This window comes from Oncorhynchus masou, chromosome 6, assembly GCF_036934945.1.
Source record: "Oncorhynchus masou masou isolate Uvic2021 chromosome 6, UVic_Omas_1.1, whole genome shotgun sequence".
Lineage (NCBI taxonomy): Eukaryota > Metazoa > Chordata > Actinopteri > Salmoniformes > Salmonidae > Oncorhynchus > Oncorhynchus masou.
This window is the reverse complement of record NC_088217.1, coordinates 25,087,542-25,159,630: the sequence shown is the minus strand read 5'-3', so window position 1 is coordinate 25,159,630 and position 72,089 is coordinate 25,087,542. Positions and strand designations below refer to the sequence as shown.

The 72,089-nt window shown below is 42.3% G+C and overlaps 1 protein-coding gene and 1 pseudogene across 1 annotated transcript; both read left to right on the top strand.

Annotated features, from left to right (window-relative positions):
• The first annotated feature begins 27,226 nt into the window (after positions 1-27,226).
• LOC135541730 (green-sensitive opsin-like) lies at positions 27,227-38,019 on the top strand (annotated as a pseudogene).
• A 7,680-nt stretch (positions 38,020-45,699) lies between these two features.
• LOC135541729 (green-sensitive opsin-like) lies at positions 45,700-48,760 on the top strand. Its single transcript, XM_064968054.1, has 5 exons — positions 45,700-46,063; positions 46,480-46,648; positions 47,631-47,796; positions 47,950-48,189; positions 48,656-48,760. Exons 1-5 carry the CDS (start codon positions 45,700-45,702, stop codon positions 48,758-48,760), a joined length of 1,044 nt encoding a protein of 347 aa, XP_064824126.1.
• Positions 48,761-72,089: the final 23,329 nt, after the last annotated feature.

Here is a 72,089-nt window from a genome sequence, read left to right as displayed (position 1 = left end):
CTATATAATGAAGCTTCCGGTTGAGGACTTGTGAGGCGTCTGTTTGCGCTGTTCTGTGAAGGGAGTAGTACACAGCATTGTATGGGATCTTCAGTTTCTTGGTAATTTCTCACATGGAATAGCCTTCATTTCTGAGTACAAGAATAGACTGACGAGTTTCAGAAGAAAGGTCTTTGTTTCTGGCCATTTTGATTCTGTAATCGAACCCAGAAATGCTGATGCTCCAGATACTCATCTCGTCTAAAGAAGACCCATTTTATCGCAAGGGCAAAAAAAAACATTATCGATGTTCTATGGGTGGTCTGAGGCAGTCGGTAAATAAGTTGTTTTCAAGCCAATTTAACAATAGTTTTGGGCAACAGCACAGATATTTATTGATGCTCCTACAAAAGGTTCTAACGATGCTTTTGGGAAACCGGGCCCTGATATGATTTTTTTCTAGAGCCTTACTTTTCTTTGAGAGCTCAAGTGCAACATACTGTACAAAATATCAAAACCAGGAAACAATCTCATAGCTAACCTTTGTAGGTAGCTGATGCATAACTAATTTAGTAGTGCATTGGTTTTCTTCTATGAACTGCAGTAAAAGGTACTCAACATATAGGTATGCATGTCTATTAAAGTAACCTTAAGAGGTTAAAGTAATAAATAAAACATATTACAGTACAATAACTAATCTAGAATCCTAACATTGCCATAAACCTTTGCCTGCCATTTTACAACTACACTCTAAATATTAGGGTTTAACAAGAATTCTTCAAAGGACCTTAGGGTTCTTGGCACTGAATTGCCCTCAAAAGATTCTTCCAAGAATCCCATAGGAGGTGGGGTTCATTGAGGAACCTCCTTAGGTTCCTGCAAGAGCACCCAACTGACACATTTGGATTTTAATTTGAAAGGACAGCAGGTGCAGGCACTTAACTGGAAAATGTTAAGATCTTCTCAATTTAAGCTAAGTTTTTTCCCTTGTACAATCTAAATTGATATGGTCTTATGATACCATATATTTATGCAAATCATTCTAAAACAGAAATTGACAATTTTAATGTATATCAATTAACAAAGAGATAAGAATATGTAGCTGTATTGGCTGCAGATGACTGATCTGCTCACTTTTGTGTGTATGTCTGCAGGTATACAGACAAGGAGGCATACAAAGGTGTGTCAGTTGGTATTGGTATGTTATGCAGATCACATTAACCATCCTTCTCCCTTACCTCTTAAATGAATATCCCATAGGCCTCTACATTATGGACAAGGTATGTATGAGAACTGTTATCAAAACAGTTTTTTCATTCACATTTACCAAAAAAACAAAAGTAGAAATACTGTTGTGTGCATGTTTCATGAATCATCTGTATAATAAAAAACCCCAAATGGAGTCAGACTTCACCCGCCCTACACCTCTGAAGATAAGAGGAAATGTGTTCGATCACCATGCTCTGCAAAGTCATTCTGGCTATGGATACGGAGAACATCAACACTAACATCAACAAGCCAGAGGATATACCCATTATACTCTGGGCTCTGCTGGGAGTATACCTCATATTTAGATTTTTTAATTGTGCTTTGCCACTGACATCATAATCAACACTGACAATTAAAACATGCTATTGTTATGAATATTACTATAAATAATAAAGGGGGGTGGTAGTTCAAAAATGAACCCCAAAAGGTTGAGGAACTATTAAAAAGGGTTCTTCTAAGAACTTACAGGTTTTCCCCACAGTTTCAATTTGAAGAACCCATAAATGATACTCCAAGAACCTTTTTAGAGTGTAATAGTATAGTGAAGAGAAACAGTGCTATAACTAATATCGAACCAACGACACCCATTAACAGTGCCAAAAAATCTATCCCAAGGCCTGTAATGCTTGTATTGGATATTTTCCTGTATTAAATCAACATAAATCCCTATTAAACACCAACATATGAGTCTTAATGATTAGATGTAGTATAGTATTATTGCCTTGTACAAACAGTTTTTCCCTAAGGAAAGCTATCACTCCTACAGACATGAGATAAATGTAGGTCAACTGTGGAACCTCTCACTAATAATGCTGAACTTGTGACAAATAAAGAAGGTTCTCTTGTATCACAAGTACTTACTCGTTATTCTAAAACATGCATCTATACTTCCTGAGACTTTTATGTTGGTGTTTAATATGCATTTAGTATACAGTCTAGCATAATATCCAAAACGGGCCTTAGTATCCACAGGCTTTTGGATGCATTACCTGGAACAACTGAGCTGTTTTTCTAGGAAGTCACCTGACTCACTTTGGCCAATAGGTGTTGGTGGTTACATATGTTTCCCTTCAATATGCTGCTAGTTCTTTGTGGACATTTCTTGCAAGTACTACTCCACAATTCTCTCAAATACATAATCGGGGCCTATATTCTCAAGGGTTGACGATATACACTGAGTGTACAAATCATTAGGATCACCTGCTCTTTCCATGACAGATTGACCAGGTGAATCTAGGTGAAAGCTATGACCCCTTATTGATGTCATTTGTTAAATCAACTTCAAATCAGTGTAGATGAAGGGGAGGAGACAGGTTAAATATGATTTTTTTAAAGCCTTGAGACATTGTGTATGTGTGCTATTCAGAGGGTGAATGGGCAAGACAAAAGATTGAAATGTCTTTGAACAGGGAATGGTAGTAAGTGCCTAGCGCACCAGGTTGAGTGTGTCAAGAACTGCAATGCTGCTGGGTTAACCGTGTGCATCATGAATGGTCCATCACCCAAAAGACATCCAGACAACTGTGGGAGGCATTGGTCAACATGGGCCAGCATCCCTGTGGACCGCTTTCGACACCTTGTAGAGGCCATGCCCCGACAAATTGAGGCTGTTCTGAGGGCAAACCTTTTTTTGTTTGTTGTTGCATACAGAATATATGTAAACGAAAGTAAAGAGTCGGCCTCTCCCTTTTGGACGGAAATGTGCCCTTTACAGTTCGGGTCGGAGATTAATGTTCACCTAGGTCAGCCTGAGTTAAGAGGGTAATTTGATTGACCTGTCCTGTAATTAGAAGCCTTATTAGCCTCGTAGGGAGGTTAATAAGAGAGGCCCTTTTAATTAACATTGACTACTACACTGTCTATTCTACATGATTCAATTAATTTGATCTGTTTAGTTTGAGTCACTGATACAGGCCTACAGTACGCACACAAGTTTCTTTTATTTTGAACGTGAATAAATTAATATGAATGAGACAATGTTTTCTGCAATGGAATATCTACTCAAGCAAAGCCCATGTAATCCCTATCCTAACATGACCTGCCCATCAAATCAAATGTTAATTGTCACATGCTTCGTAAACAACAGGTGTAGACTAACAGTAGAATGCTTACTTATTAGTACTTTTCCAACAATACAGAGATCAAATAGAAACTGACAAGGAATAAATACACAGTGAATAACACAGTGAATAACAAATACAAATAAGGAGTGAAAACAAAAATGAAAGAAACTTGTCTATATACAGGGAGCACCAGTACCGAGTCAACTTGTAGAGGTACGAGGTAATTGAGGTATCTATGTACATATAGGTAGGGGTAAAGTGACTAGGCAACAGGATAATGTTGTAATAGTAGCAGCAGCCATGAACCGAATACCATGAATTTAATAGAGAAGAACTTCATGACGTAGGTCTACCAATAAACTGTGCTTCACCATTTATTAATAGAAAATATTAACTTAAGTAACAAAGATCTAGGTTGAAGAGAAGCAGGGTCATATAATTAAATGTTGATTTTTCTATGGAACTTTATAGCAAAGCTTGTTAATTTAAAAAAAAAATACTTGAATAGTTTTCTTTGCAATCTGCAAATCGATATCTCAAACTGCCTTATTTTAAAAGTTGCACGAGGTTTCGAGTGGGTTTCTAGCCGCTCCATTCATATTTCACTGAACCTGCCAAAGCACTGTGGCTCATCTGGTTTTCTGCTGGGTCCAAGTTAGGCAATTGGTTTTGGTGTATAGTCCCATTTCAAGTGGTGCCTTTACCAGGAACTGACAAACTAATTACACAGGATGTGCCAGCAGTGGGAACAAGGTTTTAATCGCACAATTGGATTGATAGCTTAATTGCTTGGATGTTTTAATTATTTAATGACTTTAGGTAGGGATCTGGATGGTAGGCCCATTCACAGGTGCGGTTTTACCAGGAAGGACCTGATAATGTCACCGAGTTCTCTGCCAGCAGGAATGAGGTTTAATTGTTAAATGGGGTTGGATGTGTAATCAAGTAATGGCTTTACGGCCTTTCTGAAGATATTAGGGGCCGTATCCTCCTTACCAGCCATTGCAAACAACTTGACAATAACTGGATTACTGCAAGTTGTCCCAAACACAACTAATTGTTCAAAGCTGGAATACATAGCAGTGAAACTGCCACGTCTGTTTGCAATATTACAACAACAAAGGCATTACTTCAACAATCAAAATTCCCCTCCCTCTGACATCATTTCACATAATTACACGCAAGATAGTACATATTCTTCTTTTCTATTTTTATTTTTTTCACCTTACTGGATGCTCATTTCCTCAAAACAATAACAAATGTGCCTTGGGCGTCCAAATGTCGCTGTTTCGCCTATCGCAGATCTCAGCTTTAAAAGTGCAATATGTGGAAATCGCTCCACCATTTCCTGGTTGCCAATAGTTCTCCTAGTTTAAGATTGTGACAAAACAAGCAATGTATAGTGTAGAGAATCATTGTACTAGGTAAACCGCTGTGAAATATATTTTAAATAATTTAAAATATTGTATTTTCAGCTGTTTGAAGCTGGTATACAAAACCGAAAGTAAAATCCGTAAAAATTTAACTTAAGAACAGGAAGCATCGAAAGTGCACATTGACAGCAAGTCTAAGAAGCGATAAATCTATTCTATGAGAATGACAGACCTATAACGCACATTGGTATTTGAATTTGGTCAGGTTTCCCAAAATGTTACATATTGCAGCTTTAAAAGAGATTCTTACAATTATGGGTCCAGTTTAAGTCATTAAGGTTCTAATGGATAACGTTAGTTGACACTGATTGGTGTGTGGAGATACAGTAATGGACTTTAGGCCTACTGTATGTACAGTACATTGTAGGTAGTTCACCCAAATTACAACATTTCACATTTGTTTCTTTACCTATGCAAGGACAGCGTGCAATCCATGCTTTAGGTTTGTTAACATCGTAGACACTGCCACCCTCCTCTATAGCAGGAGTATTCAAATCCTATCTTCATATCCCAGAGTACTGCTGGTTTTTTGTTCTACCTGACAATGAATTGCACCCACCTGGTGTCCCAGGTCTATAGCATGCTGTGTTCATAACCAAGTGGGAAGGTGGTAATTACAAGTTGTGAAGTCGTAAACACTAGTTGGATAGCTTCACGGGCTTTGAACTCTGGGATGAGTAGCACTACACAGTGTTCGGGCAAAAAACAAAACATCCCAAGTCCCAAGTTTGTGAAACACTGCACTACGCAAAATGATATTCCAACACGCATACAAACACTCACTCCATCATTTGCCACCCAGTAAAATACTACATGAGTAAAAGTCTAAAAGTGTTCATTTTTAAATATACTTAAGTATCAAAGTAAATGGAATTGCTAAACTATACTTAAATATCAAAAGTAAAAGTAATTTCAAGCAAATCAGATGGCACAATTTTTTATTTTTTATTTACGGATAACTAGGGGCACACTCCAACACTCGGACATAATTTGTAAATAAATAATTTGTGTTTAGTGAGTGCACCAGATCAGATGCAGTAGGGATGACCAGGGATGTTCTCTTGATAAGTGTGTGAATTGGACAATTTTCCTGCCAAAATGTAACGAGTAATTTTGGGTGTCAGGGAAAATGTATGGAGTAAAAAGTATGTTATTTTCTTTAGGAATATAGTGAAGTAAAAGTTGTCAAATATAAATAGTGAAGAACAGATACCAAAATAAACTACTTAAGTAGTACTTTAAAGTATTTTTACTGAAGTACTTTACACCACTGTACACACACATGCTCAAACATTTATACTGACTCTACACACACACACACTAACTCACATAAAATCATCACATACGCGGATGCTACACTTTCTATCATATTTCCTGATGCCTATTCACCTTACCCCTATAAATATCTGCCTATATCGATCCAGTATCCCTGCACATTGTAAATATGCTACTGGAACTGACGCTGTATATAGTATGCTTACTTACTTTATTGTGTTCTTCTTATTTTTATATCTTGTGTGTTTTGGTTCTACCTTGATATTTTTAGCTTTACATATTGATTACTGCATTGTTGGATTTTGTGTTTGCAAGAAAGGCATTTCACTGTACTTGTGCATGTGACATTAAAACTTGAAACTGAAACTAAGATCACCCGCACAGCTGATCTCAATTGCAATCACTATTGGCCACCATATTAATGCTCCCTAAACCTCATGTCAGTGTTAACTTTCAGTCCTGGTTGCTGCCAAACATATTTAAGTCTATTAACTCTGTACTGAACTATACTCTACTCAAGTTTACTGTACTCAAATGTCTTACAATTCGCTGGGGCTAATTACCAGCCTTGCTGTTATCAATGTTCCTGAGAGGTCAATATTTAATTTGGGGCCAAGAGTAGAGAACCTAGACAAAGCTGTGTGGTATCTAACTCTTTTGACACTAACAATGGGAGATCAACTGATCTGCTGGTTTATTCTTGTGGGTTTTTGGTTTTAAGCAAGTTTGTTTTTACACTCTGGTGCATATACTCTCGTTTGTGCAAGTGTCAGTAATGTTTTTAAAATTCATGCATTAAGTTCTGCCTGTTTGTAATTGACCAATATAGTTTAACCATGAGAGACTCTATGGGCTCTGGTGTAATACAGTAAGCCAGCGTTATTCCTCTATGCAAGGTGGAAAACCTGTACCAGTAAAGATCTAAATACTGTACATAAAGACATTCTCAAAAGCGAATCATCTGGCCTCCTGTTTCTGACATTGTGCCAGCTAGTGACCACTGAACAACATGGAGAATCATTCCTGTGGAGGAAATTAACATAATACTATTATAATATCATTATGATCTGCAAAATCTTATATCACTGATACAGTATATCATATGGCTTGCCCAATGAGCCTAAGCCATACAACTTTATTGCTGGGCCATCTAAATCCCATGAGATTAACAACACAAATTACAGTGCTTCATAGTGTTTACATGACCAATTAAAGTGCTTCATAGTCTTAACGAACAGACAATTAACAGCATTGGAGACTACCTTCACTAATCCAGTAATTGCAAAGTGTCAATAGGAGGCAAGGTAAAGCCTTTAGCTGATTAAACGTTCAAGCAAAAGGTTGGCAATCTAATGGTGCAATTAGACAGCCTTGTACTCTTTCCAAATCCAGACTTCTACTTCTGGGACAACAGTATTATCTTTAATATTTTGCTGACCATAACCAATTTTGTTGCATGACACCACTACAGAAATTAATAATAATAATTAAAGCTGCAAACAGCAATGCCGGGGTTCAAGCTGTGTGCACACTGTTTTACCATCAGGACAAATTGGACACGTCCTAGGATGAGATACTTCTGTACTTTAAAACATATTCTCCTAAAGAAACGCTGGACCGATCGATACCAAATTTGGTATATAACGTCTATGCATGCACATCTTTTCCAAGACTCTTGCTCAAACAATATTGCCGCTATGAGCTTGCTTAAATGATTTTCCTTGTCTGTCCAACAGCGCCACCATACAGTCAAACTAAACCACACAGGTTAGCTAGACTCATATCCCTAAGTGTGTGTGCCAAATGTTACCACTCTGAGTCAAATAGACCAGGAGATATAAACATGTCGCTGTTATAGCGGCACCGTTTGGTTAACATAACATGTCTGGTACTTGTGACGAAACCTTATGATTCCTGGGGTTCAGAACAAGAAAGTCCAACAACCTATCAACTTCCTGCTGGCCAACTTGGCCGAGGCTGGAATGCTTATGTTCTATTTTCATTTCATAGTGGCCTTTTTTTAAATATATATTTTAAATATATATATATATTTTTTTTACATGTCTTTGGGATGTCAGGTTCATCAATCTATATGTGTAGGTCCACCAGTAATCTTCACTTACAGCAAAGGAGCGCAGGAATGTAATGGACAATGCAGTCCAAAGGAAGAAATCAACCATTCCCTTTAGTGGAATGGCTCACAGATCTTAAATACTCTTAGCTGTGTAAGAATTCCTGCCTCTGTCTTGATTATATGTATAGTGAGGTGGTCTTATATATAGTAGAAAAATGACAGCACTCACTGTATAGTGTTGCAGCATTTACTTAGATTTGTTGTGTTTTCAGAAAGGTAGCATGTCCTTCTCAAGCACAACTGTCCTCAGCCAGATAACTGTTTATATTCAAAACAGGATACTGCCCTAATGAATGAAATTAAGCTAGTCTGGTTTGTAATTCACACAGAGCTAGTTAGCCAGATAGCCTAGACTACCTGAAGCTGTGCTGCCTACTGTCCATACGGGCACTGCGGCTGTGTTAGCTAGATCTGACTTCAATAATCCATTTAGTGAACCAGCCAGAAAACTGGTTATTTCAATCTTAACTAACAGGATACTGCCCTAATTTAATTAATTAATTAATTCCGCGGTCTTTGGTTGATTGGGTTGAGGCAGGTCGTACCTGTCCCCGCAGCATCCTGTCATCTCTGTCTGTTGGAGAGTCAGACCATCCCCCTATCAAACCTGTATAGACACAAGACAGTTTCTAATATCTAATTGTACAGTTATTTTGCAGTTTCAAAAGTTAAGGGAATTAAAAGAAAGTCTGTCTTATCACTTTGACGGTTTCCAATACTCAAAACGTTTACTTTTATGATAGAAGAGAAGGAGCAGCCAACTCCCAGCACCAAAGCTTGGCCTTGCACATTGTGTGAGTGTTAGTTCCTGCAAATCTCAAGTCTTACTCTGCATGAGTTGAAATGGATATCATATCACAGGTTATATGTGTAATCAACCTACTGAAATAGGTTGTGCCTCACACTTAACAGAAGACTGCAGCTTGTTCAGACAACATCCCAACATGTCCTAGACTGTGGTAACATCATCTATATTCATCTACATGAATGCAGTTGCCACTTCATTAAAGCCGTTAGATGCGTTTTACCACATTGCTCTCCATTTTATCATGGACCACAGGTTCTGCACGAATCACTGCATTCTCTATCAAAAAGTAGACTGGCCCACTTGTGCAGGTTATCATTGAATCATTCATCATTGAAATGTCATGTATACCATATACACTGAACAAAAATATAAACACAACATGTAAAGTGTTAGTCCCATGGTTCATGAGCTGAAATAAAAGATCCCAGAAATGTTCCATACATTTGTTTTCAAGTCTAACGTCACATGCACAAGCACAGTGAAATGCCTTTCTTGCAAACTCAAAACCCAACAATGCAATAATCAATAACAATGTATTACTCGAAAAAAGCACAATAAATACAAATAAGATATGAAATACACTAAGTAAGCATACTATAAACAAGAAATATAAAAAGAAGTCTAGTTCTAATCCCATATTTACATGTGCACGGATACTGGTGTGATGGAGGTAAAGATGTATAGGGGTAAGGTGACAAGGAAAAAGGATATAGGATAAATAGACCAGCAGCAGCTTTCATGTGAGTGGGTGTGCGGGTGTGTAGAGTCTGTATCAACGTATGTGCATATTATGTGTGAGGGAGAAAATGATGGTGTGAGTGTATCTGTGTGTGTGTGTGTGTGTGTGTGTGTGTGTGTGTGTGTGTGTGTGTGTGTGTGTGTGTGTGTGTGTGTGTGTGTGTGTGTGTGTGTGTGTGTGTTGGAGTCACAGTGAGTGTGTAGGGCCCTGTGAGTGTGAAATAAAAGGTAAATAAAGATAATAAACTTAGTCTGTGTAGCTATTTTGTCAGCTTTTTATCAGTCATATTGCTTGGGGGTAGAAGCTGTTCATGAACCTGTTTGTGTCAGACTTGATGTACCGGTACCATTTACCCGTGCGGCAGCTGAGACAATAATGTATGGCTTGGGTGGTTGGGGTCCCTGTTAGGTCCCTGTTAGTGAGCATTTCTCATTATGATTCACACCTGGACACCATTACCGTCATCTCCTCCCCTTTGTACGTCACTCTCCCATGTTCACTCACCAGCTGGTATTGTTCTTGTGTATAGGCTTTCTGCCTTAAGTTAGTGTTGTGTTCTTGGTATTGTTTTATTAAAACGTTGCACCTGCTTCCGACTCACCGCCCCATCATTACGCATATCAAGAAGCTGATTAAACAGCATTAAACACAAATCAAATAAAATCACATTTTATTTATCACACACATGGTTAGCAGATGTTAATGCGAGTGTAGCGAAATGCTTGTGCTTCTAGTTCTGACCATGCAGTAATATCAGTAGTAATCTAACCTAACAATTTCACAACTACTACCTTATGCACACAAGTGTAAAGGAATGAATACGAATATGTACATAAAAATATATGAATGAGTGATGGCCGAACAGCATAGGCAAGATGCAGTAGATGGTATAGAGTACAGTATATACATATGACATGAGTAATGTAGGGTATGTAAATTATTATATAAAGTGGCATTGTTTAAAGTGGCTAGTGATACATTTATTACATCAATTTTTCCATTATTAAAGTGGCTAGAGTTGAGTCAGTATGTTGGCAGCAGCCACTCAATGTTAGTGATGGCTGTTTAACAGTCTAATGGCCTTGAGATAGAAGCTGTTTTTCAGTCTCTCGGCCCCCGCTTTGATGCACATGTACTGACCTCGCCTTCTGGATGATAGCAGGATGTACAGGCAGTGGCTCAGGTGGTTGTTGTCCTTGATGATCTTTTTGGCCTTCCTGTGACATTTGTCCTCAAAGCGAGCAAAGAAGTTGTTTAGTCTGTCTAGGAGCAAGACATCGTGGTCCGCGACGGGGCTGGTTTTTCTTTTTGTAGTCCGTTATTGACTGGAGACCCTGCCACATACCTCTCGTCTCTGAGCCGTTGAATTGCGACTCCACTTTGTCTCTATACTGATGCTTAGCTTGTTTGATTGCCTTTGGTAGGGAATAGCTACACTGTTCGTATTCAGTCATGTTCCCGGTCACCTTGCCCTGATTAAAAGCAGTGGTTCGCGCTTTCAATTTTGCGCAAATGCTGCCATCAATCCACGGTTTCTGGTTGGGGAATGTATTAATAGACGCTGTGGGTACAACATCACCGATGCACTTGCTAATAAACTTGCTCACCGAATCGGCCTATTCATCAATGTTGTTGTTCAACGTTGTGCGGAACATATCCCAGTCCACGTGATTGAAGCAATCTTGAAGCGTGGATTCCGATTGGTCGGACCAGCGTTGAACAGACCTGAGCGCGGGTGCTTCCTGTTTTAGTCTCTGTCTATAGGCTGTGAGTAACAAAATGGAGTCGTGGTCAGCTTTTCCGAAAGGTGGGCGGGGGTGGGCCTTATATGCATCACAGAAGTTAGAATAATAATGATCCGGAGTTTTGCCAGCCTGGGTTGTGCAATCGATATGCTGATAGAATTTAGGGAGCCTTGTTTTCAGATTAGCCTTGTTAAAATCCCCAGCTACAATAAATGCAGCCTTAGGACATGTGGTTTCCAGTTTACATAGGGCCGTCGATGTGTCTGCTTGGGGGGGAATAAACACGACTGTGATTATGATCAAAGAGAATTCTCTTTGTAGATAATGCGGTCGGCATTTGATTGTGAGGAATTCTAAGTCAGTTGAACATAAGGAATTGAGTTCCTGTATGTTGTTATGATCCCACCACGTCTCGTTAATCATAAGGCAAACACCCCCGTCTTTCTTCTTACCAGAGAGATGCTTGTTTCTGTCGGCTCGATGTGTGAAGAAGCCAGGTGGATATACCGACTCTGATAGCGTGTCTTGAGTGAGCCATGTTTCCGTGAAACAAAGACCTTTACAGTCTCTGATGTCTCTCTGGAAGGCTAGCCTTGCTCGGATTTTGTCTACCTTGTTGTGAAGAGACTGGACATTGGTGAGTAGTATGCAAAGGAGTGGTGCCCAAGGGGCCCGTCTTCGGAGCCTGACCAGAAGACCGCTCCGTCTGCCCCTTCTATGGCACCGTTGTTTTGGGTCGCTGGCTGCAATCCGATCCATTGTCCTGGCTGGAAGGCCAAACAGAGGATCCGCTTCGGGAAAGTCGTATTCCTGGTCGTAATGTTGGTGAGTTGACGTTGTTCTTATATCCAATAGTTCCTCCGGACTGTATGTAATAAATCCTAAAGATTTCCTGGGGTAACGTAAGAAATAACACACAAAAAAACAAAATACTGCATAGTTTCCTAGGAACGCGAAGCGAGGTGACCATCTCTGTCGGTGCTGGAAGTAATGAAGTGCACCATGTTCTGTAGGACAATAAAAGGCCACTCTAAAATGTGCAGTTTTGTCACACAAATCAATGCCACAGATGTCTCAAGTTGAAGCAGCGTGCAATTGGCATGCTAACTGCGGGAATGTCCACCAGAGCTGTTGCCAGAGAATGTAATGTTAATTTCTCTACCATAAGCCACCTCCAATGTTTTGGAGAATTTGGCAGTACGTCCAAACAGCCTCACAACTGCAGACCACGTGTAGTCATGCCAGCCCAGGACCTCCACATTCGGCTTCTGCGGGATCGTCTGAGACCAGCCACCCGGACAGCTGATGAAACCATGGATTTGCACAACCTAAGAACTTCTGCACAAACAGTCTCAGGAAAGCTCATCTGCGTGCTCGTCGTCCTCACCAGGGTCATGATCTGACTGCAGTAACCGACTTTAGTCGAAATGTCCAGAAATGCCCCTTTTGAGCCATCTGTATGAATGATGGGTTGAGAAAAAACACATTAGACAAAAAAAAGTTAAGCTGCAGCTGCAAGCTTAAAGTGGTTTGACCTTTGAATCTCAACACGAGGTGGAGACGATAAATGCACTTCCTGGACAATCACTGGTACGGCTGATTAGCTGTCCTAATTAAAGTATATTCGAAAGTCAAATTAAGTAGGACCATCCTGTTACTCTGCTCAAACCATTGATATGGCTGAATAGCCCATCTTCAAAGAAGCCTCTTCAAGAGTGAATGGAAGAAAAAGTCAACTCTGTAGTTCTGTTCAGGACTACATGACAAGTCACTGGATACAGGACCATTTCGGACAATCAGAGCCTTACAAGCGTGCCCGTGAAAAGGCCCAATCCTCTTTCCAAGGCTGCTCTCTTCACATAAATACATTCCTGATTTCTTACTCAAAGTGGGCGGCAGTTCGTGTGCAAAGTGTGTACTAATGTTAAGTGTCTCTGTCTCTGTCTCTCTCTCTCCCTCTCCATCTCTTCTTTAACAAGCATCAATGTTGTTGTCATTCTGCTAGGGACCTGTTTTCAGTGAATTACGTCTCATGTCATTAACCGGTGCAGAGTGTATATGTTTATCCTGTGTTCCCATTTAATTAGCTAGTAAATAAATAATTAAACCAATTTGTGTAGTACTGAGTCATAAGCAAGGCTCTGGTTTTTGCAGATGCAAAGAGGTTATGACTGTTCAGAATGATGATATGATACTATACGAGGACATGATTAATAAGTTTACTGTTTATAGATGTGATAGGGTTTAATTTGGGAGATGGTAACTTTTGAAAGAACCGCTCTCGTGGTGCCCCAGATCCTAATGAGTTAATTGTTGCATGATTCATTTATTTGGGTAAGAATTCAACATAATTAGCTAATTAGATAAATAATAGTCTTCAAGTCACGACACACACACACACACACACACACACACACACACACACACACACACACACACACACACACACACACACACACACACACACACACACACATTCACAAGTCACGACACACACACACACACACACACACACACACACACACACACACACACACACACACACACACACACACACACACACACACACACACACACACACACACACACACACACACACACACACACACACACACACACACACACACACACACACACTCCCAGTAGCAGGCTGTGTGTTGATGATGGTGACAGAATCAGCTCTGTCTTTCATGCTCTGTAAATAAAACAGGTTACTATATATAGAACAGAACCCACTGAAACTGGATCCTAAATACTCTATATGTTTTGAGATAGGATCATGTAGGTGATTATGACAAGACCAATTATCCAAATATCTCTCAATAAAATACCCCCCAACCACCACGTGGTACCTTCCTTGATCGCCAGTTGATCGCTGATGAGTCTGCTTAGAAGGGTATATAACCATACCTAGAGCATCCCTGTCAGCAATTGAGCCAGAAGACAATAGACTGCAGCTGGAGCAGATTCTCCACTTTTCATCTCAACCACTCCCTGGTTAAAGATGCACAACAGCACTGAAGGAAACAACTTCTACATTCCCTTGTCCACAGGACTGGACTTGTAAGAAGTCCCTTTGAATACCCACAGTTTTACTTGGTGCATCCATGGCAATTCTATTTGTTGCTGTCTACATATTTTTCCTGATCTGTTTTGGATTCCCATCAATGGTCTGACCCTACATGTTTATCCTGATATACCCCCCACACACACGCAATACAAATATACTTACTAGCACAGACTTTTCTCATAACTTCTGTATTAAGGGAAAAGGTGCTTTCTATGACTGCGATTTTCTCACTGGATAAAAGCTTATTTCTGTAATACAGCCAAACTAAGTTATTGTTATTTTGTTGCTATATTTACATAATGCCATTTATGTCTCAAGTAACCGACTGATTTAAGCAACAAATCCTGGTCTACAAAGCATTAATTGTTTGAGATACACACATTGATGGAGATGCTGGTGTAATGGTTTTCTTCTGTCGAAAGAGAGGTGAGGATAATGCGGAGAGGTGAGGAAGGATAATGCCAATTTTAGGCTAGATATGATTGCATTGCAAGGATGGTATGCACAGATTTTGAATTTAACCATGTCCAACCAGACCCAACCAGGCCCAATCTTGAGTAGTTTAGCAAATGATAGCCTTACCAAGCTGCATTCCTTTTTTTGGCCAAGTATGTTTTGTCAAGGTAGTTCACTGAACTTTAGCTGAGACGTTGAGTTTGGGAAACCCTGTAGTCTTGAGGTGTGAGTAGCACCAGGGTTTGATACCCTGTTGATCACATTGGTGCAAATTCTAACTTCCATTTAAGTTTCACTTAGTCATTTTTTTTATTTCAATGAGAGACGAATTGAACATTTTAGATAAGTGGAAATTAGGATTAATCCATAATGGATAGATAAATTACAAACAATGCCAAATACCCAGTCTGATTAGTTAATTCATAAATGGATGAGAAGTTAATGATTGATATTGGTTTGGTACTGTATGTATACTGTAGAGAGGGCAGGCAAGCAATCTGGAGGCAATCTGCCACCCTTCCCCCATTTCAATAGATTTGGAGCTTAAGACTGGGAGTGTTTAAGTAGTTCTCTACTACAGTACTGTAGAGGAACTCTTGTCAGCCTTGGCCTCTCAGTTCTCTCAATTTCTTGTTACAATGGTATTCATAAAACTTAATTGCCACTTCCTCTTCCAAATACGGTGAAAATTGTATTTGGAATAATGAATTCCATTTACACCAGATATTTAAATCTGGTACTCCAAGATCCAATCATAGTGACCAGGAATGTTTTGGGAAAGACTGTTATCTGATTTGTTGAGACTACTCCCTGAGGTGGAAGTATACATATTGAATTTGTGTTTTAGGATGTTGATAATAGCCTCTCAACATTCTGCCCTTCAGGATTGGATTTGGCACTAAAACAGGGCAAAACCCATCCCATCTGCTTATACTGCATACATATAGTTAAAAAGCATATAAGTCAACAATCTGATTCGTACATCTAACAAATATAGTATTTATAGTAATGGCCCTTGAGAAAGAAGTTTAACATTTAAAAACTTAATTCAAGGGATAACTGTAATAAGCTTTTATACATTTTAAAGTAAAATATCTTAACAGGCTTATTTGTCATTCCCACATAGATGCAGTGTTCATGTGGACCAGACTACTACACAAGGGCCCAAAGGCTTCAACAATTAATCATATGTCTTGTACTTGTTCTCCTGCCACATCTGTGTTCCTGCCATCGCCAATGTCTTCACTTAAAAGGAAGCCTTGTCCTCACAGTCAACCCTATCAGACCTCAGGATAAGACCCAGATGCAGACATGTTGAAGTAACAAAAGTTTATTACAAAAACAAGGGGCAGGCTCACGGTCAGGGCAGGCAGAGGTCAGTAATCCAGGGCAGTGTCACAAGGTACAGAATGGCAGGCAGGGTCAGGGCAGGCAGAATGGTCAAAACAGGAAAACTAGAAAACAGGGACTAGAGAGAAAAAGAGGAGTACGGGAAAATGCTGGTAGGCTTAACGAGACAAGACAAACTGGCAAAAGACAAACAGAAAACACAGGTATAAATGCACAAGGGATAATGGGGAAACTGGGCGACGAGTACAAGACAGGTGAAACAGATCAGGGTGTGACAAAAGCAGTAATTGTAGTACACTGCTCAAACACATCCACACAGACACACAGTATGTCTACCTGATTTTGCTACACATAACAAATAAATCAATCAATATTTGGTGGTTGAAAGTAGTTTAAATACACTGAGTGTACAAAGTGCAAGTGGAGGGGGGGTGGTCGAGGTGAGGAGGAGGATAATTTAAGATACTGTTGGAAGAGGTATGTTTCAGATGTTTACAGAAGATAGTCAGAGACCTGAAGTAGCAGAAGGGAGTGCTCAGTGTAGGGTTTGAGCATAGCTTGAGAGTAGGGAGTGGCAGTTCCTCTTGCTATTCTGTAGGTAAGCACCATGGTCTTGTAGTGGATGTGAGCTTCGACTGGAAGGCAGTGGAGTGTGCAGCGGAGCGGGGTGACATGAGAGAACTTGTTAAGGTGAAAAAACCAGGAGGGCTGCAGTATTCTGGAAAAGTTGCAGGGGTTTCATGGCTCAAGCGGGGAGCCCAGCCAATAGCGAGTTGCAGTAGTCCAGATGGGAGAGGACAAGTTCCTGGATTAGGACTTCCACCTCTTCCTTTGTGAGATAGGACAGTACTCTACAATGGATGTTGTAGAGCATGAACCTGCAGTAGTGAGTCACTGCTTTCATGTTTGCAGCGAATGACAGGGTGTTGTCCAGGGTCACGCCAAGGTTCTTTTCCCTCTGGGAGTGTGACATTGTGGAGTTGTCAACCGTGATGGACAGGTCTTTGAGCGGGCAGGCCTTCCCCAGGAGGAAGAGCAGTTCTGTCTTGTCAGGGTTGAGCTTGATATGGTGGGCCGGAACCCAAGTTGAGATATCTGCCAGGCACGCAGAGATGTGTGTTGCCATCCAGGTGTCAGAAGGGGGGAAGGTGGAAGGCAGTTGTGTCATCCACATATCAATGATATGAGAGATCATGTGAGGATATGACGGAGCCAAGTGACTTGGTGTATAGAGAGAAGAGAGGGCCTAGAACTGAGCCTTGGGGGACACCAGTAGTGAGAGTATGTGGTGCACACAAGATCCTCTCTACGTCACTTGGTAGGAGCGGCCTGCCAGGTAGGATGTAATCCAAGAGTGGGCAGAGACTGAGATGCTCAGCCCTGAGAAGGGTGAAGAGGAGGATCTGATTGTTCATGGTGTCCTAGGCAGCAGATATATCTAGGAGGATGAGAACAGAGGAGAGAGAGACTCCGTGACAAAGAGAAGAGCAGTCTCGGTTGAGTGACCCATCTTGACTGGTTAAGGTCAAAAATGTTGTTTTGAGAGAGATCATGAGAAAGTTGATCAGAGACAGCACACCCAAGTGTTTTGGAAAGAAAAGAAAGAAGGGATACATGTCAATCATTTTTGAAGTCTGATGAGTCGAGTGTTGGTTTCTTGAGGAGGAAAGCAACTCTGATCATTTTGAAGTCAAAGGGGGACCAACCAGTGGTCAGGGATGAGTTGATGAGGGAAATGAGGAATTTTAGAGTGGTAGAAAGTGGCTTTAGCAGCAGATACAGAGGAAGAGAAGCTAAAGAGGAGGGTGTGAAATGATGATAAGTCCTCCGCCAGTTTAGTTTTCCTCCATTTTCGCTCAGCTACCCGCAGCCCTGTTCTGTAAGCTCGCAATGAGTCACTCAGCCACGGAGCAGGAGGAGAGGGCCGAGCCAGCCGGGAGGAAAGGGGACAGTGCGATTCAAAGGATGCGGAAAGGGAGGAGAGTTGGATCGAAGAGTCAGAATCAGGAGACCAGAGGATGAAGGATTTAGCAGAAGGGAGAGAAGATAGGATAGAAGAGGAGAGAGTAGTGGGAAAGAGATAGCGAAGATTTCAATGGTGCATGACCATCTGGGGTAGGGGCTGAGTGGTTAGGGTTGAAGGATAGGGAGACAGAAAAGCAAACAATGTAGTGATCAGAGACCTGGAGGAGGGTTGCAGTGAGAATAATAGGCGAGCAGCCTCTAGTAAAGAGGAGGTCAAATATTGCCTTTCTCGTGGGTTGGAGGAGATTGGGAAAAGGTGAGATCAAAAGAAGAGAGGGGAAAGAGAGAGTTGGAAATACATTTTTTGAAGACAGACATTGGGAGGTTGACGTCGTCAAGTACGAAGAGCGGTGAGCCATCGTCAGGAAATAAGCTTATCAAGATGTCAAGCTCATTGAGGAACACTTTAAGAGCACCTTGTGGGTGATAGATGACAATAATGTTAAGCTTGAGTGAACAAGTGACAGTGACAGTATGGAATTCAAATGAGGAGATGGACAGGTGAGAGAGGAAAAATAGAACATTTCCACTTAGGAGGAATGAGTAGACCTGTGCCTCACCGCAATGACCAGATGCTCTCGGACTATGAGAGAAAACATAGTCAGAGGAAGAAAGAGTTGCTGGAGTAGCAGTGTTCTCTGAAGTGATTCATGTCTTAGTCAAGGCCAAAAAGTCAAGGGACAGAAGGGCAGCATAGGCTCAGATGAATTCGGTGTTCTTGACTGCAGATCGGCAGTTCCAGACGCTGCCAGAGAGCCAGAATTCCACATAGGTTGTGTGTGCAGGGTAAACTAAATTAGAAGGTTTGAAGCCAAGGGGTGGGGAGCGTATGTAAAGCCTACCGGACAGAGGTGGGAAAAGGTATAGAAAACACACACATTGTCGACAAAGCTGCAAAATCTGTAATATGTTAATAACTAGGTGAGTGAGTGGTGTGGAGCCTTCCTCTCTCACATTCCTCAAACAACTCGGCAGAACCTATGTCTATGTTTCGGCGATGGTCTTAGTTTTGTGACAAAACCACCGCTGACACGACCGCCACTTACAGCTGTTGCTGAGAAACCAGGGGAGACTGAAGAACTAACACTAATTGCCTAGCAGAAGTGGAGAGTACTCTTCCCTGTACTAATTGGTGATTGCTTAGAGAGGTGAACCACTCCCCTCCAATAAAGCCACTGATTACCAAAACAAGTCACAAATTGCCCTGCCCCCTGATCCTGGTTTTGTCAACAACTATCTGCAAATTAAGAGCAGTCAGCAGTTCACGGTCCACGTCGGCAACTGGGAAGACAGGCAGCACCTAGCTATCAAAAATATAGTACTAGACCACAACAGATAAAGACAAAAACACCTAAAAACGGTGTGCCCGACACCTACTACCATGCCCCGTTCAAAGGCACTTCAATCTTTGTCTTACCCATTCACCCTCTGAATGGTACACATACATATTCCATGTCTAAATTGTCTCAAGGCTAAACAAATCATTCTTTATCCTGTCTCCTCCCCTCATCCCCTTCAGCTGCACTGAACAAGTGATATCATAGCTTCAAGGAAAGATAATGTGTTCCTAATGTTTTGTATGCTCAGTGTATACAGCCTATAATCTTTCTATCAAACAATGACTTAATTACCTGATTTCATGTGTCTTTCCTTGTTTGTTTTCAGGCTGCAGCTTCCCAGCAGGACTCAGAATCTACCCATACATGACACGTATGAGGTTTGTTATGGCTTGTGGTTTCCTATGGCTTTTGGTTTCCTGATTGCCTGGACCCCCTATGCCAACTTTGCTGCCTGGATCTTCTTCAACAAAAGAGCTGCCTTTACAGCGATGGCGGCACGTATCCTAGTGGTTAAGAGCATTGGGTCAGGAACTGAAATGTTGCTAGTTCAAATCCGTGATTCGACGAGGTGAAAAATCGGTCGATGTTCCCTTGAGCAAGGCACTTAACCCTAATTGCTCCTGTAAGTCGCTGTGGATAAGTGGTTCTGCTTATTGACTCAAATATGAATGTAATTACACTGCACACTTCAAATCACCTATGCTCTTTCACATACAGTATCTGAACTGACTGCCATTTATGTTAAGACAGTGACATGTGTACCAAATTAGGACCAATTTCCATTGCTCCATTCAAAACCTTCTAATTGCTTTTCATAGCTAAGGTGGTAAGAAACCTAATGTGAAATGATGACCTTGGGATGACATAGTGAACTACTCTCATGTTTTGTCTTGAAGGATTGAGATTTTATTGGTAGAAAGTGAGAACACATACACTGAGTGCACAAAACATAAAGAACACCTTCTTAATATTGAGCTGCACCTTTGGTCCTCATTCTTTCTCTACAGTTTCATATATGCTGACCATGTTATTTTGTGGCCAGAACTCAATGGGTGATGAGGGGGCTCCTTCTGTGTCAACAAGCAAGACAGGACTCTCTTCTCTGGGCCAAGTCTTCTGTTGTCTTTGAAGAATGAAGAGAATTCTCTCTTCATTCTATTCTAAGCTGCTCTTATGTGTCTGACAGTCACTGTTGGTGTCAGATGTCGGTGATTGATAGTCCTGACAGTGACACTAAGCTCTGTGTTTAACCTATAGTGTCACCATGGATTTTCTTAATCAGCTAATGTATAAACGGAAAGACCATATTAACGTTTTACTGCAGTGAGCTAAATCAGGGTCACACACAGTGTTTCCTGTTTGTCTTAAAGAAATCTACTTTGAAACAAAAGTATACAACTCACACACATGATTATTGGCTTACAAAAAATAACACACTTGTACCATGTCAGATATAGAATTGAAATGTATTCAATTTTGAGTTTGTGTCCCAATATTACACTTTATATACATCACAGAAGACTGAAATACAACAAAACTCTTTGACATAGAAAACCCCAATTTTTGTCATAAAAAAAACAAAAAGACATGTTTATTAATGATTAAATAATGACATTTTTTAATAACATTCCACCCATGAGGCCAATAGGTCATTTGACTACAGGAGAAGATTTTTGCACCACTCTGTAACTGTATATAAGAAGGTACACCCCAGGCTAGAAGCATCCTTTTTTAATGCTCCTCTCAAGGTTTGCTCAAATGAGTTGTTTTTACTTGGTGGTAAGATATGTGGAACTTTATTTAAATTCACTTGGATACATTAATACCTTCTGAGAAACCATTGAATAGATATTTATAGTTATGTACTGTAACTGTTAGGCCATGAATCTAATAATGTACGTACTTTATTATAAAACATACAAATGTAGGATTGTTCAAATAAATGGATGCTTAAATAATTTATTTATTCATACTTTTTTAATTGTATTTTTTACTTTGCTATTTCAATTTGTTTAGCTGATCACTTCACAAACGATTTGTCTGCGAAATCATGAAATGTTGTATCTGGAAATACGCACAAATGAGGGGTCAAAAGCATAGTAATGTTATGATATAATCTCACTGACTATTGACCATTTTCTTTTATATATGTCTTCAGTGGTGGAAAAACTACCCAAATGTCATACTTGAGTAAAAGTAAAGATACTTTAATAGAAAATGACACAAGTGAAAGTCACCCAGTAAAATACTACTTAAAAGGCTAAAAGTATTTGTTATTACATATACTTAAGTATCAAAAGTAAATGTAATTGCTAAAATATACTTAAGTATCAAATCACAACCAAATCAAATCAAATTTATTTGTCACATACACATGGTTAGCAAATGTTAATGCGAGTGTAGCGAAATGCTTGTGCTTCTAGTTCCAACAATGCAGTAATAACCAACGAGTAATCTAACCTAACAATTCCAAAACTACTACCTTATACACACAAGTGTAAAGGGATAAAGAATATGTACATAAAGATATATGAATGAGTGATGGTACAGAACGGCATAGGCAAGATGCAGTAGATGGTATCGAGTACAGTATATACATATGAGATGAGTAATGTAGGGTATGTAGACAAAGTGGCATAGTTTAAAGTGGCTAGTGATACATGTTTTACATAAAGATGCAGTAGATGATATAGGGTATATAGGGTACAGTATATACATATGAGATAAGTAATGTAGGGTATGTAAACATTATATTAAGTAGCATTGTCTAGTGATATAATTTCCATCAATTTCCATCAATTCCCATTATTAAAGTGGCTGGAGTTGAGTCAGTGTGTTGTCAGCAGCCACTCAATGTTAGTGGTGGCTGTTTAACAGTCTGATGGCCTTGAGATAGAAGCTGTTTTTCAGTCTCTCGGTCCCAGCTTTGATGCACCTGTACTAACCTCACCTTCTGGATGATAGCGGGGTGAACAGGCAGTGACTTGGGTGGTTGTTGTCCTCGATGATCTTTATGGCCTTCCTGTGACATCGGCCTTCCTGTGTCATCCACTAAACTCTGTGTTAATTAAGCAATAGAGCATGGATATTCTCACGAAGCTAAGGTGTACATATACAGGTCATAGAGAGGCCTTTCCCGCAGTCAATGACATGTTTGTAACGGGTTTCTTCTAACTCCTCCTCTGACGAAGAGGTGGAACAAGGATCGGACCAAAATGCAGCGTGGTTAGTTAGATACATCTTTAATGAAGATGAAACATGAACAATACAAAACAACAAACGCGGAAAACCGAAACAGCCCTATCTGGTGTAACAAACACAGAGACAGGAACAATCACCCACAAACACACAGTGAAACCCAGGCTACCTAAATATGGTTCCCAATCAGAGACAATGACTAACACCTGCCTCTGATTGAGAACCATATCAGGCCAGACATAGAAATAGACAAACAAGACATCCAACATAGAATGCTCACTCAGATCACACCCTGACCAACCAAAACATAGAAACATACAAATAAACTATGGTCAGGGTGTGACAGTACCCCCCCCCCAAGGTGCGGACTCCGGCCGCAAAACCTGAACCTATCGGGGAGGGTCTGGGTGGGCATCTGTCCATAGTGGCGGCTCTGGTGCTGGACGTGGCCCCCACTTCACCGTAGTCCTCCCCCACCTTATCCGCTTCCGTGACCTCCTAGCCACGGCAACCCTACTAAATAACACGGGACAGAGGGGCAGCTCGGGACAGAGGGGAAGCTCGGGGCTGAGGGGAAGCTCGGGGCTGAGGGGAAGCTCAGCCAGGCAGTTGAATCCAGCAGATCCCGGCTGGCTGGCAGTTCTGGCAGATCCTGGCTGACTGACGAATCTGGAAGAGTCTGGTTGACTGGCGGATATGGAAGAATATGGCTGACTGGCGGATATGGAAGAGTCTGGCTGACTGGCAGATCCGGAAGAGTCTGGCTGGCTGGCAGATCCGGAAGAGTCTGGCTGGCTGGCAGATCCGGAAGAGTCTGGCTGGCTGGCAGATCCGGAAGAGTCTGGCTGACTGGCAGATCCGGAAGAGTCTTACTGACTGGTGGATCCTCGCAGACTGACGGCTCTTGCTGCTCCATGCTGACTGACAGCTCTGGCTGCTTCATGCTGACTGGCGGCTCTGGCTGCTCCATGCTGACTGGCAGCTCTGGCTGCTCCATGCAGACTAGCAGCTCCGGCAGCTCCCTGCAGACTAGCAGCTCCTTGCAGACTGATAGCTCCTTGCAGACTGGCAGCTCCATGCAGACTGGCATCTCCGGCTGCTCCATACAGACTGACAGCCCTGGCTGCTCCATGCAGACTGGCAGCTCCGGCTGCGCTAAACGGGCAGGAGACTCCGGTAACGCTGTAGAGGCGGAAGGCTCCGGCAGCGCCAAACAGGCGGGAGACTCCGGCAGCGCAGGAGAGGAGGAAGGCTCAGGCAGCGCTGGAGAGGCGAGGCGCACAGTAGGCCTGATGCGTGGTGCTGGCACTGGTGGTACTGAGCCGAGGACACGCACAGTAAGCCTGGTGCGGGGAGCTGCCACTGGAGGGCTGGGGTGTGGAGGTGGTACTGGGTAGACCGGACCATGCAGGCGCACTGGAGCTCTTGAGCACCGAGCCTGCCCAACCTTACCTGGTTGAATACTCCCGGTCGCTCTGCCAGTGCGGCACGGGGATACCGAGCGTAAGGCTGGTGCCATGTAAGCCGGCCCAAGGAGACGCACTGGGGACCAGATGCGTAGAGCCGGCTTCATGGCATTTGGCTCGACGCTCAATCTAGCCCGGCCGATACGCGGTGCTGGAATAGAACGCACCGGGCTATGCACCCGCACTGGAGACACCGTGCGCACCACAGCATAACACGGTGCCTGCCCGGTCTCTCCAGCCCTCCGGTAAGCACAGGAAGTTGGCGCAGGTCTCCTACCTAGCGTCGTCATACTCCCTGTGAGCCCCACCCCAAGACATTTTTGGGACTGACTCCCGGGCTTCCTATCACGCCGCCGTGCTTGCTTCAACAACTCCATTTTTCTATACCCCTCTTCACACTGCTCCAGCAAATCCCAGGCAGGCTCGGGCACTCCTCCTGGGTCGGCCGCCCAGCTGTCTATTTCTTCCCACGTAGTGTAGTCCAGATTCTGTTCCCATGTCCTTTCCTCTCTTTGTTGCTCCTGCTGCCGCTGTTGCCTGTTACCACGCCGCTTGGTCCTTGGTTAGTGGATGATTCTGTAACGGGTTTCTTCTAACTCCTCCTCTGACAAAGAGGTGGAACAAGGATTGGACAAAAATGCAGCGTGGTTAGTTAGATACATCTTTAATGAAGATGAACCACGAACAATACAAAACAACAAACGTGGAAAACCGAAACAGCCCTATCTGGTGCAACAAACACAGAGACAGGAACAATCACCCACAAACACACAGTGAAACCCAGGCTACCTAAATATGGTTCCCAATCAGAGACAATGACTAACACCTGCCTCTGATTGAGAACCATATCAGGCCAGACATAGAAATAGACAAACAAGACATCCAACATAGAATGCCCACTCAGATCACACCCTGACCAACCAAAACATAGAAACATACAAATAAACTATGGTCAGGGTGTGACAATGGTACAGGCATCTTCGTTTTTGTAAGGCCATAACTATGTGTGTACTTTTGTTTCAAAGTAGATTTGTTTTTTAAACTACCAAGAATCACTCCTTGTGACACTGATTTAGCCCACTGCAGTAAAAGGTTACGTTCACCATATTTAAGTACAACACTACAACACTAAATAAGATGGTACAGCCCAGTCAATACATCATGAAATGGCTGCTCTCAACAAGTTTGCTGAACTGAGTTGTTATTCTTGTTGTGGAATACATGTGGTAGTTAATTTAAACATCTGAAGAATGGATGTCTCAACCTTGACTTTGTGATTTGCACTTGGATGCGTTGAAGCATCCTGAGAGACCTTTTCCAATGTATGGTGTTTTTGTGAATTTTTTGGGGCTTGAATCAAATTCAGTGAATATTTTGTAAAATCATAAAAATGTAGGACAAATAAAGGTATGCATAATAATGTTTTGGTGGTTTAGTTTTTTGTTGTTTTGCTTTTTCTATTTGTTCAGCTGATCAGTTAGCAAAAATATAACTTCATTAGATTCCTCAGGTTGATTAAGACCATTGAAATTGTATGATACAAAATAACTGACCGTTGGTATCAAACATTTCCTTTTGTATATGATATAAACAAGTAATAGATTATTCCAATCATGAATTATTCATAGAAATGCAGTCTACTACCTAGCTAGCTAACCGACTGACGGTTAGCTTGCTAGCAACAGATCTATAACAGTGCCTTCTATTGATGACCTTATGCAAAGTGCATATAATCCAATATTTTATTTTCAATGTAAATAATAGCCAATCACAGTGCATAATTTATAGATAAGTTATTGTGACAAGCAGCAAAAACGATTAGTTATATTCCTTTAATAAATAGCTACATATAGCTATACTGAATATACAGTGTGTTGCTTCTTGCTAGCTAACCTGCAGCATACAATACCGGACTTGAGATTATCATACTATATACAACTATTAAACATTAAACATGCAATATTTAAACATTCAATGTAAGTGGGTGTTTAAAATTCAAAATACGTTATTGATTGAGATGACTAGCAAGACCCAGTCAAAAAGGATCTGATAGTTGTACCTGAAGCAAAAAATATATTTTGGTAGATCCTGAAAGCTGCAATAAATATACATATATACATTTGAACTATAAAGCTTACTTTGGCTCAACATATAAACACACAACGTGTAATAGGTATGTTTCAATTTTACTTCAGCATCAAATAATTTTGATATTCTGGTACTCCTTTTGAAAACCATTGAGAGATAAATGTGTCTCTGGCTGATTGAGATGAAGCTTAGAATTTCACTTTTGTTGCAGATGGTAGCACCTTATTTTCAGGTAAAAACAAACAGCAGAGATATTATATATCTCAACATCTTTTCTCACACACACACACACACACACACACACACACACACACACACACACACACACACACACACACACACACACACACACACACACACACACACACACACACACACACACACACACACACACACACACACACACACACACATTCTCAGTAACAGGCTGTGTTTGTGATGGTGACAAAGCGACTGCATCAGCTCAATCTGTCAGGCTCTGTGAGTAAAACTGATTTCTACATACACTCTGAACTGGATCCTTAATAGATATGTTGTTGTGATAAGATCACCTAGGTGTTTATGACAAGACCAATTATCCAAATCTTTCTCAATCAAATCCCCCACCCCCCACCCCCCACCCCCCCCACATGGTATTCTCCTTGATCGCCAGTTGATCCCTGATGAGGCTGCTTAGAAGGGTATATAACCATACCCAGAGCATCCCAAATAATAAAGGAGCCAGAAGACACTAGACTGCAGCTAGAGCAGATTATCCTCTTTTCATCTCAACCACTCCCTGGTTAAAGATGCAGAACGGCACTGAAGGAAACAACTTCTACATCCCCATGTCCAACAGGACTGGACTTGTAAGAAGTCCCTTTGATTACCCTCAGTACTACTTGGCAGATCCATGGCAATTCTATCTGCTTGCTGTCTACATGTTTTTCCTGATCTGTTTTGGATTTCCCATCAACGGTCTGACCTTGTACGTCACAGCGACAAACAAGAAGCTCCAGCAACCTCTTAACTTCATCCTAGTCAACTTGGCTGCAGCTGGAATGATCATGGTCCTCTTTGGATTCACCATTACCTTCATTACCGCCATCAATGGCTACTTCGTCTTTGGACCTATGGGCTGTGCCATCGAGGGTTTCATGGCTACAATTGGAGGTAAGAGAACATCCAGTAACATACACCCCCCCCCCCCTGCACATACACACACACACACACACACACACGCAAGACACAACTTCGTATTTTTCTACTAGCACTGACTTTGTTAATAAGTACTGAATTATGGGAAAATGTATTTTCTATGACAGTGATACCTGGTTGTCTCACCTAACCTCACTGGATAAAAGTGTATTTGTGTAATACAGCCAAACTAAGTCATTCTAGTTATTTTGTTGCTATATTTACATAATACCATTATGTTTCTACTAACCGACTGATATTATCAACCAATCCTGGTCTACGAAACATGAATTGTTTGAGATACATACGTAGATGGAGATGCTGGGGGAAGTCTCAGCAACCAATTGGACAACAAGATATACCTACTCACTTTCCTTGTCTCATTCTAGGTCAGGTTTCTCTGTGGTCTCTGGTGGTGCTGGCCATTGAGAGATACATTGTCGTCTGCAAGCCCATGGGCAGCTTCACATTCACTACCACCCACGCTGGTGCCGGATGTGCATTCACCTGGGTCATGGCAATGACCTGTGCTGCCCCCCCATTGGTCGGCTGGTCTAGGTAACTCAAAACTTTGATTACAGTTTTATTTGATTTTTTACAATCGCTAGGACCCATTTCTCAATACATAGGTCACTTTTTCAAAACTCTTCATACAGTGAGCACAACAGCAGTCTATGTGGCCTAAACTGTGGATCATTGTTCATTGCTTTGGCACAAAATGCATTCAATGACTACATCTTTCAAATTTCAATCGTTTGAATCATTTTCTCACTCAGACACAAACACCACCAAAACTCTATGTACCTACAGGCCATTTTGCACAAGTTTACATAATCTTTTCAAAACTGTTAATAAACTTTAGTAAAAAAACTAACCTAACATAAAATTGAATAAGACAGCAATTTGCTACATTTCTACAGTAATACCGTATTGAACAAATATATTCCAAAAATGAAATACTATCAAAACAATTAGACCAACCACAGCTGAATCCCATTGTAGCTGAACACCTACCCGGGTGTTAGTCTTTCAATTTCATTACCATCTATACAAAAGGGGACATTTTAGGAATAATGCTGTACTGTAATGTAAACATGGACCCAGCCAGAGATAGAGAAGTGGCTGACAGAGTAAGAAGAGAGGGAGAGGGGAGAGGGAGAGGAGTACGTTTGTGTGGTGGAAGAAGACTGAGAGGAAGATGAAGAGCTGTAGTCTCAGATGAGATTAGGGCTACTATAATTGATCATGTAATAAATCATGGTCTATGAATGAGAAAGGCTGGTCCGAGAGTGCAGCCAAATCTGCAACGCTCAACAGTGGCATCTATTGTGAGAAATGTCTGGCAAAACAACAGATAAGATGTGCATTCTGCAAGGGCATCTGACTGAACTGTACATTACAGAAGTAAATTGAGCAAAGCCTCCAAATCCACTTGTGCGTAATTGTTTTTGTAATTCTGCTTAGGACCCAACGGTTACCTCCCACAGGCGGAGAGGTAGGACTTTCACTGCTGTGCAGGAAACTGTAAATGTTGATATGGTCATCAGAAACAAAGGCAAACTCACAGATTTTCAGAACAGAGTTTTTGCAGACAACATTACATTTGGAAATATTCACAATGTAAGCATAACAACTATTTCTAGAGTCCTGAAACAATATCAAGTCAGTATGAAGCAGTTGTATACTATCCCCTTTGAGAGGATCTCTGAACGAGTCAAGCAACTCAGAAACCAATATATCCAGGTAAGATGAATATAAAACACAGAACTGGGTTCGAACAAAACCAAACAGAGCAGAGGCACACAATGGCGTGTTTTTAGGTATAATGTAAACTACCGTAATATTATTATCATGGAGATTGAAACCAGGTAAACACCCCACATATTCATCTTTGTGGATAAGGCTGGTTTCAACTTGGCCAAAACACGGCGGCGATGAAGGAATGTGATTAGGAAAAGAGCCACAGTGGATGTCCTGGGCCAGAGGGGTGACAACATCACAATGTGTGCAGCAATATCCTCTGATGGAATGCTGTTACACAAACTGCTAATTGGGCCATACAACACCGAGCATCTCATTTCATTCCTGGATGACCTCTATGGAAGGGTTGTGTCAGGTGAGGAAAGGGATGCAGTGGGACGAAATCAGCTAACGTTTGTAATTGTATGGGACAATGTGACATTTCACCACTCCCGTGCAGTCACAGAGTGGTTTGCAGCCCATCACAGGACAGTGTCACTTTTCCTACCACCTTACTCACCATTCCTCAACCCCATAGAGGAATTATTTACCTCATGGAGGTGGAAGGTTTATGACCACCATCCACATGATCAAATGTCCCTCCTGGATGCAATGAATGCTGGATGCCTGGACATATCTGCAGAAGATTGCCAGGGATGGACCAGGCATGCCAAAATATTCTTTCCGAGGTGTATTGCCCAAGTTGACATAAGATGTGATGGCTGAGAACCTGTGGCCAAATACAGAAGACAGGGTTGACCAGCGTTGCTACTTTATCTGTATCGGAGGATGGTGTATATAGAAATTATTGTATTTTGGAATCACTCAATGCCAGAAAATGACATAAAACATATTGAAGCATATTGCATCATGTCTGATTCATTCCTGTATCATATACTGCAGTGGATTCTAAACAGTAGAGAGGTGTCATTCTTGTTTTGTAAAGACATTTTACAAAAGAAAACATTGTGTAATGCTACATGTTGTTAGTTTTCTTTAGGTCATTGTTTTATGAGTGATGAAGTGTGCTTATTGGGTGACAAACTTTGCTAGTGTTATGGAAGAATGAGTTGATTTGAGACATGTATGAAGTGTTAGTTTTAGTGCATTTTGGATGTGAAATTAACTGCTGTGCCAGGCTAAAAGTTGGTTAGGAAAACTGTGTGAAGAGTTTTGACAAAGGGACCTAAGTATTGAGAAATGGGTCCTAGTGATTGTAAAAAACTGTAATAAGAGGTCTCACAGAGATATACATTGCAAGGGGGTAACTCATCTTGCTCACCACAAATAGCCTTTTCTGGTTTTGCTCAAGAAACCTTGCCACATCAGCCTTTTTAGTGGAGAGGTGAAAAGGGATAATTTAGGCTAGAAATTATTGCATTTTAAGGATAGTGTGAACAGATTTGAAATTTAACCATGTCCAACCAGACCTAATGAGGCCCAATCTTGAGCAGCTTAGAACATGATAGCCAACAAAAGAATGCAGGGTGTTAAGGCCAAGTATGTTTAATTGATGTAGTAAACTGAATCTTATCTGATACCTTAGCATGAACCTAAATACTCTCTCCCATAGGCTAGGCTAGACCTTAGGTCAGTGAGATAGCTTACATGATCTTATCTGACTCAGATCACTTGACTGATGTTGTTACTGCAGCTGAGCTTGTCTGATTGGTAACTTCAAATCATTCTATAGCTAGAGGACTCCTGATATCTCCAGGAGTGATAAGTATCATGTTTTGGTCTTTATCTGTCTAATACTGTCTTCCCAGTAGCCTACTTGGTGTGTGAACTCCTGACTGCTCATCATTTGCAGATAGTTGTTAACACATCAACCAGAATCAAGGGGCAGGGCAATTTGTGGCTTGTTTTTGGTAATCAGTGGCTGTATTGGAGGGGGAGTGGTTTCACCTCTACTAAACAATCACCAATTAGTACAGGGAGGTGTGCTCTGCACCTCTGTTAGGCAATTAGCAATTAGTGTTAGTTCTTCAGTCTCCGCTGGTTTCTCAACAGCAGGTGTAAGTGGCGGTCGTGTCTCAAACTAAGACCATCACCGAAACAAAGACGGTTCTGCTGAGTTGTTCTGCGACATTCTTTGAGAGAGGAAGGCTCCACACCACTCTGTCACTTGTGTATCTTACCTAGTTATTTACATATCTCCTTTTGATCTTTTGTAGCTTTGTCAACTATGTGTGTATGTTTTCTAGACTTTAGACTTTACAGACACTCCCCACCCCTTGGCTGCAATGTTTTGTAATTTCTCCCTTTTTCTCTTTTCCCTCTCTCTCACCTGTCCATCTCCTTATTTAAATTCCATGCTGTCATTGTCACTTGTCAATAATGTTAAGCTTGAGGACATCTATCACCCACCAGGTGCCCTTGGAGAGTTCCTCAAGCTCATTTCTTGATGATGGCTCACTGCTCTTCGTACTTGGCGACTTCAACCTCCCTTCGTCTGACTTAGATTCATTCCTTTCCATCTCTCTCTCCCCTCCTTGCCTCTCTTGCCCCCTCCAGGTCTATGATCACTACATTGTTTCCTTTTCTGTCTACCTTTCCTCCAATCCTAACTAATCATACACTACCCAGATGGTAATGCGCCATCGCAATCTTCGCTCTCTCTCCTCTTCTACCATATCATCCCCCCCTTCTGCTAAATCATTCTCCCTCCGGTCTCCTGATTCTGACTCTTCGACTCTACTCTCCTCCCTTTCCACATCCTATAATTTGCACTGTCTCCTTTCTTTCCGGCCAGCTCAGCCCTCCCATCCTGCTCCGTGGCCTAGTGACTCGTTACGAGCAAAAAGAGCTTACAGAACAGGGCAGCTGAGCGAAAATGGAGGAAATCTAAACTTCCGGAGGACCTATCATCCTTTCACTCCCTCCTCTGTATCCACTGCTAAAGGCCACATTTTACATTTCAAGCTTCTGTGTCTAATCCTATGAACCTCCTCCCTCCTTAATCCTCAATCCCTCCCCCTCTGTCCTCCTTCTCTGCGGACGATTTTGTCAACCACTTTGAAAATGGTTGACGACATCCGCTATTCACTTAGCCTATTGAGTCCACTGGTCTCATTTCCATAGGACTACCCCACGCCTTAACCTCTTTCTCTCCAGATGACATCCTGTGACTAGTGAGGTCTGGCCACCCGACAACCTGCCCACTCAACCCCATCCCTTCCTGCCGTCTCCCTGGAGACCTTCTTCCATTCCTCACTTCCCAAATCAACTCATCCTTGACCACTGGCTTCATCCCCTCTGACTACAAACTGGCCTGAGTTGCTCCCCTCCTCAAGAAACCAACACTTGACTCATCTGACATCAAAAACTATAGACCTGTATCGCATTCTTTTCTTTCCAAAACACTTGAGCATGCTGTCTCAAATCACATTTTATTTGTCACTTGTGCCGGATACAACAGCTGTTATACAACAACCTTACTGTGAAATGCTCACTTACAAGCCCTTACAACAATGCATTTCAAGAAATGGAGTTAAGAAAATAACAATACAGAGGCTATATACAGGGGGCACCAGCACCGAGTCAAGGTGTGGGGGTACAGGTTAGTCGAGGTAATTTGTATATGTAGGTAGGGGTAAAGTGACTAAGCATAGAAAATAAACAGCACGTAGGAGAGTGTAAAAACAAAGTGGTGGGGTTGGTCAATGGTAATAGTCGGGTTGGCAATTTGATGAATTATTCAGCAGTCTTTGTGGCTTGGGGGTTGAAGTTGTTAATGAGCCTTTTGGACATAGACTTGGTGCTCCGATTGTCATGCGGTAGCTGGGAGAACAGTCTATGACTTGGGTGAGTGGAGTCAAATTCTTCTGGGCCTTCCTCTGACAGCGCCAAGTATATAGGTCCTGGATGGCAGGAAGCTTGGCCCCAGTGACGTACTAGGAGGTACGCACTAACCTGTCGTGCCTTCTTCACGACTGTCTTTGTATATTTGGACCATGATAGTTTGGTAATGTGGACACCAAGGAACCCAACTCCCAACCCGCTCCACTACAGCCCTGTCGATATGAATGTGGCATATTCGGCCTTCCTTTTCCTGTAGTCCATGATCATCTCCTTTGTCTTGCGCACATTGAGGGAGAGGTTGTTGTCCTGGCACCACACTGCAGTTCTCTGACCTCCTCCTTATTGGCTGTCTCATCATTGTCGGTGATCAGGCCTACTGCTGTGTTGTCAGCAAACTTAATGATGGTGTTGGAGTTGTGCTTGGCCACACAGTCATGGTTGAACAGGAAGTATAGGAGGGGACTGAGCAGGCACCCCTGAGGGAACCCCAGTCTTGAGGATAAGCGTGGCAGATTTGTCGTTGCCTCCCCTTACCACCTGGGGGTGGCCCATCAGGAGATCCAGGATCCAGTTGCAGAGGGAGGTGTTTAGTCCCAGGGTCCTTAGCTTAGTGATGAGCTTTGTGGGAACTATGGTGTTGAACGCTGAGCTGTGATCAATGAACAGCATTCTCACATAGCTGTTTTTTTGTCCATGTGGGAAAGGGCAGTGTGGAGCGCAATTGAGATTGTGGATCTTTTGGGGCAGTATGTGAATTGGAGTGGGTCAAGGGTTTCTGGGATGATAGTGTTGATGTGAGCCATAACCAGCCTTTCAAAGCACTTCATAGAGACTGACGTGAGTGCACGGGTCGGTAGTCATTTAAGCAGGTTACCTTCACTTTCTTTCTTCACTTTCTTCACTTTCTTGGTCCGTGCATGCTTTGAGTACACATCCTGGTAATCCGTCTGGCCCTGTGGCCTTATGAATGTTGACCTGTTTAAAGGTGTTCTCATGCGTGCTTCAGTGTTGCTTGCCTCGACGCAAGCTTAAAAGGCATTTTGCCCATCTGGTAGGCTCACATCACTGGGTAGCTTGCGGCTGTGTTTCCCTATGTAGTCCTTAATTGTTTGCAAGCCCTACCACATCCGATGAGCGTCAGGGCCCGTGTAGTAGGATTCAATCTTATTCCTGTATTGATGCTTTGCCTGTTTGATGGTTCATCTGAAGGCATGCCGCTCCTTGAAACCGCATCCTGCGGTGTCCCGCTCCTTGAAAGTGGCAGCTCTAACCTTTAGCTTGGTGCGGATGTTGCCTGTAATCCATGGCTTCTGGTTGGGATATGTACGCTCACTGTAGGGACAACATCAGCAACACACTTATTGATGAATCCTGTGACTGAGGTGGCAATTGGATGAATCCCAGAACATATTCTGTCTGTACTAGCAAAACAGTCCTGTAGCTTAGCATCCACGTCATCTGACCACTTCCGTATTGAGCGAGTCACTGGTACTTTCTGCTTTACTTTCTGCTGGTAAGCAGGAATCAGAAGGATATAATTATGGTCAGATTTGCCAAATGGAGGGTGAGGGAGAGCTTTGTTTACATCTGTGTGTGCAGTAAAGGTCCAGAGTTTTTTTTTCTTCCTCTGGTTGCACATGTGACATGCTGGTAGAGAAGAGGTTTTCCTGCATTAAAGTCCCCGGCCACTAGGAGCACCACTTCTGGATGAGCACCGTCTCTGATCAACTTTCCCGTTACCTTTCTCAGAACGATTTTCTTGACCCTAACCAGTCAGGCTTCAAGATGGGTCACTCATCTGAGACTGCTCTTCCCTGTACCAAAGCTGACTCTTTCTCCTCTGTTCTTTTCCACCTAGATATATCCGCTGCCTTCGACACAGTGAACCATCAGATCCTCCTTTCCACCCTAAGGGCTGGGCGTCTCAGGCTATGCAGGCCGCCCCTACCAGGTGACGTGGACAGAATCTGTCTACACCACGTACTCTCACTACCGGTGTCCCCAAGGCTCAGTTCTAGGCCCTCTTGTCTTGTCTCTATGCACCAAGTCACCCGGTTCCGTCATATCCTCACATGGTCACTCCTACCATTGCTATGCAGATGACACTCAACTACTTTAATCCTTCCCCCTTTCTGACACCCAGGTTCATGCTCTACAACATCCGTAGAGTACAACCCTACCTCACACAGGATGCGGAGCAGGTCCTAATCCAGGTACTTGTCCTCTCACGTTTGGACTACTGCAACTCGTTGTTGGCTGGGCTCCCCATTTGTGCCATTGAACCCCTGCATCTTATCCAGAACGCTGCAGCCCACCTCATGTCACCCCACTCCTCTGCACACTCCACTGACTTCCAGTCAAAGCTCGTATGCACTACAAGACCATGGTGCTTACCTATGGAAAAGAAAGAGGAACTGCCCCTCCCCACCTTCAGGCTATGCTCAAACCCTAGCCCTGAGCCACCTCAGGTCTTTTGGCCCTCCCACCCCTACGGTATGGCAGTTCCCGCTCAGCCCAGTCCAAGTTCTTCTGTCCTGGCACCCCAATATTGGAACCAGCTTCTCCCTGAAGCTAGGACAGCGGTGTCCCTGCCCATTTTCCCGAAAACATCTGAAACCCTACCTCTTCAAACAGTCCAACCCCCCCCCTCCCCCCATTCTATATCTGGCTCTACTGATAGTTACGTTGTTGAGGACAAATGTACTTTTTATGCCTGTGATATGAAGTTGTCCCACTTAGCCATCTTAAGAATAATGCTCTAACTGTAAGACGCTCTGGATAAGAGCGTCTGCTAAATGACTAAAATGTAACAGACATTCTGGAGACCACTGTACTCAGAAATAATGGAGCATGGGCCTGAATAGGTCTTCAAACCAAAACAAATATGAAAGTTTTTACGTGGTTTATTCATTCAGCCTTGGTGGAAAGACTAGAAGAAACATGTTGGCCATATCGGCTTAAACCAGTGAATGCATCAGTGCAGCCTTGCCTTAGAACCGGAGACCGCAATGGTCTAATATAGTCTTGAGGCGTGAGTACCACTAGGGTGTGATACCTGGTTGATTACATTGGCGCTTCCACTTAAATTTCACTTTGTTGTGCATTGGTTTAAATAGGAGACGAAGTGAAAATTTGAGATAAGTGGAATTTAGGATAGATCAATTACAAACTGTGTCAACTACCCAGTCTGATTAGTTAATACATAACTGGATGAGAAGTTAATTTAATGGTTTGGTACTGTAGAGAGAGCAGGCAAGCAATCTGTAGACAATTTGCCAACCTTTCCCCACTTCAATAGACTGGAGAAAGGCAAGTCAGTTAAGAACAAATTCTTATTTACAATGACGGCATACCCCGGCCAATCCCGGACGATTCTGGGCCAATTGTTCACCGCCCTATGGGACTCCCATTCACAGCTTCATGTGATGCAGTCTGGATTCAAACTAGGGACTGTAGTGTCGCCTCTTGCACTGAGATGCAGTGCCTGAGACTGCTGCACCACTCGGAAGCCCACCTGAGTAGCTCTCTACTACAGTACTGTACAGTAGCTCTTTTCAGTCTCGGCCTCAGTTTTCTAGTTATGTTATTCATAACGTAACTGGCACAGTAAACTGACTACTTCTTTCAAATAAGGTGACACATTATTCTAGATTCAGTTATTTAATTTACACCTGAAGTTAAAATAGTGTCTGGTTCTCAAAGATCCGATCAGAGTGGCCAGGAAGGTTTTGGGAAAGATTGTGATCTGATCTGGTGAGATCACATACTGAGGTGGAAGTAGACATTTTGAGTTTGTGTTTATAGGATGCAGACCATAGCCTCTCAACATTCTGCCCACTGAGAAAGGGCAAAAACCATCTCATCTGGTTATACTACATAAGTATAGATAAACGGCATCTAAGTCAATCTGATTTATACATTTGACAAGTATTGTATTCATAGTAAACTCCTTTCTGAAAGACTATCATTCAAAGACATCATCCAAGGCATAACTGTGATAACATTTTATACATTTCAAAGCAAAATATTTGAATACAGGCTTATTTATTGTCTTTCCCACATAGATATATCCCAGAGGGCATGCAGTGCTCATGTGGACCTGATTACTACACCTTGGCCGAAGGTTTCAACAATGAATCATATGTGATCTACATGTTCTCCTGCCACTTCTGTGTTCCTGTCGCCACCATCTTCTTCACGTACGGAAGCCTTGTCCTCACAGTCAAGGCGGTAAGATGGTTCATTCTAGTACACTGCTCAAATAGACAGTTTGTCTATCCCTTTTTCCTAAACACAACAAATCAATCACTCGATATTCGGTGGTTGAATGCAGTTGAGATATACTGCCCATACTTTTTTTCAAACAATTATCTGATTTCATGTGTTCCCTTGTTTGTTTTCAGGCTGCAGCTTCCCAGCAGGACTCAGCATCTACCCAGAAAGCTGAGAAGGAAGTGACACGTATGTGCTTCCTGATGGTTTGTGGTTTCTGATTGCCTGGACCCCCTATGCCAGCTTTGCTGCCTGGATCTTCTTCAACAAAGGAGCTGCCTTTACAGCCACAGCCATGGCTATTCCAGCCTTCTTCTCAAAGAGCTCAGCCATCTTCAACCCAGTCATCTATGTGTTGATGAACAAACAGGTTGGTAACATATTTTGATCACTCTCTTTTGTGCATCAATAAACAATGCTTCATGTTGGGCAAAGTGAAAAATGCTAACAATCTATTTCTCTAATTATCCTTCTCTCTCTACAGTTCCGTAGCTGCATGTTGGCTGCTGTAGGAATTAGTTCAGGAGCTGATGATGAGACCTCTGTGTCAGCAAGCAAGACAGAAGTGTCCTCTGTGGGCCCTGCATAACAACTTCAGAGGATTACATTTTTTACATGGACTGGCATATTTTCAATTAGGTAGATTTATTTTCTAATCAGAAGATGCTCACTTACGGTACAGTCCTCAAAACATTGCATAATCAAACATAGCCAATTTTTTCTCTGCATTTTATGTTGCAGTTTCTTAGACCATCGAAGCACAGGAGAACTTTCACATTGTGATTTTTCATTTTTCCCCAGCAAGGTGAATCCTCAAGAGTTTTCATGATTAACCACTTGAAGGTTTGGTTTTTGCTCCATAGCTTTGGGCAACCGTCACAGTGAGACACAATTCCCCTCTGAGCATCACCTGCTGTACAGGACAGCAATACCACTAAAAGGCAAGTCATGCTACTGTGACAGAAAGTGGAGTCTTGCCAATTGCAGGCGAGGGGGCAGCAGGTAGCGTATCGGTGAAGAGCGTCCGGCCATTAACCAAAAGGTTGCTGGCTTGAATCCCAGAGCCGACTAGGTGAAAAAACTGTTGATTGAGCAAGGCACTTAACCATAATTTCTACTATATGTCACTCTGGATAAGAGTGTCTGGTAAATGACTAGAATGTAAATGTAATTACGCTTCAAGGCTTCTCCACCCTTTCACAAATCTGCACTTGGCATACTGACTGTCATTCTTTTTCAAAAAAGTGATGCATACCAAATTAGGACTCTTTTCCATTGCTTCACACAATACCTTCTCTACATAATTGCTTGAGCTGGAGATGGCATAGTGAACTACTCTCATGCTTTTGTCTTGAAGGATTGAGATTGAATTGATACGAAATGAGGCTACATATACTGTGTACAAAACATTAAAAATATCTTCCTAATATTGAGTTGCTGATTGTGCCCCTACTGTCCCTTCACCTGCGGGGAATCCAGGAAGAGAGAAGTCTTTAATTACAAATATGTGAATTGTTGGGAGGTTAAATTGCGTAGGAACCGACAATCATAATTGTTCTATTTATTACACACTTTTGCCCTCAGAACAGCCTCAATTTGTCAGGGCATGGACTCTACAAGGTGTCGAAAGCCTTCCACAGGGAGGCTGGCCCATGTTGACTCCAATGCTTTCCAGAGTTGTTTTAAGATGGCTGGATGTCCTTTGAGTGGTGTACCATTCTTGATACACATGGGTAACTGTTGAGTGTGAAAACCCCAGTAGCGTTGCAGTTCTTGACACAAACTGGTGCGCCTGGCACCTTGTACCATACCCTGTTCAAAGGGACTTCAATATGTTGTCTTGCCCATTCACCCGCTAACTGACACACATACACAATCCATGTCTCAATTGTCTCAAGGTTTAAAAATCCTTCATTAATATGTCTCCCCCCCTTCATCTACACTGATTAAGTGACATCAATAAGGGATCATAGCTTTCACCTGGATTCACCTGGTCAGTCGTTTTCATGGAAAGAGCAGGTGTTCCTAATGTGGCTTTTGTTTGCCACCTTTATGCTATAATTTGCTGAAAACATTTTATAAATACTTATTAATGTTATTTTAGATTAATAAATGCATGCATCAAAAGGTTTTTGTGTCGTTGAATGTTTTTGACTGGATATGTGCAAAAATATAATTATGTGAGAATTAATGTTTGGTTGTTTTGATCCCAGTTGGTCACACATGTTAGGCGCTACCAACAATATTAATTGATTTATACACAAGGTGCTACCAAAAAAAGTTGTTAATTTATTGCAAATTCATCTTAATTGCCATGTCCTATACAAGAGTCTGTATCTAGTCCCTGGCTTGTGGTCCTTATTCTTTCTTTACAGTTTCATACACCCTGACCATGTTGTGTGGCAAGAACTCAATGGGTGATGAGGGGGCTTCTTCTGTGTCAACAAGCAATATAGGACTGTCTTCTCTGGGCCATGTCTTCTGTTGTCTCTTGGGACTCTGACTCCTCTCTTCATTCTATTTCTTCTTTCTAAGCTGCTCTTATGTGTCTGACAGTCACTGTTGGTCTCAGATATCAGTGATTGATAGTCCTGACAGTGACACTAAGCTCTGTGTTTAACCTATAGTGTCACCATGGATTTTCTCAACAAGATAATGTATACACGGAAATGCCATATTAACCTTTTACTGCAATGAGCTAAATCAGGGTTACACACAGTGCTTATTGGTAGTCTTAAACAAATGTACTTTGAAACGAAAGTATAAACCATGCATATAGGTATGGGCTTACAAAAAAGAAGACACCTGTACCATATCAGATATAGAGTTGAAATGTATTCAATTTTGAGTTTGTATCCCAATGTTACACTTTACACTTCAACTATGACAGACAAAATCAGATTTTTTTTTTCTCCAGAAAATCACATTGTAGGATTTTTTAATGAATTTATTTGCAGATTATGGTGGAAAATAAGTATTTGGTCAATAACAAAAGTTTATCTAAATACTTTGTTACAGTGCCTTGCGAAAGTATTCAGCCCCCTTGAACATTGCGACCTTTTGCCACATTTCAGGCTTCAAACATAAAGATATAAAACTGTATTTTTTTGTGAAGAATCAACAACAAGTGGGACACAATCATGAAGTGGAACAACATTTATTGGATATTTCAAAAGCAAAAGGTGGCGCTACAAAGTGTTAACTTAAGGGGGCTGAATAATTTTGCACGCCCAATTTTTCAGTTTTTGATTTGTTAAAAAAGTTTGAAATATCCAATAAATGTCGTTCCACTTCATGATTGTGTCCCACTTGTTGTTGATTCTTCACAAAAAAATACAGTTTTATATCTTTATGTTTGAAGCCTGAAATGTGGCAAAAGGTCGCAAAGTTCAAGGGGGCCGAATACTTTCGCAAGGCACTGTATATACCCTTTGTTGGCAATGACAGAGGTCAAACATTTTCTGTAAGTCTTCACAAGGTTTTCACACACTGTTGCTGGTATTTTGGCCCATTCCTCCATGCAGATCTCTCTAGATCAGTGATGTTTTGGGGCTGTTGCTGGGCAACACAGACTTTCAACTCCCTCCAAAGATTTTCTATGGGGTTGAGATCTGGAGACTGGCTAGGCAATTCCAGGGCCTTGAAATGCTTCTTACGAAGCCACTCCTTCGTTGCCCGGGCGGTGTGTTTGGGATCATTGTCATGCTGAAAGACCCAGCCATGTTTCATCTTCAATGCCCTTGCTGATGGAAGGAGGTTTTCACTCAAAATCTCACGATACATGGCCCCATTCATTCTTTCCTTTACACGGATCAGTCATCCTGGTCCCTTTGCTAAAAAACAGCCCCAAAGCATGATGTTTCCACCCCCATGCTTCACAGTAGGTATGGTGTTCTTTGGATGCAACTCAGCATTCTTTGTCCTCCAAACACGACGAGTTGAGTTTTTTCCCAAAAGTTCTATTTTGGTTTCATCTGACCATATGACATTCTCCCAATCTTCTTCTGGATCATCCAAATGCTCTCTAGCAAACTTCAGACGGGCCTGGACATGTACTGGCTTAAGCAAGGGGACACGTCTGGCACTGCAGTATTTGAGTCCCTGGCGGCGTAGTGTGTTACTGATGGTAGGCTTTGTTACTTTGGTCCCAGCTCTCTGCAGGTCATTCACTAGGTCCCCCGTGTGGTTCTGGGATTTTTGCTCACCGTTCTTGTGATAATTTTGACCCCACGGGGTGAGATCTTGCGTGGAGCCCCAGATCGAGGGAGATAATCAGTGGTCTTGTATGTCTTCCATTTCCTAATACTTGCTCCCACAGCTGATTTCTTCAAACCAAGCTGCTTACCTATTGCAGATTCAGTCTTCCCAGCCTGGTGCAGGTCTACAATTTTGTTTTTGGTGTCCTTTGACAGCTCTTTGGTCTTGGCCATAGTGGAGTTTGTAGTGTGACTGTTTGAGGTTGTGGACAGGTGTCTTTTATACTGACAACAAGTTCAAACAGGTGCCATTAATACAGGTAACGAGTGGAGGACAGAGGAGCCTCTTAAAGAAGAAGTTACAGGTCTGTGAGACCTAGAAATCGTGACACCATAATTTGCAAATAAATTCATAAAAAATCCTACAATGTTATTTTCTGGATTTTTTTTCTAATTTTGTCTTCAACTTCATAGTTGAAGTGTACCTATGATGAAAATTACAGGCCTCTCTCATATTTTTAAGTGGGAGAACTTGCACAATTGGTGGCTGACTAAATACTTTTTTGCCCCACTGTACATCACAGAAGACTGAAATATAGCAAAACAGTTTGACATAGAGACGCTGGATTTTTGCCCCCCCCCAAAAAGAAACATTTATTAATTGTTAAATTATGAAAAATATTAATAACATTCCACCCATGAGGCCACTAGGTCATTTGCATGCAGGACACGTTTTTTAGATACAAAACACGTCTGAAATTCTACTCTCAACACAGCCAAGTACCACACTGTAACAGTATGTAAGAAGTTATACCCCAGCCCAGGAGCGTGCTTTTTTAATGCTCCTCTCAGAGGTTACTCAACCGAGTTGTTTATACTTGGTGTTAAGACATACATGGAACTTTATTTTAATTGGATGTCGCAATCTTGATTTTGTTGTCTGCACTTGGATGCATTGATGCATTCTAAGAGACCATTGAATAAACATGTATTTCTATGTAATGTAAAAATGTATTATAAACATTTATATAAACATGTATTTCTATGTAATGTAGGATGGGACAAATAAATGGATGCATGAATCATGTATTTTTTTATACAGTTAATTTATTTTTATTTTTACTTTGCTATTTTGTTTGTTGAACTGATTTGTTTAGCTGTTTGATTAGCTGATCACTTACCAAATGATTCATCAGTAAAATCATGAAATGTTATATCTGGAAATAAGCCAAAATGATTGATCAAGACCATAGTAATGTTATGATACAAACTCACTGATCAGTGACCATTTTAAGAGATTTATTTTATAAATGCCTTATAGCAAAGCCTTTCTCCTGAGGTCATCATCCTTATTTTCAGAGGTGGTTCGGAAAAATCTATCCTGAAGAGTTGTGTTACAGTACCTCCCAAAACTAATGACGCTGTCTTGTGCCATGCTTGAGACCCAGGTTGAACCCCAGTAGGTCACATGTTGGTGGTCATATCCTGTGTCTGTATGTAGTACCTTGTTCACTGACATTTGGTCCTCATTCTCTGATACCTTTTCCAATGTATGATATTTTTGGGGCCATGAATAAAATGCTGTAAATGTTTTGTAAAAACATTCAAATGTAGGACAAATACAGTGCCCTCCATAATTATTGGGACAGTGAAGCATGTTTTCTTATTTAAGCTCTTTACTCCAAAAGTTTGTATTTGAAATCAAACAAAGACTGAGGTTCAACTGCAGACTGTCAGATAGAATTTGAGGGTATTTTCATCCACATTGGGTGAACCATTTAGAAATTACAGCACTTTTTGTACATAGCTCCCTCATTTTAGTGCACCAAAAGTATTGGCACAGATTCACTAATATGTGTAATAAAGTAGTCAAAAGTTTAGTATTTGGTCCCATATTCCTAGCAGGCAATGATTACACCAGTCTTGTGACTACAAACTTGTTGGATGCATTTGCTGTTTGTTTTGGTTGTATTTGTTTTTGTTCACAATATAATTGAATGGTGAATAATGTATTGTGTCATTTTGGAGTCACTTTTATTGTAAATAAAAATATTATATGTTTCTTAACACTTCTACGCTAATATGGATGATTATTGATAGTCATGAATGAATCATGAATAATGATGAGTGAGAAAGAGGTTATCATTTTAGGAGGGGTATAGTATTTGTGCGTCTGTAACTTTTTTATGTTACTTGTTGCTAGCTAACCTGCAGCATTCAAGATGAGACTTGAGATTATCATACCTTATACAACCATTAAACATTAAGCATGCAATGTAAGTGTGTGTTTTTCATTCAAAATTGTTTTGGCTGTAGATAACAAGCAAGACCCAGTCAGAAAGGAACTGATAGTTGTAGCAGAAACCAAAACCAGATTTTGGTAGATCTTGAAAGCTGCATTTAATATACATACATATATATATATATACACATTTTAACTATAAAGCTTACTTTGGCTCAACATACAAACACGCACTATGTAAAGAATGATAGTAAATAGCTTTGGAGCACCTTAAATGAAATTTTTGGTAAAAAATACAACTCGCCTTCATCATTCATTGAATAGCCCACTGATATTGCCAACTACTTTAATGACCTTTTCATTGGCAATAAAAAACAAACTTAGGGATGACATGCCAGCAACAAACGCTGACACCACACATCCAAGTACATCTGACCAAATTATGATAGACAAGCATTGTGCTTCTGAATTCCGTAAATTCAGTGTGGAAGAGGTGGCATTTATTGTTGTTGTCTATCAACAATGACAAGCCACCGGGGTCTGACAATCTGGATGGAAAATTACTGAGGATAATAGCTGGATACCAAATATGCAGTACCAGTCAAACGTTTCGACAGACCTGTTCATTAAAGGGTTTTTCTTTATTTTTACTTTTTCCTACATTGTATAATAATAGTGAAGACATAAAAACTATGAAATAACACATATGGAATCATGTAGGAACCAAAAAAGTGTTAAATAAATCAAAATATATTTTCGATTTTAGATTCTTCAAAGTCGCCACCCTTTGCCTTGATGATAGCTTTGCACACTCTTGGTATTCTCTCAACCAGCTTCATGAGGTAGTCACTTGGAATGCATTTCAATTGACAGGTATGCCTTGCAAAAAGTTAATTTGAGCCAGTTGTGTTGTGACAAGGTTGGGGTGGGATACAGAAGACAGCCCTTGAAGCCTTTGAGGAATCTAAAATCTAAAATATATTTTGATTTGTTAACACTTTTTTGGTTATTACATTATTCCAAAAGTGTTATTTAATAGTTTCGATGTCTTCACTATTATTCCACAATGTAGAAAATAATCAATTAAAAAAACTTAAATGAGATGGTTTGTCCAAACTTTTGACTGGTACTGTATATGTTTTGCAATAAGATCATCAAGGTGATTCTGAGCAGACCAATTATCCAGATCTCTCTCATTAAAATCCCAGATCTCTCTCATTAAAACACACACACACACACACACACACACACACACACACACACACACACACACACACACACACACACACACACACACACACACACACACACACACACACACACACACACACACACATTCTCAGTAGCAGGCTGCGTGTTATGGTGCTGCCAGAGTGACTGCATCAGCTCTGTCTGTCAGGCTCTCTGAATAAAACTGTTTTTTATATATAGAACAGAACCCAAACTAGAACCCAAACTTACCAAATTGATCAGTTCAGTGATTGCCTAAATTCAAAACATCTGGTCTTTCATGTCAGATAAATCAATAGCATGAAATGCCTGCGGTACTCCAGGACCAGGGTTGCCTACCCTTGATCTAGGTGATTATGACAAGACCAATTATCCAATCACTCTCATTCAAATCCCCCCGCCCGTCGCCCCACGTGCCCCCACCCCCTGCCTCCCTCTCCACGTGGTACTCTCCTTGATCACCAGTTGATCCCTGATGAGGCTGCTTAGACGTGTATATAAACATACCCATAGAATCCCTGATAATAAAGGAGCCAGAAGACACTAGACTGCAGCTAGAGCAGATTCTCCTATTTTCATCTCAACCACTCCCTGGTTAAAGATGCAGAACGGCACTGAAGGAAACAACTTCTACATCCCCATGTCCAACAGGACTGGACTTGTAAGAAGTCCCTTTGAATACCCTCAGTACTACTTGGCGGATCCATGGCAATTCTATCTGCTTGCTGTCTACATGTTTTTCCTGATCTGTTTTGGATTCCCCATCAACGGTCTGACCTTGTATGTCACAGCGACAAACAAGAAGCTCCAGCAACCTCTTAACTTCATCCTAGTCAACTTGGCTGCAGCTGGAATGATCATGGTAATGTTTGGATTCACCATCACCATCACATCTGCTGTCAATGGCTACTTCGTCTTTGGACCTATGGGCTGTGCCATCGAGGGTTTCATGGCTACACTTGGAGGTAAGAGAACATCTAGTCACATACACACACACCCCCACCCACACACATACACACATAAGACAAATGTGTATTTTCTTACTAGCACTGACTTTCCTCATAACTAATGGATTAAGGGAAAATGTATTTTCTATGACTGTGATATGTGGTTGTCTCACCTGGTTTCACTGGATAAAACTCTCACCTGGTCTCACTGGATTTGTGTAATACAGCCAAACTAGGTCAAATTATATTTATTTTGTTGCTATATTTATATCAACAATTTATGTCTGAACAAACTGACTGATATAAGCAACCAATCCTGGTCTAAAAAAATATTAATTGTTTGACATACACACATTGATGGATATGCTGGAAGAAGTCTCAGAAACCAAATGGAAAACAAGTCATAACTGCTCACTTTCCTTGTCTCATTCTAGGTCAGGTTGCTCTGTGGTCTCTGGTGGTGCTGGCCATTGAGAGATACATTGTCGTCTGCAAGCCCATGGGCAGCTTCACATTCACTACCACCCACGCTGGTGCCGGATGTGCATTCACTTGGGTCATGGCAATGGCCTGTGCTGCCCCCCCATTGGTCGGCTGGTCTAGGTAACTCAAAACATTGATTAATAAGAGGTCTCACAGAGCTTTACATTGAAGGGGGTAACTCATCTTGCTCATCACAAATGGCAGTTGCTGGTTCTGGAATCACAACTTCCACTTAAATTTCACTTTGTCGTGCAGTGATTTCAATGGGAGACTAAGTGAAAATTTGAGATAAGTGGACGTTAAGATTCACCCACAATGGATAGATCAATTACAAACAATGTTAAATACCCTGTCTGATCAGTTAATGCAAAACTGGATGAGAAGTAAATGATTGATATTGGTTTGGTACTGTTTGCACCCAGTAGAGAGGGAAGGCAAGCAATCTGCAGGTAATCTGCCGACCTTCCCCCACTTCAATAAACTGGGAGCGCTTGTTTAGTTCTCTACTACAGTACTGTACACTAGCTCTTGTCAGTCTTTGTCTCTCAGTTCTCTCATTGTTGTTACAATGCTATTCATAAAACTTAACAGGCACAGTAAACTGACTACCTCCTCTTCCAAATAAGGTGAAAACTGTATTTGAAATAATTAATAATATTTACACCTGAATTTAAAATCGTTTCTGGTTCTCCAAGATCCAATCATAGTGGCCAGGAATGTTTTGGGAAAGATTGTGATCTGATCTGGTGAGATGGAGTGAGGTGAGGTGGAAGTTGGTGGAAGTAGTGTTTTTAGTAGTGAGTTTGTGCTTTTAGTATGCTGACAATAGCCTCTCAATATTCTGCCCTACAGGATTGGATTTGGCTCTGAGAAAGGGCAAAAACAATCTCATTGGATTATACTGCATAAGTATAGTTATACAGCATCTAAGTCAATGATCTGATTAATACATTTGACAAGTATAGTAATTACAGTAATGGTCTTTCAGATGGGAGTTTACAACTCAAATACTTCATCAAGTTAATAACTGTGATAACATTTTATACATTTTAAAGCTAAATATTTAGCTAAAACAGGCTCATTTATTGTCTTTCCCACATAGATATATCCCAGAGGGCATGCAGTGCTCATGTGGACCTGATTACTACACCTTGGCCGAAGGCTTCAACAATGAATCATATGTGATCTACATGTTCTCCTGCCACTTCTGTGTTCCTGTCGTCACCATCTTCTTCACGTACGGAAGCCTTGTCCTCACAGTCAAGGCGGTAAGATGGTTAATTCTAGTACACTGCTCAAACAGACAGTTTGTCTATCCCTTTTTACTAAACACATTCAGGTTGAATGTAGTTGAGATATACTGCCCATACTTTTTTTTCAAACAATTATTTGATTTCATGTGTTCCCTTGTTTGTTTTCAGGCTGCAGCTTCCCAGCAGGACTCAGCATCCACCCAGAAAGCTGAGAAGGAAGTGACACGTATGTGCTTCCTGATGGTTTGTGGTTTTCTGATTGCCTGGACCCCCTATGCCAGCTTTGCTGCCTGGATCTTCTTCAACAAAGGAGCTGCCTTTACAGCCACAGCCATGGCTATTCCAGCCTTCTTCTCAAAGAGCTCAGCCATCTTCAACCCAGTCATCTATGTGTTGATGAACAAACAGGTTGGTAACAAACACTGACTATACCAAACAAACCCCCACACACATAAAAATGTGAAAGTCTGAAAACCCCAGCAGCATTGCAGTTCTTGTCACAAACCGGTGCGCATACTACCATAACCTGTTCAAAGAAATGTAAATATTTTAACTTGACCATTCACCCCGTAAATGGCACACACACAATCCATGTCTCAAATGTCTTACGGCTTAAAAATCCATCTATAACCTGTCTCCTCCCCTTCAACTACATTGATTGAAGTTGATTTAACAAGTGACATCAAGAAGGGACCATAGCTTTCAAATGGATTCATCTGGACAGTCTTGTCATGGAAAGGGCAGGTGTCTTTAATGTTTTGTATACAGTGTATGTTGGGCTCTCTCTTTTGTGCATCAATAAACAATGCTTCATGTTGGGCAAAGTGAAAAATGCTAACAATCTATTTCTCTAATTATCCTTCTCTCTCTACAGTTCCGTAGCTGCATGTTGGCTGCTGTAGGAATTAGTTCAGGAACTGAAGATGAGACCTCTGTTTCAGCAAGCAAGACAGAAGTGTCTTCTGTGGGCCCTGCATAACAACGTCCAAGGATTTTATTTTTTACATGGACTGGCATATTTTCAATTAGGTGGATTTATTTTCTAATCAGAAGATGCCCTCTTACAGTACAGTCCTCAAAATACAAAACATTGCTTAATCAAACATAGCCCATTTTTATTGTGCAATATATGTTGTATTTCCTTAGACCACCGGAGCACAGGAGAACTTTCAAGTTGTGATTTTTCATTTTTTTCCCAGCAAGTTGAATCCTCAAGAGTTTTCATGATGAACCAGTTGAAGGTTTTGTTTTAGCTCCGTAGCTTTGGGCACTCTTCAAAGAGAGACAAACAATTCCTCTCTGAGCAACACCTGCATTAATGAACAGCAATACCACTAAAAGGCAAGTCATGCTACTTTGACACAAAGTGGATTCTTGCCAATTATGGGTGGTTGCAGGTAGCATAGCAGTTAAGAGCGTTGAGCCAGTACCTGAAGAGTCACTTGTCCCGAATCCGTGTGCCCTTTGATTGAGCGACGCATTTAACCTTAATTGCTCCTGTACAGTAAGTCACTCTGGAGAAGAGCGTCTGCTAAATTACTAAAATATAAATGTAATTACAGTGCACACATCAAGGCGTCTCTACACTTTCAAAAATCTGCACTTGGTATATTGACTGTCATTTATGTTAAGAGGGTGACATACATACCAAATCATAGCTGAGGTGGAAAGATACCTATTGTGAATGGTTGAGCTTGGAATGACATACTGAACTACTTTCATACTTTGATGATGAAGGATTGAGATTTAATTGGTACAATGTGAGGCTACATATGTGTGGCTTTTGTTGGCCACTTGTATATTATCATTTGCTGAATACATTTTATAAATACTTCTTATGAAAATGTTATTCTAGATTAATAAATGCATGCATGAAAAGATTTCTGTGTCATTGAATGTTTTTGACTGGGCTATGTACACAAATATAATTATTCCTCTATGAAAATTCATGTTTGATCACAGTTGGTCACACGTTAGGTGCTACCAAAAGTATTAACATTCATACACATGGTGCTACTAAAAATACTAACATTTATACACAAGGTGCTACCAATAATACTAACATTTATACACAAGGTGCTACCAATAATACTAACATTTATACACAAGGTGCTACCAATAATACTAACATTTATACACAAGGTGCTACCAATAATACTAACATTTATACACAAGGTGCTACCAATAATACTAACATTTATACACAAGGTGCTACCAATAATACTAACATTTATACACAAGGTGCTACCAATAATACTAACATTTATACACAAGGTGCTACCAATAATACTAACATTTATACACAAGGTGCTACCAATAATACTAACATTTATACACAAGGTGCTACCAATAATACTAACATTTATACACAAGGTGCTACCAATAATACTAACATTTATACACAAGGTGCTACCAATAATACTAACATTTATACACAAGGTGCTACCAATAATACTAACATTTATACACAAGGTGCTACCAATAATACTAACATTTATACACAAGGTGCTACTAAGAATATTTACATTTATACACAAGGTGCTACCAAAAATACTGACATTTATACAAAAGGTGCTACCAAAAAAGTGTTTGATATAGTACTAATTCCTCTTAATGGTGAGGTCTGTACAATTATGTATCTATTCCCTGGCTTTTGATCCTTATTTTGTCTCTACAGTTTCATACACCCTGACAACTTTGTTCTATGTCAAGAACTCAATGGGTGATAAGGGGGATTAATCTGTGTCAACAAGCAAGACAGGGCTGTCTTCTCTGGGCCATGCACAGTCTTCTGTTGTCTTTTGGGACTCTGAATCCTCTCTGCAATCTATTTCCTCTTTCTAAGCTGCTCTTATGTGCCTGACATTCACTGTTGGTGTCAGATATCGATGATTGATAGTGCTGACAGTGACACTAAGCTCTGTGTTTAACCTATAGTGTCACCATGGATTTGCTCAATAAGTTAATGTATATACGGAAAGGCCATATTAAGATACAAAACACGTCTAAGCACCACACTGTAACTGTGTATAAGAAGGTACACCTCAGCCAAGAAGCGTCTCCTTTTTAAAACTCCTTTCAGGGGTTGCTCAACAATTGTTTTGTTTTTTACTTGGTGTTAAGACATACAGTGAATTCGGAAAGTATTCAGACCCCTTGACCTTCTCCACATTTTGTTAGGTTACAGCCTTATTCTAAAATTGATCAAATCTACACTCAATACCCCATAATGACAAATCAAAAACAGGTTTTTAGAAATGTTTGCTAATTTATATTAAAAAATGAAATACCACAATTATATAAGTATTCAGACCCTTTACTCAGTGCTTTGTTGAAGCACCTTTGGCAGTGATTATAGTATCGAGCCTTCTTGGGTATGATGCTACAAGATTGGCACACCTGTATTTGTAGATTTCTTCTCTGCAGATCCTCTCAAGCTCAGGTTGGATGGGAGTATTACTGCACAGTGTTCTCATGCCTTCTTCACGACTGTCTTGGTGTATTTGGACCATGACAGTTCGTTGGTGATGTAGACACCAAGGAACTTGAAACTCTCAACCCGCTCCACTATAGCCCCGCCGATGTTAATGGGGGCCTGTTTGGCCCACTTTTTCCTGTAGTCCAAGATCAGCTCCTTTGTCTTGCTCACATTGAGGGAGATGTTGTTGTCCTGGCACCACATGGCCAGGTCTCTGACCTCCTCCCTACAGGCTGTCTCATCATTGTCGATAATCAGGCCTGCCACTGTTGTGTTGTTAGCAAACGTAATGATGGTGTTAGAGTCGTGCTTGGTCATGCAGTCATGAGTGCAGGGAGTACAGGAGGGGACTAAGCACGCACCCCTGAGGGGCCCCAGTGTTGAGGATAAGCATGGCAGATGCCTACCTTTACCACCTGGGGGCGGCCTGTCAGGGTGTCCAGGATCCAGTTGCACAAGGAGGTGTTTAGTCCCTGGGTCTTTTGCTTAGTGATGAGCTTTATGGGCACTATGGTGTTGAACGCTAAGCTGTAATCAATGGACAGCATTCTCACATAGGTGTTCCTTTTGTCCTGGTGGGAAAGGGCAGTGTGGAGTGTGATTGAGATTGTGGATCTGTTGGGGCATTATGCGAATTGATGTGGGTCTAGGGCACGCATGGGCAGTTCCAGTCCTTGGAGGCCTGATCTGTGTCACACTTTTCCCCCATCCCTAGCAAACACAACTGATTTAACCTAATTGCATTTTTAGCTGATTAGTTGATTATTGGAGTCAGGTGTGTTAGCTGGGGCTGGGGAAAAAGTCTGACAATCAGGCCCTCGAGGACTGGAGTTGCCCAGGCCTGGTCTAGGGTATCCGGGATTATGCTGTTGACGTGAGCCATGACTAGCCTTTCAAAGCACTTCATGGCTACGGACGTGAGTGCTACGGGGAGGTAATCATTTAGGCAGGTTCGCTGCCTGGGGCACATGGACTATGGTGGTCTGCTTGAAACATGTAGGTGGAAATGTGGTAAAATGGATTTAAGTTTGCCTGCATTAAAGTCCCCGGCCACTAGGAGCATCACTTCTAGATGAGCATTCTTGTTTGCTTGTGGCCTTATACAAATCGTTGAGTGCGGTCTAAGTGCCAGCATCAATTTGTGGTGGTAAATAGATGACTACGAATAATATAGATGAGAACTTTCTTGGTCCAATTTGTAAGTCGCTCTGGATAAGAGCGTCTGCTAAATGACTTAAATGTAAATGTAATGATAGTGTGGTCTACAGCTTATGGTAAGGTACTCTATACCTAACTCTATACCTCTAGACTTCTTTAATATTATACATTGCGGACCAGCTATTATTGACAAATAGACACACACCCCCGCCCTTGTCTTACCAGACGTAGCTTCTTTGTCCTGCCGATGCATGGAAAATCCTGCCAGCTCTATATTATCTGTGTTGTAGTTCAGCCACAACTTGGTGAAACATAAGATATTACAGTTTTTAATGTCTCGTTGGTAAGATTGTCATGTCTTATTATGTCTGTTCCTGTCCTTTCTCTTCACTCTGTCTCTCTCTGCTGGTCTTATTAGGTTACCTTCTCTTTCTCTCCTTCTCCAGCTGTTCCTCATCTCCCCTAACTAGCTCGTTCACCCTTTCCCCACCTGTTCCCTTTTTTCCCTCTGATTAGGTCTCTATTTCTCTCTCTGTTCCTGCTACTTTCGGTGTCAGATTCTCGTTTGTGTTTCTCATGCCAGAAGCAAGCTATCGTCTCGTTTGCTTCCTCCTAGTCCTATCCTGTCGGAGTCTGCCTGGCAGGTGCATCCTGTACACTTCTAACTATCTTTTGTTTGCACTGTGTCCAGTTCATCATATGCTACGTGTGATCAGGTACCACCGTTCCTCTGTGACCCGCACCGACCCAGAGCGACCTGCAGCCTGTCGCCGCTACCCAGCTATTCATCAGAGGGACTTTATGTTTCATTTGTCGCCCTCTCTGCGGGTAGTCTATTGTGCCATTGACAACGTCGGAAGAGGATCTATGCCATTCCTGTTTTTTCATTAAAAGAACTCTGTTTCTGTTAAACCGCTTTTGGGTCTTCACTCAAGTGTATAACAGAAGAATCTGACCAAGAATGGACCCAGCGGCTCCGGACCCTTTTCACTCCGCCGTCGAGATCCAGGGAGCGATGCTAGGCAGACACGAGGAGGAATTGTCTGCTGCTCGACATGCCGTTGAGACCCTGGCCGCCCAAGTCTCCGACCTCACAAGACAGGTTCACCAACTCCACCTCGATCCACCGCCCACTTCCAGGGTTTCCGAGTCTCCGGAGCCCAGGATCAATAACCCGCCGTGTTACTCTGGGGAGCCCACTGAGTGCCGCTCATTCCTCACTCAGTGTGATGTGGTGTTTTCTCTCCAGCCCAACACTTACTCCAGGAGCACAGCTCGCATCGCCTACGTCATTTCTCTCCTTACCGGACGGGCGCGTGAGTGGGGCACGGCAATCTGGGAGGCGAGGGCTGAGTGTATTAACCAGTATCAGGACTTTAAGGAGGAGATGATACGGGTTTTTGACCGTTCTGTTTTTGGGGAAGAGGCTTCCAGGGCCCTGTCTTCCCTATGTCAGGGGAATCGATCCATAACGGATTATTCTATTGATTTTCGCACTCTCGCTGCCTCTAGTGACTGGAACGAGCCGGCTTTGCTCGCTCGTTTTCTGGAGGGTCTCCTCGCCGAGGTTAAGGATGAGATTCTCTCCCGGGAGGTTCCTTCCAGCCTGGACTCCTTAATAGTTCTCGCTATTCGCATAGAGCGACGGTTTGATCTTCGTCGCCGAGCTCGTGGAAAGGAGCTCGCGTTCTCCGTTGCCCCCCTCTCCGCATCACTGCCACCTGCCGCATCACTGCCACCCTCCTCCGCCGGCTCGGGTGCTGAGCCTATGCAGCTGGGGGGTATCCGCATCTCAGCCAAAGAGAAGGAACGGAGAATCACCAACCGCCTCTGTCTCTACTGCGGCTCCGCTGGTCATTTTGTCACCTCATGCCCAGTAAAAGCCAGAGCTCATCAGTAAGAGGAGGGCTACTGGTGAGCGCAACTACTCAGGTCTTTCCTTCAAGATCCTGCACTACCTTTCCGGTCCATCTCCGCTGGACCGGTTCATCTGCTTCCTGCAGTGCCTTGATAGACTCTGGGGCGGAGGGCTGTTTTATGGACGAGACCTGGGCTCGGGAACATGACATTCCTCTCAGACAGTTAAGGGATCCCACGGCCTTGTTCGCTTTAGATGGTAGTTCTCTCCCCAAGATTCAGCGTGAAACGCTGCCTTTAACCCTCACTGTCTCTGGTAATCATAGCGAAACCATTTCTTTTTTAATTTTTCGTTCACCTTTTACACCTGTTGTTTTGGGCCATCCCTGGCTAGTTCGCCATAACCCTTCTATTAATTGGTCTAGTAATACTATCCTATCCTGGAATGTCTCTTGTCATGTGACCTGTTTAATGTCTGCTATCCCTCCTGTTTCCTCTGTCTCTTCTTCACAGGAGGAGCCTGGTGATTTGACAGGGGTGCCGGAGGAGTATCACGATCTGCGCACGGTGTTCAGTCGTTCCAAGGCCACTTCTCTCCCTCCACACCGGTCGTATGACTGTAGTATTGATCTCCTTCCGGGAACTACTCCCCCCGGGGTAGATTATACTCTCTGTCGGCTCCCGAACGTAAGGCTCTCGAGGATTATTTGTCTGTATCGCTCGACGCCGGTACCATAGTCTCCTCCTCCTCTCCGGCCGGAGCGGGGTTTTTTTTTGTTCAGAAGAAGGACGGGTCCCTGCGCCCATGCGTGGATTATCGAGGGCTGAATGACATAACAGTTAAGAATCGTTATCCGCTTCCTCTTATGTCTTCAGCCTTCGAGATCCTGCAGGGAGCCAGGTTTTTCACCAAATTGGACCTTCGTAACGCCTACCATCTCGTGCGCATCAGGGAGGGGGACGAGTGGAAGACGGCGTTTAACACTCCGTTAGGGCACTTTGAATACCGGGTTCTTCCTTTCGGCCTCGTTAACGCTCCAGCTGTCTTTCAGGCACTAGTTAACGACGTCCTGAGAGACATGCTGAACATTTATGTTTTCGTTTACATGGACGATATCCTGATTTTTTCACCGTCTCTCCCGATTCATGTTCAGCACGTTCGACGCGTCCTCCAGCGCCTTTTAGAGAACTGTCTTTATGTGAAGGCTGAGAAGTGCACTTTTCATGCCTCCTCTGTCCCTTTTCTCGGTTCCGTTATTTCCGCTGAGGGCATTAAGATGGATCCCGCTAAGGTCCAGGCTGTCATTGATTGGCCCGTTCCTAAGTCACGCGTCGAGCTGCAGCGCTTTCTTGGCTTCGCAAATTTCTATCGTCGTTTCATCCGTAATTTCGGTCAGGTGGCAGCTCCCCTCACATCCCTTACTTCTGTTAAGACGTGCTTTAAGTGGTCCGTTTCCGCCCAGGGAGCTTTTGATCTTCTCAAGAATCGTTTTACATCCGCACTTATTCTTGTTACACCTGACATCTCTATACAGTTCGTTGTTGAGGTTGACGCGTCAGAGGTGGGCGTGGGAGCCATTCTTTCTCAGCGCTCCCTCTCTGACGGCAAGGTCCATCCTTGCGCGTTTTTTTCTCATCGCTTATCGCCGTCGGAACGTAACTATGATGTTGGTAATCGCGAACTGCTCGCCATCCGCTTAGCCCTAGGCGAATGGCGACAGTGGTTGGAGGGGGCGACCGTTCCTTTTGTCGTTTGGACTGACCATAGGAACCTTGAGTACATCCGTTCAGCCAAACGACTTAATGCGCGTCAGGCTCGTTGGGCTCTGTTTTTCGCTCGTTTCGAGTTCGTTATTTCTTATCGTCCGGGCTCAAAGAACACCAAGCCTGATGCTTTATCTCGTCTCTTCAGTTCTTCTGAGGTCTCCACCGACCCCGAGGGGATTCTCCCTGAGGGGGCGTGTTGTCGGGTTGACTGTCTGGGGAATTGAGAGGCAGGTAAAGCAAGCACTCACTCACACTCCGTCGCCGCGAGCTTGTCCTAGGAACCTTCTGTTCGTTCCCGTTCCTACTCGTCTGGCCGTTCTTCAGTGGGCCCACTCTGCCAAGTTAGCCGGCCACCCCGGCGTTCGGGGTACGCTCGCTTCCATTCGCCAGCGTTTCTGGTGGCCCACTCGGGAACGTGACACGCGTCGATTTGTCGCTGCTTGTTCGGTCTGCGCGCAGACTAAATCTGGGAACTCTCCTCCTGCTGGCCGTCTCAGACCGCTTCCCATTCCCTCTCGACCGTGGTCTCACATCGCCTTAGATTTTATCACCGGACTGCCTTCATCAGCGGGGAAGACAGTTATTCTTACGGTTGTCGATAGATTCTCTAAGGCGGCTCATTTTATTCCTCTCGCTAAGCTCCCTTCTGCTAAGGAGACGGCTCAGATCATTATCGAGAATGTTTTCCGAATTCATGGCCTTCCGTCAGACGTCGTTTCGGACAGAGGCCCGCAGTTCACGTCTCAATTTTGGAGGGAGTTTTGCCGTTTGATTGGGGCTTCCGTAAGTCTCTCGTCCGGCTTCCATCCCCAGTCTAACGGTCAAGCCAAACGGGCCAATCAGACTGTTGGTCGCATCTTACGCAGTCTTTCTTTTCGTAACCCTGCGTCTTGGTCAGAACAGCTCCCCTGGGCAGAGTACGCCCACAACTCGCTTCCTTCGTCTGCGACCGGTCTATCTCCTTTTCAGAGTAGCCTCGGGTACCAACCTCCGCTGTTCTCATCTCAGCTCGCCGAGTCCTGCGTCCCCTCCGCTCAGGCTTTTGTCCAGCGTTGCGAGCGCACCTGGAAGGGGGTCAGGTCGGCACTTTGCCGTAATAGGGCGCAGACTGTGAGGGCCGCTAATAAGCGTAGAACCAAGAGTCCTAGATATTGTTGCGGTCAGAGAGTATGGCTCTCCACTCAGAACCTTCCCCTTAAGACAGCTTCTCGCAAGTTGACCCCGCGGTTCATTGGTCCGTTCCGTATTTCTCAGGTCATTAATCCTGTCGCAGTGCGACTTCTTCTCCCGCGATATCTTCGTCGCGTTCACCCGGTCTTCCATGTCTCCTGTGTTAAGCCCGTTCTTCGCGCCCCCGCTCGTCCCTCCCCCCCCCATCCTTGTCGAGGGCGCACCTATCTACAGGGTTCTGGATAAGAGCGTTTTGGACATTTTGCGTCCTTGGGGCCGTGGTCATCAGTACCTAGTGGATTGGGAGGGGTACGGTCCTGAGGAGAGGAGTTGGGTTCCCTCTCGGGACGTGCTGGACCGTTCGCTGATCGATGATTTCCTCCGTTGCCGCCAGGTTTCCTCTCGAGTGCGCCAGGAGGCGCTCGGTGAGTGGGGGGGGTACTGTCATGTCTTATTATGTCTGTTCCTGTCCTTTCTCTTCACTCTGTCTCTCTCTGCTGGTCTTATTAGGTTACCTTCTCTTTCTCTCCTTCTCCAGCTGTTCCTCATCTCCCCTAACTAGCTCGTTCACCCTTTCCCCACCTGTTCCCTTTTTCCCTCTGATTAGGTCTCTATTTCTCTCTCTGTTCCTGCTACTTTCGGTGTCAGATTCTCGTTTGTGTTTCTCATGCCAGAAGCAAGCTATCGTCTCGTTTGCTTCCTCCTAGTCCTATCCTGTCGGAGTCTGCCTGGCAGGTGCATCCTGTACACTTCTAACTATCTTTTGTTTGCACTGTGTCCAGTTCATCATATGCTACGTGTGATCAGGTACCACCGTTCCTCTGTGACCCGCACCGACCCAGAGCGACCTGCAGCCTGTCGCCGCTACCCAGCTATTCATCAGAGGGACTTTATGTTTCATTTGTCGCCCTCTCTGCGGGTAGTCTATTGTGCCATTGACAACGTCGGAAGAGGATCTATGCCATTCCTGTTTTTTCATTAAATGAACTCTGTTTCTGTTAAACCGCTTTTGGGTCTTCACTCAAGTGTATAACAAAGATAGTCTTGATCGTGTATCACAACTTTGGAAGTATAATTGTTTTCCAATGATTGCATGTTAAACAGTAGAACGGATTGTAGTGGAGGTTTACTCACTTGCCTACGAATTCTCAGAAGGCAGCCCGATCACCACCCCCTTTTCCTCTGTATTATCTTCACGTATATGACAGGGATTTGGGTCGGTTCCTGGGAAAGCAGTATAAAGAAAAATAAAATCTTTGTCCAGTTCGAATTGAGTAATCGCTGTTCTGATGTCCAGAAGTTGTTTTCGGTCATAAGAGATGGTGACAGCAACATTATGTACAAAATAAGTAAAACAATATGTTACAAACAACGAAAAAACAAAAACAAAGTAGCAGTTGGTTTGGAACTCGTAAAACAGCAGCCATCCCATCCGGAACCATTCTCCTAACAGGCACTTACTATAGTATTTTTTAAATTTAACCTCTTGAGATCGTCAAACTTTAAAAAAAAACTTCTTGACGCTACCCATCCCGGTACCGGGATAATTGTCATCAGCTACCGCTGAATAGCATAGCGCCACAGTCAAATAATGTTACAAAAAAATATTCATATTCATGAAATCACAAGTGCAATATTGCAAAACACAGCTTAGCCTTTTGTTATTCCACCTGTTGTCTCAGATTTTGAAATTATGCTTTACACCGAAAGCAATCCAAGCATTTGTTAAGTTTATCGATAGCATAACATAACATTATGTACACTAAGCATTAAGTAGCTAGGTCACGAAAATCAGAAAAGCAATCAAAAAAATTGTTTACCTTTGATGATCTTCGGATGTTTTCACTCACGAGACTCCCAGTTACACAACAAATGTTCCTTTTGTTCCATAAAGATGATTTTTATACCCAAAATACCGACATTTCTTTGTCGCGTTATGTTCAGAAATCCAAGGAAAGAGCGGTCACGACAATGCAGACATATATTCCAAATAATATTCATGATGTCCACAGAAACATGTCAAACGTTTTTTATAATCAATACTCAAGTTTATTTTAAAATATATATTTGATAATATATCAACCGAGTGTGTAGCTTTTTCAATAACAGCGGAAGAAACAATGGCCGCTTTACTCAGTTGCGCAAAACTCGCCCTGAGAGCCCCCACCTATCCACATACGCAATGTGATCCTTCACACTCATTTTTCAAAATAAAAGCCTGAAACTATGTCTAAAGACTGTTGCACCTTAGGGAAACCATAGAAAAAGGAATCTGGTTGGTATCCCTTTAAATGGAGGATAGGCATGCTTAGGAACAGAGAGCTTTCAAAATAAGAGGCACTACCTGGTTGGATTTTCCTCAGGCTTTCACCTGCAATATCAGTTCTGTTATACTCACAGACAATATTTTGTACAGTTTTGGAAACTTTAGAGTGTTTTCTATCCTAATCTGACAATTATATGCATATTCTAGTTTCTGGGGCTGAGAAATAGGCAGTTTCAAATGGGTACGTTTTTCAGCCAAAAACGAAAATACTGCCCCCTACACGCAAAAGGTTAATGAAGTTGAAAATTTTCTCTTTATGACAGAACGTTAAATTAGATGAAAAAAACAACAACATTTGACTAAGTTACAGTTCTCAAAAGGCACCAATTTGGTGGAATGACCCCTTTGGCAACAGTCCTCATTCCCTTGATGTCAAACCCCTTCAAACATCAGAAAATTAAATCCTAAACCTCTAAGTTGTGGGACCGGGTCATTAGTTATTATGTCCAGACCAATTAGGTTCTTACTCTCATCCAATTTCCTTTCCTGTGATACTCTCCCCACTTCTTTCTCCACTTTATCCTTGGGGACTCTGCTTAATACACTCTTAGCAAAAGAGTTCTTCGACTATCCCCATAGGATAACCATCTTTGGTTCCAGGCAGAACCCTTTATGGTTCCAGGTAGAAGCCTTTTGGATTCCATGTAGAACCCTCTGTGAAAAGGGTTCTACATGGAACCAAAAAGGGTTCCCCAAAGGGTTCTCCCATGGGGACAGCGGAATAACCTAAGAGTGCTAAGAGTGTAGGATATACACTGAGTGTACAAAACATTTAGAGAACCATCCTGATATTGAGTTGCACCTCCCTTTTGCCCCCAGAACAGCCTCAATTTGTCAGGGCATGGACTTTACAAGGTATCGAAAGCATTCCACAAGGATGCTGGCCAATGTTGACTTCAATGCTTCCCACAGTTGTGTCAAGTTGGCTGGATGTCCTTTGAGTGTTGGACCATTCTTGATACACACGGGAAACTGTTGAGCGTGAAATGTCCAGCAGCATTGCAGTTGTTGACACAAACTGGTGTGCTTGGCAACTACTACGAAACTCCATGCAAAGCTTACATGTTTTTGTCTTGCCCATTCACTGTCGGAATGGCACACATACACAATTTAATTGTATTTTTTTTATTTCACCTTAATTTAACCATGTCGGCCAGTTGAGAACAAGTTCTCATTTACAACTGCACCCTGGCCAAGAAAAAGCAAAGCAGTGTGACAATAACAACAACACAGAGTTGCATATAAACAAACATACAGTCAAATACCACAATAGAAAAATCTATGTACATTGTGTGCAAATGTAGAAGAGTAGGGAGGTAAGGCAATAAATAGACCATAGAGGCAAAATAATTACAATTTAGCATTAACACTGGAGTGGTAGTTGTGCAGATGATGATGTGCAAGAAGAGATACTGTGGTGCAAAAGAGCAAGAGGATAAATCAAAATATGGGGATGAGGTAGTTGGGTGTGCTATTTACAGATTGTCTATGTACAGGTACAGTGATCAGTAAGCTGCTCTGACAGCTGATGCTTAAAGTTAGAGAGGGAGATATAAGACTCCAGTCTCAGTGATTTTTGCAGTTCGTTCCAGTCATTGGCAGCAGAGAACTGGAAGGAAAGGCGGCCAAAGGAAGTGTTGGCTTTGGGGATGACCAGTGAAATATACCTGCTGGAGCGCGTGCTACGGGCAGGTGTTGCTATGGTGACCAGTGAGCTAAGGCAGGGCTTTACCGAGCAAAGACTTATAGATGAACTGGAGCCAGTGGGTTTGGCAACAAATATGTAGTGAGGGACAGCCAACGAGAGTGTACAGGTCACAGTGGTGGGTAGTATATTTTATTACCTTTATTTAACTTCTTGCGTCGAGCAATCCCGGATCCGGGATTCTATTTATAGCCTCAAGCTCATTAGCATAACGCAACATTAACTATTCATGAAAATCGCAAATGAAATGAAATAAATATATTTGCTCTCAAGCTTAGACTTTTGTTAACAACACTGTCATCTCAGATTTTCAAAATATGCTTTTCAACCATAGCTAAACAAGCATTTGTGTAAGAGTGTTGATAGCTAGCATAGCTATAAGCCTAGAATTCAGCCAGCAATATTTTCACAAAAACAAGAACTTCAGATGTTTTCAATGAGGAGACTCTCAGTTAGATAGCAAATGTTCAGTTTTTCAAAAAAATATTATTTGTGTAGGACAAATTGCTCCGTTTTGTTCACGTTTGGCTATGAAAAAAAACTGTATCCAGTTATAGCCTCAAGCTCATTAGCATAACGTAACATTAACTATTTATGAAAATCGCACATGAAATGAAATGAATGTGCTAGCTCTCAAGCTTAGCCTTTTCTTAACAACACTGTCATCTCAGATTTTCAAACTATGCTTTTGAACCATAGCAAAACAAGCATTTGTGATAGCTAGCGTAGCATTTAGCGTAGCATTTAGCGGGCAACATTTGCACAAAAACCAGAAAAGGATTCAAATAAAATCATTTACCTTTGAAGAACTTCGGATGTTTTCAATGAGGAGACTCTCAGTTACATAGCAAATGTTCAGTTTTTCCTGAAAGATTCTTTGTGTAGGAGAAATCGCTCCGTTTTGTACATCACGTTTGGGTACCAAAAAACCCCGAAAATTCAGTCATCAAAACGGCGAACTGTTTTCCAAATTAACTCCATAATATCGACTGAAACACGGCAAACGCTGTTTAGAATCAATCCTCAATGTGTTTTTCACATATCTCTTCATTGATATATCGTTCGTGGTAGTCTCCTTTCTCCGGTGAATCGCTTGGAAAAAGACGTGCAGTTGAAGATGACGCACCAATTTCGACGGAGGACACCGGCCGGACACCTGGCAAATGTAGTCTCTTATGGTCAATCTTCCAATGATATGCCTACAAATACGTCACAATGCTGCAGACACCTTGGGGAAACGATAGATAGGGCAGGCTCATTCCTGTCACATTCACATCCATATAAGGAGACAATGAAAAACAGAGCCTCAAAAATCCTGCTCATTTCCCGGGTGCAGTTTCATCTTGGTTTTGCCTGTAGCTTCTGTTCTGGGGCACTCACAGACAATATCTTTGCAGTTCTGGAAACGTCAGAGTGTTTTCTTTCCAAAGCTATCAATTATATGCATAGTCAAGCATCTTTTTGTGACAAAATATTGCGCTTAAAACGGGCACGTCTTTTTATCCAAAAATGAAATAGCGCCCCCATAGATGTAACAGGTTAACTAGGCAAGTCAGAACAAATTCTTATATTCAATGATGGCCTTGGAACAGTGGGTTAACTGCCTGTTCAGGGGCAATATGACAGATTTGTACCTTGTCAGCTCGGGGTTTTGAACTTGCAACCTTCCGGTTACCCTACCGCCCCACCACTAGGCTACCCTGCCGCCGTATATAGGGCATTGGTGGCAAAATGGATGGCGCTGTGATAGACTACATCCAGTTTGCTGAGTGGAATGTTGGAGGCTATTTTTTAAAATTACATCACTGAAGGCAAGGATTGGTAGGATAGTCAGTTTTATGAGGGTATGTTGGGCAGCATGAGTGAAGGAGGCTTTGTTGCGAAATAGAAAGACGATTCTAGATTTCACTTTGGATTCGAGATGGTTAAGTCTGGAATGAGAGTTTACAGTCTAACCAGACACCTACAGTGCCTTGCGAAAGTATTCGGCCCCCTTGAACTTTGCGACCTTTTGCCACATTTCAGGCTTCAAACATAAAGATATAAAACTGTATTTTTTTGTGAAGAATCAACAACAAGTGGGACACAATCATGAAGTGGAACGACATATATTGGATATTTCAAACTTTTTTAACAAATCAAAAACTGAAAAATTGGGCCTGCAAAATTATTCAGCCCCTTTACTTTCAGTGCAGCAAACTCTCTCCAGAAGTTCAGTGAGGATCTCTGAATGATCCAATGTTGACCTAAATGACTAATGATGATAAATACAATCCACCTGTGTGTAATCAAGTCTCCGTATAAATGCACCTGCACTGTGATTGTCTCAGAGGTCCGTTAAAAGCACAGAGAGCATCATGAAGAACAAGGAACACACCAGGCAGGTCCGAGATACTGTTGTGAAGGAGTTTAAAGCCGGATTTGGATACAAAAAGATTTCCCAAGCTTTAAACATCCCAAGGAGCACTGTGCAAAGCAATAATATTGAAATGGAAGGAGTATCAGACCACTGCAAATCTACCAAGACCTGGCCGTCCCTCTAAACTTTCAGCTCATACAAGGAGAAGACTGATCAGAGATGCAGCAAAGAGGCCCATGATCACTCTGGATGAACTGCAGAGATCTACAGCTGAGGTGGGAGACTCTGTCCATAGGACAACAATCAGTCGTATATTGCATAAATCTGGCCTTTATGGAAGAGTGGCAAGAAGAAAGCCATTTCTTAAAGATATCCATAAAAAGTGTTGTTTAAAGTTTGCCACAAGCCACCTGAGAGACACACCAAACATGTGGAAGAAGGTGCTCTGGTCAGATGAAACCAAAATTAAACTTTTTGGCAACAATGCAAAACGTTATGTTTGGCGTAAAAGCAACACAGCTCATCACCCTGACCACACCATACCCACTGTCAAACATGGTGGTGGCAGCATCATGGTTTGGGCCTGCTTTTCTTCAGCAGGGACAGGGAAGATGGTTAAAATTGATGGGAAGATGGATGGAGCCAAATACAGGACCATTCTGGAAGAGAACCTGATGGAGTCTGCAAAAGACCTGAGACTGGGACGGAGATTTGTCTTCAAACAAGACAATGATCCAAAACATAAAGCAAAATCTACAATGGAATGGTTAAAAAATAAACATATCCAGGTGTTAGAATGGCCAAGTCAAAGTCCAGACCTGAATCCAATCGAGAATCTGTGGAAAGAACTGAAAACTGCTGTTCACAAATGCTCTCCATCCAACCTCACTGAGCTCGAGCTGTTTTGCAAGGAGGAATGGGAAAAAATTTCAGTCTCTCGATGTGCAAAACTGATAGAGACATACCCCAAGTGACTTACAGCTGTAATCGCAGCAAAAGGTGGCGCTACAAAGTATTAACTTAAGGGGGCTGAATAATTTTGCACGCCCAATTTTTCAGTTTTTGATTTGTTAAAAAAGTTTGAAATATCCAATAAATGTCATTCCACTTCATGATTGCGTCCCACTTGTTGTTGATTCTTCACAATACATACAGTTTTATATCTTTATGTTTGAAGCCTGAAATGTGGCAAAAGGTCACAAAGTTCAAGGGGGCCGAATACTTTCGCAAGGCACTGTATGCATTTGTAGTTGTCCACATATTCTAAGTTAGAATCGTCCACAGAGTACTGATGCTAGTTTGGTGGGCGGATGCGGGCAACAATCGGTTGAAGACCATGCATTTAGTTTTACTAGCATTTAACCTGTTGAAACTCCCCATCCCGGATCCGGGATCGTGATTAAAGCCTCAGGCTCATTAGCATAACGCAACGTTAACGATTTCTGAAAATTGCAAATAAAATGAAAATAATGCGTCTGCTCTCAAGCTTAGCCTTTCCTTAACACTGTCATCTCAGATTTTCAAAATATGCTTTTGAACCATAGAAATTGACTAATTTGTGTAAGAGTATGCAAAGCTAGCTTAGCATTTTGAGTAGCATTTAGCACGCAACATTTTCACAAAAACCAGATAACCAAATAAATAAAATCATTTACCTTTGAAGAGCTTCGGATGTTTTCAATGAGGAGACTCTCAGTTACATACCAAATGCGCAGTTTTTCCTGAAAGCGTCTGTGTGTAGGAGAAATCGTTCCGTTTTGTACATCGCATCTGGCTACCGAAACGAACCGAAAATTCAGTCACCTACAACGTCAAACTTTTTCCGAATAAACTCCATAATATCGACCGAAACATGGCAAACGCTGTTTGGAATCAATCCTCAAGGTGTTTTTTCACATATCTCTTCATTGATATATCGTTCGTGGAAGCTTGCTTTCCTCTCTGAATCCCATGGAAAAATACTTGCAGCTGACTTTTGCGCACCAATTTCGGCGCAGGACACCGGGCGGACACGTGGTAAATGTGGTCTCTTATGGTCAATCTTCCAATGATCTGCCTACAAATATGTCACAATGCTGCAGACACCTTGGGGAAACGACAGAAAGGGCAGACTTACTCCTCTCGCATTCACAGCCATATAAGGAGACAATGGAAAACAGAGCCTCAAAAATCCTGCTCATTTCCTGGATGCCGTCTCATCTTGGTTTTGCCTGAAGCTCACGTTCTAGGGCACGCACAGAAAATATCTTGGTAGTTCTGGACACGTCAGAGTGTTTTCTTTCGAATGCTATCAATTATATGCATAGTCGAGCATCTTTTTGTGACAAAATATCTTGTTTAAAACGGGAACGTTTTTCATCCAAAAATGAAATAGCGCCCCCAGAGCATCAAGAGGTTAAAGCATTTGGAAGCCACGGAAGGAGTGTTTGTAACGGCTTTCTTTATGCTGACTGACGGCTCTGGCTGCTCCATGCTGACTGACGGCTCTGGCGGCTTCTTGCAGACTGGCAGCTCTGGCGGCTCCATGCAGACTGGCAGCTCCTTGCAGACTAGCAGCTCTGAACAGGCGGGAGACTCCGGCAGCGCTGGAGAGGAGGATGGCTCTGGCAGTTGACGCAGGTCTCCTACCTGGCTTCGCCATACTTCCAGTGAGCCCCCCCCCAAGAAATCTTTGGGGCTGACTCTCGGGCTTCCATCCACGCCGCCGTGCTGCCTCGTCATACCAGCGCCTCTCTGGCTTCGCTGCCTCCAGCTCCTCTTTGAGCTGCTCCTGTTGCCCCTTCTCCTGCTGTACCTTGGGGCGGCTACACTCCCCTGGTTTAGCCCAGGGTCCTCTCCCGTCAAGGATTTCTTCCCAAGTCCAGAAGTCTTTATTTTGCTGCTGCTGCTGCTGCTTGTTGTCACGCCCGCTTTGTCCTTTTGTGGTGGGTGATTCTGTAACGGCTTTCTTTATGTGAAGGAGAGTCGGACCAAAATGCGGCGTGGCTATTGAGATTCATGTTCAATAAAACAAAGGAAACACGAATCAATACAAAAAAAATAAATGTAATGTGAAAACCGAAACAGCCTAAACTTGTGCAAACTAACACAAGAACAGGACAAGGACAATCACCCACAAAACCCAACACCAAACAGAACAGAACGGAACAGATATGACAGCTTGGAAAAGGGTCTGGGTTGAGTGAAAGAGCGGGAAGACAGGAACAAAGGCGAAGCTGTGCTATCATAAATACAGTATCTTATGCATTCTAAATTACCGCCCATTTGGAAAAGGAAAATGCAATAAATATTTACTCTCAGCTGCGCTTTAGTAGGTTGGTGGTAGATGGAAGGCCGTGTTGCCAAACCGAGTCCTCTCTCCGATGAAGAATGTCTCTGGTTGTCAATTGGATACGTTGTAGTAACGTCGTTGTGTGATAGATGGGATACTCTGTCTGTTCCTTCCTTACCTGCTTTTGCAGCTGCGGTCGCTAACTCAACAGCTAGGAGGAATCACTTCTGTAGTGAATAAGAGTTCAAAAGTTCATACCATTCACAACCAAAGCTCATGCTGATGGTGGCTTCGTTCTGTAGTTATTATCTGAACCATTCTGACATAGGACCGTCGCCCTCATATCCTTGGAACAGGAAGTTATGTTGTCGTCAAGGGCTTATATAGGAAGGGAGAAGAGGGCGTGTTTGAAAAGTGTTATAACCCATTTCCCTTCACAGAGGCTGGCCACTGAGTGAGCAGCCCTAACTTATGAAAACTCACATCTCACATTTTAGAAGCTAAAATCACATTTCATCCCATCACAAATAATTTCATATTCAAACAGTTAAATTGAACATCAATTCCATGTGAATCCGATAACTCTGATGTGTAGACTTTCCACTGTAGAGTTTATGTCATCTTATCATTGATGAGAATGTCTCAGATGACAACCGAACTGACATCATATTCACTAAGTACCACCGAATATGTTCAATTGTTCTGAATACCAGAATATAGTTCATTTCCCCCCACATTCTGATGTTCCCAGAATCTCTATGTTAACCAAGTTTTTTTTTAAATGTAACCTCAGTAGGTTAGAGAGAGGAAAAATGGGGGAAGAGGTATTTATGACTGTCATGAACCTATCTCCCAGGCCAACGTCATGACAACAGTGTCCAAGGAAGGGCCAGATGTATACAGAATGGTGTAGTCTGCCTAGAGGTGGATCAGAGAATCACCAGCAGCAAGAGAGACATCATTGATATATACAGAGAAAATAGTCAGCCCGAGAAATGAACCCTGTGGCACCCCCATAGAGACTGCCAGAGGTCCGGACAAGCCCTCCGATTTGACACACTGAGAAGTAGTTGGTGAACCAGACGAGGCAGTTATTTGAGAAACCAAGGCTATTGAGTCTGCCGATAAGAATGCGGTGATTGACAGAGTCGAAAGCCTTGGCCAGGTCGATGAAGATGGCTGCACAGTACTGTCTTTTATCAATGGCGGTTATGATATCGTTTAGGACCTTGAGTGTGGCTGAGGTACACCCATAACCAGCTCGGAAACCAGATTGCTTAGTGGAGAAGGTACAGTGGGATTCTAAATGGTCGGTAATCTGTTTGTTAACATATTCCGAAGATTTTAGAAAGGCCGGGCAGGATGGATATAGGTCTATAACAGTTTGGGTCTAGAGTGTCTCCCCCTTTGAAAAGGGGGATGACCGCGGCAGCTTTCTAATCATTGGGGATCTCAGATGACCTGAAAGAGAGGTTGAACAGGCTACTAATAGGGGTTTCAACAATTTCGGCAGGTAATTTTAGAAAGAGAGGGTCCAAATTGTCTAGCCCAGCTGATTTGTAGGGATCCAGATTTTGCAGCTCTTTCAGAACATCAGCTCTCTGGATTTGGGTGAAGGAGAAGTGGAGGGGGGCTTGGGCAAGTTGCTGCAGGGGGTGCTGAGCTGTTGGCCGTGGCTGGGGTAGCCAGGTGGAAAGCATGGCCAGCCGTAGAGAAATGCTTATTGAAATGATTGATTATCGTAGATTTATCGGGTGTGGCAGTGTTTCCTAGCCTCAGTGCAGTGGGCAGCTGGGAGGAGGTGCAAATTTCTGTTTGAGGTGCAAATTTCTGTTTGAAAAAGCTAGCCTTAGCTTTCAAAACTGACTGAGTATATTGGTTCCTGACTTCCCTGAAAAGTTTCATATCGCGGGGGCCATTCGATGCTAATGCAGAACGCCACAGGATGTTTTTGTGCTGGTCAAGGGCAGTCAAGTCTGGGGTGGACCAAGGGCTATATCTGTTCTTAGTTCTACATTTTTTTAGAATGCAGCATGCTTATTTAACTTCTTGGTGATAGGGGGCAGTATTTCACGTCCGGATGAAATGCATGCCCAAATTCAACTGCCTGCTACTCATTCCCAGAAGATAAGATATGCATATTATTATTAGATTTCGATAGAAAACACTCAGAAGTTTCTAAAAAGTTTGAATCATGTCTGTGAGTAATACAGAACTTATTTAGCAGGCAAAACCCCGAGGACAAACCATTCAGATTTTGTTGTTGTTGTTGAGGTCACTCTCTTTTCCATGAGTTTTCATTGGAAATCCAGATTTCTAACGGACCTTCTTGCAGTTCCGACCGCTTCCACTGGATGTCACCAGTCTTTAGAAATTGGTTGAGGTTTTTGCTTTGTGTAATGAAGAAGTATCCCTGTTCAGAACTAGTGTCACTTGTTGTGTACTGCTAGATAGAGGTGCATGACCAGAAAGCTAGCTACAGTTTGTTTTCCTCCTGTATTGAACACAGATCATCCCATCTTCAATTGTATCGATTATTTACATAAAAAATACATAAAGTTGTATTACAAAAGTAGTTTGAAATGTTTTGGCAAAGTTTACAGGTAACCTTTGAGATATTTTGTAGTCACGTTGCACATGTTGGAACCGGTGTTTTTCTGGATCAAAAGCGCCAAATAAATGGACATTTTGGATATATATCGACGGAATTAATCTAACAAAAGGACCATTTGTGATGTTTATGGGACATATTGGAGTGCCAACAGAAGAAGCTCGTCAAAGGTAAGGCATTAATTATATTTTTATTTCTGCATTTTGTGTTGCGCCTGCAGGGTTGAAATATGCTTTTCTCTCTCTGTTTACGGAGGTGCTATCCTCAGATAATAGCACCGTTTGCTTTTGCCCAAAAGCATTTTTTAAATCTGACATGTTGACTGGATTCACAACAAGTGTAGCTTTAATTTGGTATCTTACATGTGTGATTTCATGAAAGTTAGATTTTTACAGTATTTTATTTGAATTTGGCGCTCTGCATTTTCCCTGGCTTTTGGCCAGATGGGCGTCCCACATATCCCAGAGAGGTTTTTAAGATGGCGAGGAAAGCACTTCTTGAAACTCTAGGGGCGCAATTTCATTTTTTGGATGAAAAACGTTCCCGTTTTAAACAAGATATTTTGTCACAAAAAGATGCTCGACTATGCATATAATTGATAGCTTTGGAAAGAAAACACTCTGAATTTTCCAGAACTGCAAAGATATTGTCTGTCGGTGCCCTAGAACGGGAGCTACAGGCAAAACCAAGATGAAACGGCAACCAGGAAACCAGCAGGATTTTTGAGGCTCCGTTTTCCATTGTCTCCTTTTATGGCTGTGAATGCGAGAGGAATGAGCCTGCCCTTTCTGTCGTTTCCCCAAGGTGTCTGCAGCATTGTGACGTATTTGTAGGCATATCATTGGAAGATTGACCATAAGATACTACATTTTCCAGGTGTCCGCCCGGTGTCCTCCGTCGAAATTGGTGCGTCTTTTTCAGCTGCTGGTATTTTTCCATGCGATTCTGAGGGGAAAGCAGGCTTCCACGAACTGCATATCAATGAAGAGATATGTGAAAAAAACCTTGAGGATTGATTCTAAACAACGTTTGCCATGTTTCGGTCGATATTATGGAGTTAATTCGGAAAAAGTTTGACGTTTTGGTGACTGAATTTCGGTAGCCAAATGTGATGCCAAATGTGATGCGATTTCTCCTACACAAAGGTTCTTTCAGGAAAAACTGAACATTTGCTATGCAACTGAGAGTCTCCTCATTGAAAACATCCGAAGCTCTTCAAAGGTAAATGTTTTTATTTATTTGGTTATCTGGTTTTTGTGAAAATGTTGCGTGCTAAATGCTACTCAAAATGCTAAGCTAGCTTAGCATACTCTTACACAAATTAGTGATTTGCTATGGTTCAAAAGCATATTTTGAAAATCTGAGATGACAGTGTTGTTAAGAAAAGGCTAAGCTTGAGAGCAGGTGCATTAATTTCATTTTATTTGCGATTTTCAGAAATCGTTAACGTTGCGTTATGCTAATGAGCCTGAGGCTTTATTCACGATCCCGGATCCGGGGTGGGGAGTATCAAGATTAAAGAGCAACCAGGCATCCTCTATTGACGGGATGAGGTCAATATCCTTCCAGGATACCCGGGACAGGTTGATTAGAAACCCTGCTCGCTGAAGTGTTTTAGGGAGCGTTTGACAGTGATGAGGGGTGGTCGTTTGACCGCAGACCCATTACGCACGCAGGCAATGTGGCAGTGAACACTGAGATCCTGGTTGAACACAGCAGAGGTGTATTTAGAGGGCAAGTTGGTCAGGATGATATCTAAGAGTGTGCCCATGGTTACGGATTTAGGGTTGTACCTGGTAGGTTCCTTAAAGATTTATGTGAGATTGAGAGCATCTAGCTTAGATTGTAGGACGGCCGGAGTGTCTCAATTGTCTAAAGGCTTAAAAACATGTCTTTGACCCGTCTCCTCCCCTTCATCTCCTTTGATTGAAGTAGACAAGTGACATCACTGAGGGATCATAGCTTATACCTGGATTCACCTGGTCAGTGAATGTAATGGAAAGAATAGGTGTTCTTTGTATACTCAGTGTACATTTATAACTGTCACTTTAGTGTTAGTTTCCTTCAATTTGTAGTTTACATTTTGCATCATTTCATTCAGTTTACCTTTCTTCAGTCATGGCCTTGTAGTTGTTATTGAGGGTCACTAGCAATAGTGGATCATATTATGCTAACATTGTGCAATAATTTGGGATCATTATGGAACTCAGACTACAAGTAGCAATTTAAACCTGGAGCCTGGCACACACTTCACAACAACTGGACCATTGCCGTACTGTTCCATGATTAGTGATGATTAGGGAAGACTTTTTGACTATTGTTCAACCCCTATTCTAAAAAATTTCCCAACTTCCAAAATTGTATGGATTTAACTTGAATATGACAACTTTCAGGATGAATGAAACCACGGTATCCTTTATTCATCAATATATATTTTATACGCTATCCAAACCTGTTTTTTATGATTCGTACATATATTCCTAACCCCAAAATATGTCTAAATTATCTACAACATCAGAATATCTTTAATCTACCAGTTGGCGCTGAAACAGACGAACATGCATATACAGTGCCTTGCGAAAGTATTCGGCCCCCTTGAACTTTGC

Excerpts from the sequence above, each read along its gene's own strand:
- LOC135541729 (XM_064968054.1), top strand. The coding sequence starts at position 45,700 with ATGCAGAACGGCACTGAAGGAAACAACTTCTACATCCCCATGTCCAAC. Across the intron at positions 46,064-46,479 it reads TTTCATGGCTACACTTGGAG|GTCAGGTTGCTCTGTGGTCT; the intron begins GTAAGAGAACAT and ends GTCTCATTCTAG. Across the intron at positions 48,190-48,655 it reads ATGTGTTGATGAACAAACAG|TTCCGTAGCTGCATGTTGGC; the intron begins GTTGGTAACAAA and ends CTCTCTCTACAG.